The sequence below is a fragment of the Oryza sativa genome, chromosome 4 (assembly GCF_034140825.1).
Source record: "Oryza sativa Japonica Group chromosome 4, ASM3414082v1".
NCBI classification, from domain to species: domain Eukaryota; kingdom Viridiplantae; phylum Streptophyta; class Magnoliopsida; order Poales; family Poaceae; genus Oryza; species Oryza sativa.
The window spans coordinates 12330766-12402854 of record NC_089038.1 but is presented as its reverse complement, the minus strand read 5'-3'; the positions used below and the strand labels follow the sequence as shown (position 1 = coordinate 12402854).

Here is a 72089-nt window from a genome sequence, read left to right as displayed (position 1 = left end):
GTCTCTAAGTTTATCCTTGTACGCTTCACGCTTCTTGTGGGGGTCATTTTTGAACCCTTCCTTCCAACTCATCTTGCTCAACATACCTCGAACTCTTCCCCCATGCTCAGGAGTACCCAGTGCTGTACTTAGCACATCTTTCTCCCTTTTAGGCTTGAAAGATCTTTTTTTTGTGAACTGGATAAATTTTCTATTTTATCGGCAACACTCTGCAGCTCCGGATTTTCAAACGATACTTTTCCTTCATCCGTGATCTTCGGAGTTCTAGCTCTTACCCAGTTCCTTGATCTCTGTGTCCACTCCTCCATTGGTACCGGTTGCCCCTTCTTCCTCATTTCCTCCTCCTCTTTTGTCCACTGCTCCACCTTTGGTGCGTATCCCGCGGAGCCTAAGCGATGAGGAAATTTGTTCTTCTTGGCCAACTCTGCATACTTTTGGCTCCTTCGAATTTCTTCCGAGGAGTTCTTCAACGTCAGAAAGTCGTTCCACTGATTCGGGGTTATGTTGGCATACGTCGAAAATGGTGTGCGTCCCGTCTTCACAAATTTCTTGTTCAAGGTGGTTTTCCAACCACACCAAGACTTGGCCATTGTTTGCAGTGCACAATTCCTCACTGCTGCCTCTGATCCATCCGGGAACTGGAAGATTTTCTTCAACTCTTTCCATAGGACTTCCTTATCCCCATTCGATACATAATGACAGTCCTTGACCGTGATGGGGATCTTTTCCCTTACTATTATGCCACACTGTGAAATGAATTTCGCACGTGCCGTCTTAGGGGCGAGCGGCTCTCCTTTAGGCGAAACATGGGTAACAACATGGAACCCTTCATCCTTTCTATTCACGCTTCTCTCGCCCTTCCTTTTCTTCGCTTTTGCTGACCGTTCGCTTTTCTTTGTGCCGGTTGTGTTAGCTGGTACGTCGTCATCTTTCGACGGAACTTTTTTCTTCGGCTGCCGTTTTGATCGCCGTGGCGCCGTTTCCTACGAGAAGGTATACATGGAAGTTTCGAATTAGCTCGGGCTAATAGTTATCACGGTGAACATTTTACATATTAAGTTTACTTACCCCTTCTTTAGGGGGAATGTAGTCCTTGTCGCCTTCTTCACCGTTGCCCTTTTTTCTTCTCTTTGGGCTTGGGCTTGGACAAGGATCGCTTGGCGACGAGTACTCCTCGTCTTCGTCAGCTACGTCGCTGTCGGAACTACCTTCCGGTGGGACCGTTGGTTCCAGAGCAACCACAACAGCAAGGGACTGCTCTTGCTCCCCTAAACCCTTCTCTTCAGTCCCTTTAGTTCTATCGGCCATCGTTTCAAACCTCTAATATAAAAAAAAGAGTTATCGTCCACATTTTAAATTACTCAAATTAGTACAAACAACTTTGTACAAAAATAAACTGTATATTAACAATATGTCGTATGATCAAATTTAAATTCTCTGAGATTCCCAAATTTAACTATTATACTAAATTAATTAGTACAAACAATTTTAAATTGTGAAATATTATTAATTAGTACTTACTATTATGCTAAATTAATTAATACAAACAAATTTAAATTGCGAAACTAATTACTACTTACTATTATGCTAAATTAATTAGTACATACAATGTACAAAATTTGATATGTTATTATCAAGTAGTGCACTAATTGACAGTTACATTTCATCGACATGTTGATTAAAAAAAATTGAAAAGGCAAACATATCCTCCACATTTTTTTTAAAAAAAATGTTAACATACCCTCCCACATGTTATTTAAAAAATTTGACAAATTCACATATCCTGCAAAATTGAACATACCCTCCCAATTTCATTCACATATCATCCACATTCCCAAATTCACATTCACAATCAACATATAACCCCTCATTCACATATCACCCACCCCTCATGCCCATTCACACCCATATGCACACACATATATACCCCCTCACACCCACATGCACACACATAAAAAGAAACACCCACATGCACACATGTCCGTGTTCGACGAACAGCCGACGATGAGCTTCGGTCGTGGATGACGAAGGAAGGGCCGACGACGAGGTTCGGCCGTGGACGACGACCGGCCGAAGACGTCGTTCGGCCGAGGACGTCTTCGCTCGTGGACGACGATCGGCCGATGAAGCCGTTCGGCCGCGAGCGAGATAGAGAGAGAGGTGGTGGCCGGCGGCGGTGGAGGGGCGGCCGACGGCGCGGTGGAGGGGCCGGCGGTGGTGGAGGGGCCAGCGGCTGCCGCGCGGTGGAGTGGCCGGCGCGGTGGAGGGCCCGGTGGCGGTGGAGGGGCCGGCGGCGGTGGAGCGGGCGGCGTATAGCTCGCGCGCGGTGGATGGGTCGGCGGCGGCGGCGGCAGAGTTGTGGAGCTCACGCGCGGTGGAGCGGCAGCAAGGGGCGGCGGTCTCGGTGACAGCGCGCGGACGACGACGGTCAGCGGCGGCGGAGGACGATGGTCGGAGAGTGAAGGTCGCAGGCGGGCGGCGGCGACGGACGGCGGAGGCGTGCGGCAGCGAAAAAATTCGGCAGCCTAACGGCGCCAAAATTTCTAAGGTTCCCGCCTGGACTTAGAAATTTTGGCGCAGCGGGCTTGCCCTTATATAGGGCAACGATCTTCGCAGGCGGGCGGTCCGGGCGGGCCGCCCGCCTGCGAAGATCGTTTTTACTATCTTCGCAAGCGGGCCGTCCGACTGCGAAGATGTAAACCCTACTCTGTATAACAATTTTCGCAGGCGGACCGCCCGCCTGTGAAAATTGGTACATAGTTGAATATATTTATTCCAAAATATACAAACCTTAATATTATTACAAAATATACAAACCTTAGTATTATTACTTTTCAAATGTATAAATGGTTATTGCACATAAAAATATTACTAATTTAAATTTTTTAACAAATATTTTACACTACAAATGGTAAAAATGGTAATTGCACATAAAAATAATTACACTTTTCAAATATTACTAATTTAATTTTTTTAACAAATTTTTTACACTACAAATGGTAATTGCACATAAAAATTAGTACAAACTAATTATATACCACCAAAATGATAAGTACAATTGTTCGTCAATTTGCGATATGATCACACATCACCTTACATACCACCATTACATAACTACTAACTTCTTAGATGCTTACATGCCACTCAACAATCATTACCCTTTAACATTTTTGCCCACACCGTCCATGCGCATGTAAGGCTTCACGGTCTTCTGAGTAGATGTCTCGACATTCTTAATCTTCTGTACAAACTGACTATAAAGTGGCATACTATCGTATTGGTTGTAATCTTCGACATCTTCAACCCCATCCACTCCCAATATCTTTTGTTTCCCTGGTAGCACTATATCTTTCTTCAAATTTGAAGGGTCTTTCACATAAAACACTTGTGCCACGCGATTGGCGAGTACCCAAGGGTCATCCTTGTGACCCACACTCGCCAGGTCAACAACAGTAAGACCGAACTTATCAACATTGACTCCGTTCGGGTATTTTACCCACTGGCACTTAAATATGGGGAATTGCATTGTGTGCCCATAGTCGATTTCCCATATTTCTTCAATAAACCCGAAGTATGATTGTTTTTCCCCGGCTTCATCAATTGTCTCCACACGGACACCGCTGTTTTGCGTACATGTCTTATTATCTCGGGCTCTTGTGCTAAATGAGTATCCATTAATGTCATATCCCTGCCAAGAATTTACTGTAGTTGATGGACCAAAAGCCAACCGCTTCATAGTTATTTCATCGGTAGTTTGTCCCTCAGGTAAGTCTAGGTCTCGCAACCAATCTATGAAGAGACGCTTGTGTTCTTTCATTATCCACTCGGTGGTGCGACCCTTATTGTTAACGCGTATTAGTTCGACATGTTGATCGATGTACGGCTCAACGATAGCAAACTGATGAAGCACGCTGAAGTGAGCTTCTTGGAATGATTTGTGATCATGGGTGACAAATCTCTTCTTTCCTATTGTTCCCCTACCACTCAACCTGCCCTCATGTCGGGGCATAGGTACTCCAATTGCATATCCATCTTTGAGGTAATCGATACAGCACTCGACAACCTCTTCAGTACTATAACCCTCAACCATTGATCCCTCTGGATGTGCACGATTTCGGACGTAACCCTTCAGAACTGCCATGTAACGCTCATATGACCACATTTGATGGAGGTACAATGGGCCAAGCGCAACCATCTGCGGCACTATGTGAACAATGAGGTGCTCCATCATATCAAAAAATGACGGAGGGAAACACATCTCAAGTTGGCACTATGTCTCATGTGCGAATGTACGGAGATTTCCTAACTCTTCGAGACTAATGACCTTCTGTGACACTGCGTTGAAAAAGTAGCACAACCTTGTGATAGCAACCTTTAAATGCTCCGGTTTTATGGCCCTTATTGCAATTGCAAGAAACACGGTGAGCAAGACATGGCAGTCGTGTGAATTATAACCAGATACCGACAAATCTTTCATTGAAACTAGTCGACTGATGTTTGATGAGAAACCTATGGGCACTCTGACATCACGGAGTGAGTTGCAAAATGACTTCTTCTCCTCAGGTGTCAGTGTGAAATAGGCTAGTGGAAGATAAACTTTGCCATTCTTTTCTCCTTCTTGAGGGTGTAACTCTTCCCTGATTCCCATCTCGACTAGGTCCATTCTTGATTGCAGACCATCTTTAGTCTTCTTTGGCATGTCCAACAATGTTACAACTATGTTGTCAAACACATTCTTCTCTAGATGCATGACGTCTATGGCATGCCGAACCTCCAGATCTTTCCAGTACGGGAGGTACTTAAAAAATATGGAATGCTTCTTGAATGGGGGAGGGAGTTTATCATCTGGCTTTGAACTATCATCTTGCTTCTTACTATCCCCTTGTTTCGTATTCTTCTCGGGTTTCTTGCGCTTTGTCCCCTTTGATGGTTTCTTTGTCATTTTTCCAAACTCGCAAACAATTTTCTCTGTCATTGCACACACCTTTTCTCCCGATGTAGGTTTTGGTGCAGGATCAGTCTCTTTAGTACCATCGAACTCCGCCTTCATCTTGCGGTACTTGTGATTTGTGCGTAGGAACTGTAGGATCAAGGAGGCCGACTAGAGGGGGGGTGAATAGGCGGTTTTAAAACTTAATGGCACTTAAACAAAACTAACCTAAGTTGCTAGGCAAGGTGAGGTGCAAGGTTAACTAAGCAACTAAGTTAAGTTTTGCAAACCTAAGTGATATGGGCTCAAATATGTCTATATGAATGTAAATAGCACAAATGTAAATGCAACAAATAAATGAGACAAGAGACAAGGAATTTTTCACCGAGGTTCGGAAACTCGCCGGTTTCCTAATCCCCGTTGAGGCGAGCCCAACTCCACCGCTCAACCACGAAGCCACCGCACGCCCCCTTCGTCAAGGGGTGGGCAAGGCGGGAGCCGGCCCACGGAGAGGACTACCCAAGCCTCGATCACTCGGGGTAGTTCTTCCTTTACTCCGAAGGTGGCGAACTCCAAACCACTCACAAACGGTGCCGGGCCTCCTCCACAATCTCCTCGGAGAGGTCACGGGGCAACTCCTCCACAAGCCGTCTAGGAGGCGGCAACCTCCAAGAGTAACAAGTCTAGGATGCTTGCCGAGGATGATCAAGTGCCACACTAGCTATAACAATGAAGCATTGCACTTGGATTGGCTTAACTCACTCTCTAACACCTCACTAGATAAACTAAGTGCACAAGGGTGTGAAAGCTCTTGCAAGGGTTCAAGATAATGCAATGGAGTGCCAAAACCTTACCCTTGCTGCTGGGGAGTGGGTATATATACCCCCAACCACCAAAACTAGCCGTTATGTCGAAATCCCCAACTCTGTGCTCTGCCGGTTAGACCGCCATAGAGTGGCCGGTCAGACCGGACTACTTTGTAACGGCTAGAAAACTAGCCGTTACAGGGCAATCATTGAGCCCACTCAACCTGGCCGGTCTGACCGCAGTGTAGTAGCCGGTCAGACCGTCCACCGCTCGGTCAGACCGCCATCGGCTCGGTCTGACCGGTTGCGACTCTGGCGGCTCTGTATCGCCACCAAAAACCAGACCAATGCAACAGACCAGTGGGGCCGGTCAGACCGGCCTTATCACGCCAGTCAGACCGGCTAACAGGACCGGTCAGACCGGCCTAAGGCCCACGGTCAGACCGCAGGTCACTTTTCAGCTTAACTGACCGTTAGTAAAACGGCGATATCTCTTGACTCGGGTCTCGGAATTTGGCGTTCTTGGACTCTATGGAAAGCTTATTCAAAGGGCCATCCAACCCATGAAAAATACATGCAATAAACACAACTTAAGTCAAGGATAAAGGGCTCACACTCCAAAGGATATCCACCGGACATACCCACAAGATGTCACTCACTCCTATTGGACATGCCCACTTCTCTCTTGGTTTAGGACTTGAGAAAACTCATCAAACTTGGTTAGACAAGCCCACAAAATGCACCTACATGCATATGAACTAATATGGCACAAGATCATCCACAAGCTCGCTTCATAGACCCCTCTTGATAGTACGACGTCTATCTAGCAAATCCGGTCTACACCAAACACCAAGACCGGGAAAAGACTAAGAAAACATTCTTAGCCACATTATACCTTTGCCTTGCGCCATCCATCTTGGGGTCAAGCTTGAGCCGAGATCAACACTTGTGACCATCCGGTTGAACCATGTTTATGCCGAGGTCTTGTCCATCCTTTGTCAAGACTTTATTCTCATAACAAGCTTGACCTCATTCTTGCCAACATGACGATGTCCTTGGCTTGGTGACCACTAACCCATGGTGTCATTCATTAGCCTCATCGTAGTGGGACCTATTCCTTTTCACACCTCAAAGGAGAACATTAGTCTCAACAAATCGGTTGTCATCCTTCACTTGATGACCAACCGGTTGCATATGAAAGATATGGATATGTTTGTTGAGTATTCATTAACATCACAAGTTTCATATACTCGTATGCAAGCTCAAGTGCAAAGATTCGATATAAATAATAGGTGAACAACATGGATCTAGAACATGCACAATAAATATATAGGATTTGCTCCCCCTAAATATATGCATACAAATAAATATACAAGAGATGCAAGTGTATGCATAATTAGAGAATGACCAATGGGGGTTTATCCTATACATATAGTGAAGGCATATGTAGTAATGATGTAGACCAACATAAAACATATACCTTCATGATCTCCATGTTCTCAATGTAAATGAGACTAAATAAGATAACATTCGAGTAAACATTAGTCTCACACTTATATATCAATAACATGGAAATCATATATATGAACCTATCCAAAAGTAGGAGATAAGAAGTGGTATATATCGTTTTATCTCCATGCATTTCATCCTTGTCATGATTAAGGTCCATCACAAAAGAATGCATGTCTTCCACATCTCATTATCGGGAAATAACCTAGTAGACAACTTATGCAAAAGAGAGGTTAATCCCATAAACATCGGTTTATCATCTATCACCAAAGTAACAATTACACAAATTGTTTAATCCAAGATCTTTCATTCTTTTCTCTCTTTGGTGATGGATAATAACCCGATATAAACAATATAGAGAGATGACATGAAAAATGATTTCAAATCAAGATAGAAATCTTATAATAAACAAAATATAGAATAAGCTCCCCCTCAAGATGTGCATACATATGGATATGAAGGAACGCATATGCACATAATCAATAAAGATCAAATAGGAAGCTCACACTATATTTTGGATCCACAAGAGAGACCAAGTTAGAATATGTGAAGTTTAATACATACCTCTCATCATTTTTACTTTCATATCCAAATGAGACTAGTCAAATAAAGGCTCATAAAAACGTTAGTCTCATATAAATAGATTTGTCATTAATCACCGAAACCAAATTAAGGCACTTGAACTTTCAAGAACCGCCGGTGCCGCATGTACACAAGCTTGTTGGAACCCGGGAGATACCTATAGTACGTTCCATTCAAGCAGATCACACATCCTGTTTTACCTTTAATTTGACCTGAAACTGTGAAGATGATGGTCACGAAGATGATGGCCTTCACTGTGAAGTATTCCCTTAAGTACTCGTCCCACACTTTCAATCCCTCTTTCCATAAATCAGCCATCTCTTCCAACAATGGTTCAAGAAATACGTCAATATCAATAACAGGCTGTCGGGGTCCCTGTATGAGGATACAGAGTAGTACGTATTTTCGCTTTTGACAAAGCCAGGTAGGAAGATTATACATGGTGAGAAGCACTGGCCAAGTACTATGTGAGCTGCTCATGTCTCTAAAAGGATTAACTCCATCTGTACTCAGGGAAAATCTAATGTTCCGTGGGTCTTTAGCAAACTCTCTATACTAAGCATCAAAGTTTATCCACTTACGAGCATCTGCCGAGTGTCGAATCATCCCATCCTTCTTGCGCCCTTCTTCATGCCAGCGCATTAGTTCCGCATCTCGCGGGTTTGAGTATAACCGTTTAATGCGGTCTTTGACAGGAAGATACCACATCACAAGCTGCGGGATTTTTCTCTGTCGTCCCTCAGTTGCTTCAGAGGGTTTTAGGCCAGTATTGCTATTCGACTTGTACCGGCTTGCACCGCATGTTGGACATTCATCTAAAGAAGTGTACTCTTTCCTGTACAGTATGCAGTGATTTACGCACGCATGAATCTTTTCCACACCAAGTGAAAGGGGGCATATGAGTTTCTTTGCTTGATATGTGCTGGATGGTAGTGAGTTAGGTCTCGGGAGCATTTTCTGCAAAAGTTCTAATAGACTGTCGAAACTGGTATCAGACCATCCATGCCTCACCTTTAACCTCATAAGTTCAAGAACTGACCGGAGTGTTGTGAACTCACTGTCAGAGCCCTTCGACTCATTGTACAAAACTTCCTTTGCTGCCTTTTGTAAAGCTTCAAAGTTATTTAACCCTCTAGCCGATCCCATCAGCACCTCGGGTTCTGCATGACGTAACATTTCCTCTAGGTCGATTTTGTCCTCAACAGAACCATCGTCATGCACCATGTCTTCAACTTGTGTCGGAACTACATTTTCAGGGGACTGGGCTAGGCTCCGGTTTTCTCGGTGTGCGACTATGGGCGATCTCCGGTGATCTCGTCCATGGTGACGCCGGCACCACCGGGAGGATGGAATCTCTCCCGGCGATGCTATTCGTGAGGAGGCCTGGCGTCGCTTCCGTTCGCCGGTCCATTTTTCTTCGAAATTCAGTTCAACACCTTTCCGATTAGTTGTGGATCTTCCCCGTGCTAGCTTTCATCTCACTTCTTCTTCGGTGGCTTTGGCCCTTAGGGCGGCCATTGGCTGATCTCCTGCCAATCTCGCTATCTCTCATCTTAAGGATCGCTCCTACTCCTTTGTGGTCTGTTCGAATAACAAATTGATAATAGAGTACAAATATTACTCTAATTAATAAGCGAATAAAATGTCATTACAGAGGTAGATAGTTCCTCTCAATCAATAAAGATCTAAGCAGCGGAAAATAAATAAACGGCGCAGACGGCTCCACTCCACAGGCAGCTTGACCAAGGCTACACCTAATCCTCCACACCATCAGCCTCATTGTAGAACTCTTCCTCTGATGAATGATTGCAAGGTGAGTATATGACATACTCAGCAAGCCACGCAGCAAATATGCAAGTGCACAGGATAACAAAGGATGGCATAATAGGGTTGCATTTGCAAAAGCAGCATTTAGCAAACATTTGAGAATTTGATAAAACAGTTAAGTAATTAAACAATATTAATCCAACGCTATACAACATACCCTGTTGTATAGGCCCAACCATTCTGAACAACCACCCCGGCTGCACAGTTCTATCTCCAAACCAGGAATATACCATTCCAAACCAGGAGCTAATCAAATTATTACCAGTTAAAGCATCTTTTATAATGATGAGAGGTGTGAGACTAATCACGAAAGACATTGTTAGACCCGCCCATAACCGCGGGCACGGCTATTCGAATAGTTTTACTCTGGCCAGAGGTGTACCACTGTACCCACAAGACACAACCCCACATCATGTCACCATGTGCCTCAATACCACCACGGTATCTCGGAAAGGAGTTGTGACAATACCCCTCGCATAACACAATCCATTACAGCGCACCTTCCTGGATCATAATCACCCCCTTATAAACAAGGCATGGACTCCCCAGCGACCCCCGTGGGCTTATCTCCGCCACTTCTCAGTCTGGTGCCCCGCAATGAACCATGCTATACAAAAGATAAAGCCGTTGCCCATGCTGGCTTGTGGTTGGCACGATAAATGTTTCACAACCGAAACTCGTGAACCGGTCCTTAATTGTCATGAGCACGACCATCAAAACCATGTGCTCACAACCCACCATTACCAGGTTTTAGTTGGCACATTAATTAATTAACTAATCACGATTGACCATCGTGAACTATCAATAAGCCATCATGAAATATTAGTAAGTCATTAGTTATCCCGAATGTGTACTAATGTTTCTAAGCAGGGCTAAGCAATTATATCTAATATCTAGTTGAACCAATATAAATAAAGCTCAACTAGTCAAATTGTAATAACCCAAGGTATCAAGGAATAGAGTAATCAATGCGAACAGGCCATAACAAAGGAACAGGTTCACACCACCCGGTGACATTCGAAAATAAATGCACAGTTGAAATAAATAGAGAATTTAAATATAGGATCAACATGCTCAAAGGATTGTGTTTAGGATCTGTGTGACTTGCCTTGCTGGCCTTGGAACTCTTCAAACTCTTCTTCTGCGAAAACGGACTCTCCGGAAACGACGGAATCTAAGCAGAAAAGAGCAAAATCACCAAAACAGCACATAAACAAGCATGAACAGTACATGTGGATATTTTTAATGTGTAGATCTCAATTTTAGAAAAATTTAGAGACTTGAACCAACTAAATCGGAGCTAAGATGAATTAGTTATGAATTTTTAAAGATTAAATCGGATTAAAACACTTAAATCGGTTTAAATTGAATTATGACGCAATAATGAATTATTTTTGAAAAGGAAAAGGGGATTTATTGCGTCAGCGGGCTAGGGTTTGGTGGACCGGGCGCACGGGCGGCGGTTCACGCGAACGGACGGCCGAGATCTAACCGATCCAAGATGGACGGCCGAGATCGATCGGGTCCACGGCGGTTCACGGCGGACGACCCTGATGACGTCAGCGGTGACGTCACCGACAGCGGCGGCGGCTCGGCAGAGGAGACGGCTCGGGCGGCGCACGCTCGCCGGCGAACGGCGGCGCCAGGACGCAAACGGAGGGCACCAAGACGTAGAGGACAACACGGCGAACTCACCGGTGACCTAAACGGCGGTGGAAGACCAACGGACGGCGACGGCGACGAGGAGGAAGCGGCGGGAACCTTCGGGTCAACGACGGCGAAGCTGCTCCGGTGATCTCCGGCGACGGCGAAGGGGCGGACGAGGACGGCGACGACTTGGCGAGCACGACGGTGGTCTTCCCGAGCGACGGCGACGGCTGAAACGACGGCGGCGCACGGCTGGAGCGGCGGCGGCGACGGCAAAGCTAGGGCACACGGCGCTAGAGCTCTTCCGGCGACGAGAGGTGAAGGCGAGGGTGGCGGCGAAAAGAGAAGACTCCGGGGGTCCTTTTAAAGGGGCTCGGAGGCGGCGGCGAAGGCCCACGGCGACGGCAACGACGAAGGAAACCTCGGCTTGGAGAGAAAGAAAACCGATCCGAATCGAACTCGATCCCAAAGCTTTCCAAAGCGATTTAACCGATGATTCCAAAGGAGAAAAGGTAGAGGAGATCCCGGAGATTGTTTCTCCTCTTTTGATTCGACCGGAGAAGGAAAGAAACGGCCGGATTGGAAGGAAACAGCGGCGGCGGCTCGGCGGCGGCGCGCTAGGGTTTCGGCCCGAGGAAGACGACGGGCCTGACAGGTGGGACCCACCTGTCAGCGACCGAACGCGCACGCGCGCGCGGGCGGCTGCGGACTGGGCCGGCTGGGCCGAGGAGAGAGAGAAGAGAGGTTTTGGGCCGACTTTCGGCCCAAAGCCAAAAGAAGACTTTTTAAAACCTTTTTCAATTTAAATTATTTCTTAAATGCAATTCCATTTATTAAAATACTTCCTTAGCTCAAATAAATCCCAGAAAAATCTAGGAATTATAGAATTAAGCAAAGTATTTAATGAAATTTTATCTGGCCACTTTTTATATTGGATTTTATTAATTAGAACTATATCTTCTTTTCAAGACTTTTTTTTAAAATAAATTCTAGAAATTCCAATTAAACAACAATTTATATAATTTGAATTTTTAGGGTGTGACAAACCTACCCCCCTTAAACAGAATCTCGTCCTCGAGATTCGGAAGAACTGGCAAACAGGTGCGGATGAGCTGACTTCAATTCATCTTCTCGTTCCCAAGTTGATTCTTCTTCCGAGTGATTACTCCATTGAACTTTGCAGAAACGGATAACTCGATTCCTGGTTCTTCTCTCATTTGTTTCCAGTATACGGATTGGTTTCTCAACATAAGTCAAATCCTCTTGGACTTCTATCTGCTCAATATTAGCTTCTTCGGTAGGTACCCTTAAACACTTTTTCAACTGCGACACATGGAACACATTATGGACTCCTGCCAAAGATTGAGGTAATTCTAACTGATAAGCAACCTCTCCTCTTCTACTGGCAATCTTATAAGGTCCCACAAAACGCGGTGCCAATTTTCCTTTGGTGTGAAAACGATGAACCCCTCGAAGAGGCGTGACACGAAGATACACATAGTCTCCTTCTTCAAAACTCAAATCTCTACGGCGATTGTCGGCATAACTCTTATGTCGAGACTGAGCCACTCGCAATCTTTCTTGAATGACCTTTACCTTTTCTTCCGCTTCCCTTAGGATATCCGTCCCGAAAACCTGACGTTCTCCCGTTTGATCCCACAAAAGCGGAGTGCGGCACTTCCGACCATACAGTGCTTCGTAAGGAGCCATCTGTAGACTAGCTTGATAACTGTTGTTGTATGAAAATTCTGCATAAGGTAGATTCTTATCCCAACTTCCACCGAAATCTAAAGCACAAGCTCTCAACATGTCTTCCAAAATCTGATTCACCCTTTCGGTTTGTCCGTCTGTCTGCGGATGATAAGCAGTGCTAAAGTTCAGCTTAGAACCCATCTCTTCCTGAAGTTTCTTCCAAAAATTTGAAGTAAACTGACTGCCTCGATCAGACACTATCTTCTTAGGGACGCCATGCAAACACACAATCCTTGCCATATACAATTCCGCCAAGCGACTTCCGGAATAGGTTGTCTTTACCGGAATGAAATGAGCCACTTTGGTAAGTCTGTCGACTATCACCCAAATAGAGTCATGGCCTGATGACGTTCTGGGTAAACCAGTAATAAAATCCATACCTATTTCTTCCCATTTCCATTCAGGAATCTTCAAAGGCTGCAACAAACCGGCGGGTTTCTGATGTTCTGCCTTGACTCGCTGACAAACATCACATACTGCCACATATTCTGCGATTTCACGCTTCATACTTGCCCACCAAAATCTTTCCCTGAGATCCTGGTACATCTTAGTACTACCAGGGTGAATGGAGTATAAAGTATCATGAGCTTCTTTCAGAATTGCATCTTTTAGATCTTTGTTGTCGGGGACACAGATTCTCTTACCCAACCATACAGTTCCTTGCTCATCCTCCAAGAAACCGATAGCTTTTCCTCTTCTCATATTCTTCTTGATCTCTTGAATATCAGGATCATTAATTTGGGCTTCTCTAACTTGATCAATTAGAGTGGGCTTCGCTTCTAAGGCTGCAACGAAACCTCTACCGACAATTCCCAAATTTAATCTTTCAAATTCCTTGCATAATTCCAATGGCAACTGTCGTCCTTCTGTAGCATTGCAATAGCCTTTTCTGCTAAGAGCGTCTGCTACAACATTAGCCTTTCCCGGATGATAATGAATTCCCATGTCATAATCCTTAATTAATTCCAACCATCTCCGTTGTCTCATGTTCAGATCCGGCTGAGTAAAGATATACTTTAAACTCTTGTGATCGGTGTACACTTCTGTACGAGTACCGAAAAGATAATGACGCCAAATCTTCAATGCATGAACGACTGCAGCTAACTCAATATCATGAGTAGGGTAGTTCTTCTCATGCGGACGTAACTGTCGAGAGGCATAGGCAACCACCTTCCCATCTTGCATCAGAACACAACCTAACCCAAGTTTGGACACATCGCAATACACTTGAAAACCCTTCTTTGGATCAGGCAAAATCAAAATAGGAGCTGATATTAAGCGACTTTTCAACTCTTGAAAACTCTGCTCACATTCTTCCGACCACTTGTACTTCACATCTTTCTGAAGCAGTCGTGTCATGGGCTTAGCAATCTTGGAAAAATTCTCTATAAACCTCCGATAATATCCTGCGAGGCCTAGGAAACTGCGAATCTCTGAAACTGTCTTTGGTTGCTTCCAATTGGTTACGGATTCCACGTTACTAGGATCGACGGCAACTCCTCCGGCTGAGATGACGTGACCAAGGAATTTCACTTCGGACAACCAAAATTCACACTTGCTAAACTTAGCATACAGTTGATGTTCTCGTAGCTTCTCCAATGCAAGGCGAAGATGTTCCTCATGCTCTTCTTTGGTTCGAGAGTATATAAGAATATCATCAATAAAGACCACCACGAACTTGTCTAGGTATTCCATAAACACCTTATTCATCAAGTTCATGAAGAAAGCAGGGGCATTGGTAAGTCCAAAAGACATAACAGTACATTTGAACAACCCATACCTAGTGGTAAAAGCTGTCTTAGGTATATCTTCCTCTTTGATTCTCAACTGATGATACCCTGATCGAAGATCTATCTTGGAGAAAACAGTGGCACCTTTAAGCTGATCAAACAAATCATCAATCCTGGGTAGTGGATACTTATTCTTGATAGTCACATCGTTTAGTGCACGATAGTCCACACACATTCTCTGAGTATGGTCTTTCTTTTCCACAAAAATAACCGGAGCTCCCCATGGTGATGAACTCGGTCTGATGTATCCTTTCTGTAGCAAATCATCTACTTGCCTCTTAACTTCTGCCAACTCATTGGCTGCCATTCGATAAGGTCTCTTATGGATCGGAGTTGTTCCAGGTACCAAATCTATTCTGAACTCTATATCCCTTTTAGGCGGCATACCAGGTAAATCATCTGGGAACACATCAGGATACTCCCGGACTATAGGAATCTCTTCCAAAGTTATTTGGTTCAGTCTTGACCTTAAAGACTCAGATGACAATGCATGAACAGTTACAACTCGACCATCATAGCTGTTGAGAGTTACTTTTCTGTTGGCACAGTCTATCACACCTTTATGTCTGGCTAACCAGTCCATCCCTAGGATGACATCAAGGTCTTTGGATTTTAACAAGATAAGATTGGCCAGAAATGGTACTCCTTGAATTTCTATTTTGACAGAGGGGCTACGTTGCAAAGAGAGTGCTTGATTGCTTGGGGTACTAACCATCAAAGGACGTCTAAGATCTTCTACTTCCATCTCATGATTTCCCGCAAAACTCATAGATAGGAATGAATGTGTAGCACCAGAATCGAAAAGTACTGTTGCAGGAACTGAGTTAACAAGGAACGTACCCAAAATCACATCTGGAGCATCTTGAGCTTCTGCAGCAGCGACATGATTTACACGAGCCTTGGATGCTGGTACAGCAGAGTTATTCTGGGCAGGGACAACCTTCACGCGTCGGGGCTTCGGACACTTGTCAGCATAATGTCCTGGATCTCCACAGTTGAAACACACCACGGGCTTGTTGCCTTGCTCCCTCTTAGCAGGTTGTTGCTGTGCTGGAGCTGCAACAGGACGTGGAGCTTGATTACGGATGTTGTTGCCAGCATTGTTGTTGAAGAACTGACGTTGCGGACGAACAACAGACGAAGAACCTCCCTGTGGCATAGACTGGGGTCCTAAAGTAAGACGTGGCTTCTGATTATTTCCCTGTTGTGTCTTGAATTGAGCAATCCGACGTTTCTTCTGCTCCATGCGATTGTACTTGTCCTCCTGACGAATAGCCTTATCCACTAATTTCTGGAAATCAGGATGATCTCCAACCATGAGTGGGTAAGAAAGCTCATCATTAAGTCCTCCCAAAAACTTCTCCTGGCGCTCTTCATCATTGCGCACATCTTCCGGAGCATAACGAGCAAGACGATTGAATTCGTGCAGATACTCCGTAACAGAGCGAGATCCCTGAGTAAGCGACCTGAACTCCTTCTTCTTGAGAGACACTACTCCCAATGGTATATGCGTCTTCCGGAAAGCAGCGGTGAATTCAAGCCAAGTGATAGGTTCAGCAGTAGTCCTGTTAAGGCGGAAGTGATCCCACCATTCAGAGGCAGGGCCATGCAACTGATGTGATACAAATGAGACCTTCTCCTGATCAGTACACTGAAGTAAATCCAACTTCTTCTCTATGGCATGCAGCCAATCACTAGCTTCAACAGGATTAGTGGTACTAGAGAAAACAGGCGGCCTCACACGAAGAAATTCTGCTAACTTATTCTGTGGAGGTACATGATTATTTCCTTGGTTTTGCTGATTCTGAAATTGCTGCATCATCATGTTCATAAGCTGTGTCTGTTGAGCAAGAACTTGAGCAAGAGTGGGATTCTCTCCATTGTTGTTGTTATTGGGGTTGTTGGGACCATTCCCATTGCTGCGAGTGTTCACCATCTGGCATGGACAGGGCACAAGAAGAGAAACCGGGGAAACTACTTAGGACAGAGAATTACTTTAACTTTTATTGATCTTAACTGAGTTTCATTATTACAAACTGAAGACTCTCACACCACTAAACTCACCAACTTCCTAACACTCAAAAGCAAACAAACACATGCAATTACATCCCACCACTGATGTAAATCACATGCGAGACCCACACACACAAGCAAACTTTAAGCAAGCAAACTAACACAACGATCTAAGACAACGACTTAACTAGTCACTCTAGTTCTTCCAAGCATCGGAGGTCGATTGAAGGCTCGTCTTCATCATCTTGAGTTGCTACCCACTCAATCTTAGAATTGTTGCGCTTGGATTCTTCTTCTTCATCACTACTTATGATGATGACCGGAGGATCCGCTTGAGCTGGAGCAACTTCTTTCTCCACCACACGAACCTTTGGCGCCAGTTGATAGCGAGGGACAAATAGAGCTCTCTTCCTTGCGGTGAGACGAATCCTGGCCTTCTGCGGCGGTGCTTCTCCCTTCAATGCGGCTAATTCCTTCTCCAAACGATCCACCTTGTCTTCTAGCTTGCAAATCTTACCACGATTCCGGTCTTCACGATCTTGAGCTGCTAACACAGTCTCCGCACGACTTTCATCCATAGCCCACAACATCTCCACCAAATGCTTCGTGGTAGCATCATTCTCAATTCCTTCAGTCTCAAGGTAACTGCCACGGTCACTTCCCTGAGGTTGGCGAGGATGGTGGCGATACTCAGTGTCGGCCAATTGATCACTGTAGCGATCACGGAGCTCTCCTATGGCGATCCTTGCCACCTCCTGACATGCATGGATATAGTTTCTTCCTCCAGCTTCAAACATCACTGAGGGGATATCTTCACTATTACTGTTCAAGGTGACTTTGACTCGTCACTTCTCTTCATGACGATCATGAGGAATCTGGGCATAAAAAGGAGCAGTCCCAAATCCAATGACAAAGGACATCGTACGCAACTCCTAGACAAAACCCTCAACACCAAACAGGTACTCAGGCTTGTAACGCGGCATCTAAAGACAAGTGAAAGGAGGGAGTTAAGACCTTTATCCAATTAATAGCACAAGTTTTTGGATTAATTTGAATAAAGTTAGAAAATCAGAGTAAAAAGGTAAGTAAATAAAGTAAACCAAGCTTTGCGAGATAAGTTAAAACAGTTGGAAACGAGGTCACAAATTTTGTAATTTTGAATAACTGGTTTCAAAAGAAATGAAAGAAAATTATAAAATCAGCATGCTAAATTTATTTTATTGCAGCAAGATTAAATAAAACAGTATTGTAAAACTTTTGCTGGTAAATGAGCCATTAGTACAGTAGTAGATGTACAGTACTAATAACACTGGAATAAATTTTTAATGAGAACCATTAAAAGAGATTATGAAGTGCATGTGCCATTAGTTTGGTTTAATTAAAAGAGAAAGGGAGGAGAACAGTTCTACTTTTCCAATATTTTTCAGAGGGCTTCTATGGGTAACCATTTGGCATAACCTAGGGTCAAAGATGCTCTGATACCAACTTGTCACGCCCGGAATTTCTATCCAAAATTCCAAACGCTTACTTGTGTGTGAACCCTCGTCCAGGAATCAACCGAGGCACACAATAACAAATTGATAATAGAGTACAAATATTACTCTAATTAATAAGCGAATAAAATGTCATTACAGAGGTAGATAGTTCCTCTCAATCAATAAAGATCTAAGCAGCGGAAAATAAATAAACGGCGCAGACGGCTCCACTCCACAGGCAGCTTGACCAAGGCTACACCTAATCCTCCACACCATCAGCCTCATTGTAGAACTCTTCCTCTGATGAATGATTGCAAGGTGAGTATATGACATACTCAGCAAGCCACGCAGCAAATATGCAAGTGCACAGGATAACAAAGGATGGCATAATAGGGTTGCATTTGCAAAAGCAGCATTTAGCAAACATTTGAGAATTTGATAAAACAGTTAAGTAATTAAACAATATTAATCCAACGCTATACAACATACCCTGTTGTATAGGCCCAACCATTCTGAACAACCACCCCGGCTGCACAGTTCTATCTCCAAACCAGGAATATACCATTCCAAACCAGGAGCTAATCAAATTATTACCAGTTAAAGCATCTTTTATAATGATGAGAGGTGTGAGACTAATCACGAAAGACATTGTTAGACCCGCCCATAACCGCGGGCACGGCTATTCGAATAGTTTTACTCTGGCCAGAGGTGTACCACTGTACCCACAAGACACAACCCCACATCATGTCACCATGTGCCTCAATACCACCACGGTATCTCGGAAAGGAGTTGTGACAATACCCCTCGCATAACACAATCCATTACAGCGCACCTTCCTGGATCATAATCACCCCCTTATAAACAAGGCATGGACTCCCCAGCGACCCCCGTGGGCTTATCTCCGCCACTTCTCAGTCTGGTGCCCCGCAATGAACCATGCTATACAAAAGATAAAGCCGTTGCCCATGCTGGCTTGTGGTTGGCACGATAAATGTTTCACAACCGAAACTCGTGAACCGGTCCTTAATTGTCATGAGCACGACCATCAAAACCATGTGCTCACAACCCACCATTACCAGGTTTTAGTTGGCACATTAATTAATTAACTAATCACGATTGACCATCGTGAACTATCAATAAGCCATCATGAAATATTAGTAAGTCATTAGTTATCCCGAATGTGTACTAATGTTTCTAAGCAGGGCTAAGCAATTATATCTAATATCTAGTTGAACCAATATAAATAAAGCTCAACTAGTCAAATTGTAATAACCCAAGGTATCAAGGAATAGAGTAATCAATGCGAACAGGCCATAACAAAGGAACAGGTTCACACCACCCGGTGACATTCGAAAATAAATGCACAGTTGAAATAAATAGAGAATTTAAATATAGGATCAACATGCTCAAAGGATTGTGTTTAGGATCTGTGTGACTTGCCTTGCTGGCCTTGGAACTCTTCAAACTCTTCTTCTGCGAAAACGGACTCTCCGGAAACGACGGAATCTAAGCAGAAAAGAGCAAAATCACCAAAACAGCACATAAACAAGCATGAACAGTACATGTGGATATTTTTAATGTGTAGATCTCAATTTTAGAAAAATTTAGAGACTTGAACCAACTAAATCGGAGCTAAGATGAATTAGTTATGAATTTTTAAAGATTAAATCGGATTAAAACACTTAAATCGGTTTAAATTGAATTATGACGCAATAATGAATTATTTTTGAAAAGGAAAAGGGGATTTATTGCGTCAGCGGGCTAGGGTTTGGTGGACCGGGCGCACGGGCGGCGGTTCACGCGAACGGACGGCCGAGATCTAACCGATCCAAGATGGACGGCCGAGATCGATCGGGTCCACGGCGGTTCACGGCGGACGACCCTGATGACGTCAGCGGTGACGTCACCGACAGCGGCGGCGGCTCGGCAGAGGAGACGGCTCGGGCGGCGCACGCTCGCCGGCGAACGGCGGCGCCAGGACGCAAACGGAGGGCACCAAGACGTAGAGGACAACACGGCGAACTCACCGGTGACCTAAACGGCGGCGGAAGACCAACGGACGGCGACGGCGACGAGGAGGAAGCGGCGGGAACCTTCGGGTCAACGACGGCGAAGCTGCTCCGGTGATCTCCGGCGACGGCGAAGGGGCGGACGAGGACGGCGACGACTTGGCGAGCACGACGGTGGTCTTCCCGAGCGACGGCGACGGCTGAAACGACGGCGGCGCACGGCTGGAGCGGCGGCGGCGACGGCAAAGCTAGGGCACACGGCGCTAGAGCTCTTCCGGCGACGAGAGGTGAAGGCGAGGGTGGCGGCGAAAAGAGAAGACTCCGGGGGTCCTTTTAAAGGGGCTCGGAGGCGGCGGCGAAGGCCCACGGCGACGGCAACGACGAAGGAAACCTCGGCTTGGAGAGAAAGAAAACCGATCCGAATCGAACTCGATCCCAAAGCTTTCCAAAGCGATTTAACCGATGATTCCAAAGGAGAAAAGGTAGAGGAGATCCCGGAGATTGTTTCTCCTCTTTTGATTCGACCGGAGAAGGAAAGAAACGGCCGGATTGGAAGGAAACAGCGGCGGCGGCTCGGCGGCGGCGCGCTAGGGTTTCGGCCCGAGGAAGACGACGGGCCTGACAGGTGGGACCCACCTGTCAGCGACCGAACGCGCGCGCGCGCGCGGGCGGCTGCGGACTGGGCCGGCTGGGCCGAGGAGAGAGAGAAGAGAGGTTTTGGGCCGACTTTCGGCCCAAAGCCAAAAGAAGACTTTTTAAAACCTTTTTCAATTTAAATTATTTCTTAAATGCAATTCCATTTATTAAAATACTTCCTTAGCTCAAATAAATCCCAGAAAAATCTAGGAATTATAGAATTAAGCAAAGTATTTAATGAAATTTTATCTGGCCACTTTTTATATTGGATTTTATTAATTAGAACTATATCTTCTTTTCAAGACTTTTTTTTAAAATAAATTCTAGAAATTCCAATTAAACAACAATTTATATAATTTGAATTTTTAGGGTGTGACATCGAAGCAAGTGGGTTTGTGGGTTTATCGTCTTAAATCTTATACTTGCGATGATTTTGCTCTTCGTTTCTTCCTCTGGAGACATGGGGGGCCGAATTGGCAGTGGGAGTTTGACTCTTGGAGTCGGGAACAGGAAAAGGAATGGGTGCTTGTGGCTCCCAAGAAAAGATCTTCGTCTTCCTTAAGGCGGCCGGATCGTTCTTATGCTCAAGCTGTTCAGAATCATGATATCTCAATCAAGCATGTTTTTTCTTGTTTAAAAGACTCCCTGTGTGCCTCTAAGCCTGACCAATGAAGAATCTCTATTTTCCACCAGCTTGAGCAGAGGGAAATGGGTTCAGGCTCTTCTCCGGCGAACTCCAAGGCGGCTGACGTCTCGCCGCTGCCCATTCCGGCAACGGAGTTAATTTCGCATACCAGAGGTACGCGGGATCCTAATTTGTCACCCAATTTGAATTTGGAAATCAATCTTTGCGGCCGTTGCCTGGAAAGGGGTCATTCGAGGGCTTCTTGCTCTAGGCCTCTTAGATGTAAGGCCTGTCTCATGCCGGGCCATTTAGCCCGTTCCTGTTTGGCCTCTAAGCCCACAAAAGCCCCGCACCGTAACAATCCGAAACCGTCGGCTCGGACTACTGCAGTTTGGAAGGCCAAAACTATTCCTCCGGAAATCTCGCCTTCTTCCTCTAGAAACCCTTCCTCTCCTGAATGCACAGTGCTTCCCACCCATAGCTTCCCTCTTCCCCCAATGGCCAATCTAAACCCTAATCCGCTGCGCTTCCTAAGGCAGGGGCTCGCTGTTCATGCATCCCGCGGGTTGACCTCACTGTCCCGCAGTGCCCTGCTCGGTGCCATGAAGACTTTTGTGTGGCCATTGTTGAGCCAATCCCCTTGGAGCAAGACTGGGATCATCATTGGGCCCTCATTGCCAACTTCATTCAAGATGAACTTCACTACGAGGTTCGTAACAGCTTCCGGCACCCGTTTGCGGTAGGTTTTTTCCAGATGAGGTCTGCCATGAATAGGGATGCTTTGGTCCTCTCTTTGCCTGAGTTCTATGATGGGGTTCACCCTGGTACTTTTGTTAATCATGACCAAGGTCCTAATTGGAGGGCGGCAAACTTTCATAGAGAAGGCTGGTTTATGTTCCTAGATTTCCCGCTAGATTTTATTGATCTCCATCATGTGCACCTGGCAGTTGCTTCTTTTGGTCAGTTAACTTTTTGGGCGGATGCGGACAGAATGTTGGGAAGGGTTTTTTGTTAGAGCTAAGTACAGGGACCAGGATTCTGTGCCGAGAAAGATTGTCCTCTTTGATCCTCTTGGTGCTGGGGGTGGGGGAGAATCTTGGACTGTTTCGGTTTTCATGCTTCAGGGAGATTTTATAAATTCCCCCCTGAAGAGGACCTCCCCCCTGCTGGTCCTCAGCCAGGCCCTGATGATGCAACTGATGATGACCCCGATGCTGGCAATGTTTGGCAGTTTGGCAACCCTGGTAACCAGGGAGCTGGAGGTTGGGATGAGGCAGTGCAGCAGCAACAGGCTGCAAATGAACAACAAGAAGATGCATGGGGCCAAGATCATCCAATGGGGCAGATTGAGGAGAACCCAGGACAATTGATTATACCACAGCAGATGGCCACACCTTGCCCTTCTTCTATGATGACACCAATCTAGGATCCTGTTCTAGAGCCGCAAGTCCAGGAATTTTTAGCTCGGTTGAATAGAATTGCCAAAACAGAATCTCCAAGTCACCCCTACCTTTATCCAATGAAGGGTATACTGGACAAGTTTGACTTGCTCTGTAAAGCAAAGGGTATCATGCAAACTTTGATCCACGACAAGCCTATTCCTGCTGCTTTAAAGATATCCAACTTTTCGGCATTGGTCCTGCCAAGAAAGTCCATCTATGGTTCCACTCCTTAAGTGGGCCAGCATGAATCTAAATGGGCTCTGCAACCTTTTGAGTCTATTTTACCCCCTCAAGAAAGGATGATTGAAGATGTCATTCCAATCAGTGTGATGCCCCCTACTAGCCCAACCACTGTGGCTAGTCCCATCAGTATGGCACCTGTGGCCCTGCTCCCCCCAAGGCACCTGTAAAGAAGTGAGATGGGAAGACCATTCTCTACAGTCCCTACAGAAGACAAAGCTCAAGACTTCTGCAAGGAAATGCAACCAAGGATTTGCAGATGGACCCAAGAATGGGGATTAGGAAGCCAAGGGGAAAGTCTGCTAAAAAGCTAAAAGAATTTGCAGGTATTGCAAAACTCTTTATTGATAGCAGTTTGCACGAGTCTGATTTCAATGAAACTTCTTATAGTGATATGAACTCTGACTCCTCTCCCTCTGATTGTTCACTTTCGGTCATACAAAAGATGGGGGTGGACATGTGCGGCCTCTCTCCTAAGGAGGTGGCTGAATCTAGCCTGGGGGGTGAAAGAAGGCAGAAGATCCCCAGGCTAAACATGGAAGATAATTGATGAAGCAATATTTTGTTCTGTTGGCAGGCCTATGTTTTACAGTTATCATGTTACAAGGGTCTGTAATCTGTATGCTGTCAAAGTTGCTTTACCAGAATTTTATCCTGTCAGCATGTCAACACTGGTATGTTTGTCTTTTGGATTGGTCCTGGTTAGCTATGCTAGCCTTGGTATTTTTGCCCCATTCTCAATGGTGTGTAAATGACTAGTAATTTTAAATCCTGGAATGTTTTATGCTGGAACATTAGAGGAATGAATGCTGAGAATAAGCTCCTGTCTTTAAGATAGAAAATTGATAAGAGTGATTGCCGGGTTTTGTGTCTTCAAGAAACGAAAAAAGAGAACTTTGACCTTTCTGAGATCAAAAAATTTGCTCCCAAGCGCTTTGACTCTTTTGCTTTTTCCCCCTCCATGGGTGCTTCAGGGGGAATTTTAATTGTCTGGGCTTCAAGGACCTTTAGTGGGATTCTCAAAGAAGTTAACCCTTTCTCTGTGACAGTAGAATTAACTTCTACATTTACTTCACAAGTTTGGTCCTTGACTAGCATGTATGGCCCATGCAATGGGCCTGAAAGACCAGACTTTGTGGGCTGGTTAAAAAACATCCAGATCGATGCTCAACAGAACTGGCTCTTTCTAGGGGACTTTAATTTCTACAGATCTACTTATGACAGAAATAAAGTGGGAGCCGATATGAATGATATTTTCATTTTCAATGAGATTATTAGCTCCCTGGGACTGTTGGAAATCCCATTAAAAGGGAGAAGGTTCACTTGGAGCAACATGCAACAAAATCCTTTGCTGGAAAGGCTTGATTGGGTATTCACCTCTGCTTCCTGGACTTTAACCTTCCCTAATACAACAGTGATCCCTTTGACCAGGAATATCTCTGATCATGTTCCTTGTGTAGTAAAGATTGATACAAAAATCCCCAAATCTCCAATTTTTAGATTTGAAAATTTTTGGGTGGAAGCTGAGGGTTTCTTTGATGTGGTGCAGCAAGTTTGGCTGCTGGATCCTGGTTTTGATGATCCGGCTAAATGTATATCCTTCAAGTTGAAAATTATGAGGAAAAAACTCAAACTCTGGAGTAAAAATCTATCAAGAATCATGCTTCTCTTGAACAATTGCAATAAAGTGATTGATTTTCTTGCTCTGTTGGAAGAAGATAGAAGCCTCTCCTTATTTGAATGGAATTTCAGGGAGGTAGTTAAACATCAGATCCTCAAACTTCTAGAATACAAGAAAATTTACTGGAAAAAACGTTGCACTAACAGATGGATGCTGCTGGGAGAAGAGCACACCAAATTCTTTCAATCTATTGCCACAGAAAGATACAGAATGAACATAGTTTCACAAGTTTCGAATCAAAGTGGCCAGATAGTTTACTTACATGACCAGAAGGCAAACTTGTTCTATCACAGCTTCAAGAACAGGATGGGTATCTCTTGCTCCCCAACAATGGATTTCAATTTGACTGAGCTTTTTGTACCTAGAACAGATTTGGAGTGCCTGATCGACATGTTTTACACGCAAGAAATTGACAACCTCATCTCTATAATCCCTGCTGACAAGGCCCGTGGTCCAGATGGTTTCAATGGTTTTTTCATGAAGAAGTGCTGGCATATCATTGCACAAGATTTCTACAGACTTGTAGCTCATTTTCATGCTGAGTCTACAGATTTACAGGTCTTGAATAGTTCTTTTATCACTCTTATGCCGAAAAAACTCTCTCCAGAAACAGTTAATGATTTCAGACCAATTTCTCTAATGAGATGAAGTCTCAAGTTTCTTACAAAGTTGATGGCAGATAGATTGCAAGGTGTGATTCTCAAAGTGGTTAGTAAAAATCAATATGGATTCATCAAAGGAAGAACCATCCAGGATTGTTTAGCATGGGCTTTTGAGTATATTCATCAATGTCAGCAGTCAAAAAGAGAAATAATCATCCTCAAGCTAGACTTTGAAAAAGCGTTTGATACAATTGAACACACAGCCATCCTATCTGTAATGCAAAGCATGGGATTCCCACAAAAATGGCTCAATTGGGTGCAAATGGTTTTTTCCTCAGCAAGCACTGCAGTTCTGTTGAATGGGGTTCCGGGTAATTCTTTTACCTGCAAGAGAGGAGTTAGACAGGGAGACCCTTTGTCTCCACTTATTTACGTTCTAGGAGCTGAACTCCTACAAAGAATAGTAAACAGGGCTTTCAACCTTGGATTAATTTCAAAGCCAATCAATGCGAATGATGGAAGTGGGTTCCCAATCATCCAATATGCTGATGACACTTTGATTTTGTTAAAAACTTCACAAAAGGAAATCTTCTGCTTCAAGGCACTACTCAACATGTTTGCTCTGTCGACTGGCTTAAAGGTTAATTATGCAAAATCAAGCCTTTACCCACTCAATCTATCTGAAGAAAAGACTGATTTAATTGCAGGACTTCTGCGATGTTCTGTTGGAAAATTGCCTTTCACCTATCTGGGGCTTCCTCTAGGAACTACAAGGCCAAGGGTGATTGATTTTGCCCCCCCTGGTGGATAGAGTCGAAAGAAGGCTGACAGTTAGTTCAATGTTCTTACCTCAAGGAGGTAGACTGACTTTAATAAACTCTGTCCTATCATCAATACCCACTTACTACATGTGCTCCCTTCAATTACCTCTCTCTGTGATCAAGGCTATCGATACAGCAAGAAGGAATTGCCTTTGGAGAGGAAATAACCCTGAATCTACCAGAAAATCTTTGGCCTCATGGGAAAGAGTTTGTATCCCAAAAGAAAAGTGGGGGGGGGGTTAGGTGTGGTTAACCTAAAAGTCCAAAATGCTGCCCTGCTCATGAAACATCTTGTTAAAATCTACACCACAGCTGACATCCCCTAGGTCAATCTTGTGACTAATTCATACCTAACAGCTAAAGTCCCTCATCTTCTAAACAAAGGATCTTTTTGGTTAAAAGATGTTATTGCTCTGGTGGAGATTTTTAGAGGAATTGCCAAATGCAACATAAAGACAGGTACTACAGCTCTTTTCTGGACAGATCTGTGGAATGATCAATTCAAATGTCAGCAATATCAACATCTTTTTGCCTCCTCTCTGTACAAAGATGATTCAGTCCAAGCTATGTGTGCCAGACCTTTGGAGGATTCTTCATGCTGCCACTCTCTTATCAAGCCTATTGTGAATACATCAATCTTCAAGATGAACTGACACACCTTCAGCTGGAACAAGGAAGGGGAGATTTATGGTGCTTCATCTGGAATAACAACTGTTTTACCCCCAAAAGATTCTATAAGGTCAACTTTGCTTCTATTCAAGCACCCAGACCTCTCATCTGGATTTGGAAGACCGAGTGTGTAATGAAAATAAAAGTCTTTGCTTGGCTATTCTTCTGGGACAGATTGAATACAAGAGATATGTTGGATAGAAGACACTGTGCCAAACAAGATGATGATCTATCATGTGTACTGTGCAGCAGCAACCAAAGGGAAACCAGGGATCATCTCTTCTTTAATTGTCCATTTAGCAAAGCTTGTTGGCAGTTTTTGGGAATTTCATGTAATGGTAATCTAGAATTTTACCAAAGAATAGCTTTTGCAAGATGGCAGTCCAACCAGCCTGGTTTTCTGGAAATTTTCTTCGTGGCTGCATGGCATATCTGGAAACAGCATAATGGACTCATCTTTAGAAATTTTTCAGCCTTTCTTCCATTCTTGGAAATCTCTCTTCACAAATGAGATTCTTCTGCAGCTTTGCAGAATGAAAGATCCACTGAAGCAATCTGTTTCTAATTGGTTGCAAACTTTATAGGACCTTTTTCATTTTCTTTTGTTTCTTCGTGTAAATTTTACTATAATTATTCTTTCAATAAATGAAAATCACACTGTTGGGCAAAGACCTGGCAGTACTTTCAGTCAAAAAAAAAAACTACATTTTCAGGCCTGTCCACTTGTTCTTCGCCATGACGTGTCTATATTTCGTACTTGCCCATAAATCCACGAGTTACTAAGTACTCCTTCACTTTAAAAGCATCGTCAAAGTCCCAGGCTATTTCATTCTTACAGTCAGCATATGGATAAATTATCTTCCTCATATTGTTCTTCTCAGCGTGTGCATTGGCAATACCAATAAATTTAGACACTTCGTTTCTATATGGAGACAAAAACCTCGGCCAATGATACATCCATTCCTGACTTTCCATATCTCTAAAAAAATACACGTAAAATATTTGCACAATTAATACCAAATTTGTAGGGTTTATTGAAAAAACTTATCGCTATTCAAAACTAATTAACTAAAGGTTAAGTGTAAATTAATAAAAAATCAAAGTTTATTTCAATTTTTTTTACACAGACATGCCAAATTAGTACATTAGGAAAATCTAACAAAATCATATCATCGGCATATTTCAAAATACTATAACTATTTTTTGATTGCACCGAATAAATATACATTAAAAATTTTATTCTCTCTATATATGACAAGATCTAGATCTAGATCTAGATCTAGAACTAGGAGGTGGATGTGATAGCAAAAATAAAAAAAATTGAGAATTTATGTTACCACATTAAACCACTACAACAAGAGGCATCAAGTATTACACATACATTTAACATCAACATATCAAAAGAAATAAAATTAAAAAACATGGAGCTCTTCCTTCACAATTTTACATGAATAAATCCATCACAAATTAAGGTCTAAAAGCTTAAAAAATTGCATACCTAGTGTGGAAATGAGTAGATTTGAAGATTTGAAGTACCGTAGAAAAATCCCCCGAAGATTTGAAGTTCAAAACCTCCCCCCTATATTTAAGTCACTTTAGGAGAGAGAAACTTCAGAGAGAATGAACAGGGCTCGGGGAGGAAGAAGACTATATAGGGGCTTCTTTTCAGGCGGGCCATATAAGCGGCGCCTGCGAAGATCGATCTTCGCAGGCGGACCATATAAGCGTCGCCTGCGAAGATCCATCTTCGCAGGCGTACGACGTCTGCCGCTTGCGAAGATCGATCTTCGCAGGCGACGCTTATATGGTCCGCCTGCAAAGATTAATCTTCGCAGGCGGACCGCCCCCTCCACCCTGGGTACTTTTTTTGCCGGCGGGGTTTTGGCTCCGAATTACATGCCCGCCTGCGAAAATCGATCCCCTACGACGCCGAAAATGAGTTTTCTAGTAGTGGCATGATTACCAGAATCATATTATATATCCAGTTTAATTAGGCCTATTTTGATGGGCCTCTATCCCTGCTCACACACCCGTACGTACGTAGGCCAACATTGAGACCCACTCGAATAAGGCCTCACAGGAAATGTGCGTAGTACGAGTATATGTCAAAAAAATTGGAAAAAGTCCACTTTGACTCCCTTAAATATACATCGAATCTGATTCATACCCCTCAACCGAAAAACCGGATAGGACGACTCCCCGAACTACTAAAACTAGTACAATTTGACTCCTCTATCTAGTGGTTTTGGAGAGCGGTTTTGTTGATGTGGCGCTGACGTGGCGGTGTTGACTTGGTATTCGTCCCACGTGACACTTACGTGGCATTAGAATTTAAAAAATATATACGTGGGACCCATTTGTCATTCACACAAAAAATATATTGTGGGACCCACTGATATGTGGGGCCCATATGTCATCCCCCCTCTCCAATCCTTCTACCCTTCTCCCCTTCTTCTCCTGCGCCCACCCCACTCTCTCTCCTGGTGGCGGCGCGGGGGCTAGGCACGGAGATCCGAAGGCAATGCGAAGGCGGGGCGAGGTGGCGGTGGTGGCAACGGTGGTGGTGTGGAAGAGGCTCGCCGGCCCCCTCTCTCCAGGTGGCCATGGACAGCGAGGAGGAGCACAACGCGGAGATCCAGAGGCAGCGTGAAGGCTAGGCGAGGTGGCGGTGGTGGGCGGGCAGCCACGCTGCTCCATCTTCCATGCCAGCTCGAACGCGTCCTCGAACCTCCCGTCGGCAACGAAGCCAGCGAGGAGGGTGTTGAAGAAGACGACGTCTGAGGCAACCTCCGCTGCCTTCATGCGGGCGAGCACGTGCTTGGCCTCATCAAGCTTGCCCATGCGGCACCACCCGTAGAGTAGCGCGGTGTAGTGGCGGAGCGAGAGCGGGAGCCTGGGCTAGAGCTCCTCGACGAGTTGCTCGGCGGCAGCGACATGGCCGGTCTTGGTGAGGGACTCGAGGAGGGAGAGGAAGAGCGAGAGAGGTCGCGAAGGGGAGGAGGCGCGGGGGCGGGAGGCGGCGGAGGACGGGGGAGAGGAGGGACGGGGAGAGGAGCTGGGCGGGAGTGAGGCGAGGAGGGAAGGGGATGGTGCGGCGAAGGTGCGGGAGAAAGGACTTGGCGAGGAGTGCGAGGGAGGAAGGGAGCGGCTCTGGCGGCGGCAGCGACAGGGAGCACTAGTGGAAGAAGTGGAGTGCGAGCGCGGAGGCGGCGCCGCAGCGGCGGAGGACGGCGTCGAGGAGGCGCGGTGAGGTCGGTTCGAGGCCCGAGCCGGAGAGCGAGGCGATGAGCCTCTTGGGGTCAGAGTGGTGGCGGCGGAGGAGGCGAGGGCCGGATCGGCCACCGTGCATAGGCGGCGGCGTAGAAGAAAAGAGGATAGAGAGAGAGAGAGTGATGAGGACATCAACACCATCGATACATCCCCGCCTCCACAAGCTCAACTCATCCTCTTCTTTATACCACGGAGACGTGTGCACTCTTGTTTTACTCAGGAATGATGGAGAGGATCCAACGGGGAGAGGATTTGCGTGGGGTGGACTCGGACTGCAGCACAGTGCCAACTTCTGATGGCCGCCACGACTTCGTGCGAACTCTAATTTGGGCGTGCAATTGCTTCATGGAAAGCTTATCAAGTCTAGTTTCAAATGGAACAACCCATGTCCATATCTGATTTGGAGCGGCCATAATCATCGTTTTACTACTGAGTCCTTTTCTGTCCACGGTGCTGCGTCACCTCATTGGGCCCAATGGGCTGTGTATCAAGTTGGGCCCATTAGGGGCGCGTTCTAGGGTTAGAGCACGACCCCAGCACCCCTGTGGTTGTTCTCCCCCTCTTCTTATACCTTTAGCCGCCGCCAAGAACAATTGGGTTTTGTTTAGATCAAAGTACAGCGTCGCCAGATTAGATCGCTACTTTGCCGAGTTAATCCTGTGATCGGTTAGATCGCCAGATTGCTTGTTACTGAACCCCACTTGTGCTAAGCCTCTACTTCCCCGGTTTCGAGCACTTGTGCGCACTAGTGCTTGGGACGAGCAATCCTCCGGGACTCCGCTCGCCTGAGTAGGGCGATCAAGGTTTTCGGGAGCGCGTCTACGCGCGACTGCTCTTGGCACTGCATTCTCTTCGTCAAGGTCTTCTTCCTCTACATCACAATGTCTAGCACCGGCACCGATGCTACTAAATGAGAAGGAAACAACGCTACTGGACGAGGCTAAATTGAGAAGGTCAAAATCAACGGTGGCAATACCAATAACTCATCATCCTCTAGAACATTCTCTGGGTATATCATTATTTTCTTCTTAGTGTTAAACATGTTCTTAGATGATACTATTACTGTTTTTAGCATGTTCATGATTAGCACTATCACTAGACCATTTCGTTATTCACATGTCATATTTATTATCTTGTTTTTATGGATTAAAATATGTCGAATTATAACCAATATTTCCAACTGTTCATAGTTGGCTTATAGTGTACTACTATCCTTGCTCTTACTCAAATAAATAGATGTCATCTCTCACAGTTAAATAATTTTATCTTTCCCAATCACTACAAGGAAAAAACCTAGAGGTGTTTAACTAATACTGTAGAGGCATTTTTTTTCTAATGCCTCTTTAACATTGTAGGGGTATTATAAAATCACATGTGGCTTATATAAATCGCCTTTACAAACAGATAGGTATTTTATAAAATGCCTTTATTCTCTGTGGCACTTGTGGTTTTGCTATGACTAGTTGAGATGTATGTTGAATTAGTCTCTTTTCCAGTGTATCAAATTCTAGAAATTTTCACTTCTTACATTATCGGAAGAGATCGAAAGTTAATTTATAAATGGAAGTCATAACATATCAATTATGCTACTAATATACATATAGTATTTTAGTTTGATGCGTACATCCAAAGCTTAGATGGGTTTCAATTTATTGTATAATTTGGTTAATTCATTTCTCATAGTTATGCAATGGCTTAGTTTTTGTTATACAAGGATTCCATATATTAGAGACATACGGTGTGACTCGGCAAATTTAGCGATTAATCAAATTAACATGTTTGTATGATACTGCATAAAAGATTATGCAATCTAATTATTTTTTCTACGACTTGGTCATGTCTATATTCAAATTCGTAGAAAAAAATTACTATATTTTGATGACACATTAGTAGATATTCATAGATGACAGCAGACAAGATATTTATGCAGTGATGCGCGCCCATAAGGCATGGAAGTTTCTAGACAGTTGGTGTATGAGCCGTGCTATAGCTAGGATGGTGCAAACCAAGATGTGCATGGTCATAATACGTTGGAGTCTTGTTGCGACGTGCTAGATGGGCTACGGTTATCATAACGAGGTCAGATAGTAGCAATGATATGTCTGTGTCCTGTTGTATTTTCTGTTTCATTTGTTATTTACCACGGTGAAGAAACCATTTCTCAAAACCTCCTCGACCAAGCTAGCACTACCCAAAAAAGAGGTAAGCAATGCCGGTTGGAAAACTCTCTACCAGTCTTCCCAACCGGTACTCAATAAGCGGCACAACAGTATTAACTCACTACTACTACGTCAACGATTTATTCGTATAGTCAAAATCAATTTTGCAGCGGGTGGGTGGTTCACCTACACCCAGGTGTCTGTGAAAGTATCAGAATTTTGTATACGGGTAGGGCATTCACATATGGGCACTTAAGCCATCCAACTGCAAAAAAAAAAAAAAAAAAAAAAAAAAAAAAATCAAAACCCTAGAATGTATCACCGATGCGACGCCTGGATCGACTATCGTCGTCATCGTGCCTGGATCCACTATCGTCGCTGCTGCTGCCACCGTCATCGTCATTGGAGAGGCGGCGAGGTCAGCACGGGAGGGGGAGGAGGTGCTGGATCCGGCACTACTGTTGCCGCCGTCGACGGGATTCGCATGGTTGCAAGCCACCGCCACCACCCGAGCTCTCGCTTGAGACTGCCGCCCTTGCCCGCTGGACCCACCATCGCCGCTCTCATCCGAGACCGCCGTTGCCGGGGGTGGCACTACTACAAAATCGATTTTACCTAACGAGAACCCCTCTAAGTTGTAGGCAGACCATAATTGCCCTCACATGCAAAGATCGCTCCCCTGAGGACGCTTCAAGGACCGCATGCAGAAATCAATTTTCGCGGGCGGGCATCTTAACATGCCTAACTGCGAAATAGACATATTTTTGCGGGCAGGCCTGTTAAGAGGCCCACCTACCACTAGCCCTCCAGGTCGAGCTCCTCCTTAAAATGCATAAGTCCTTTCCTCATCCTCGTCCTCTACTATCCTCTCCTCCACTTCCTTTCTTCTTCACCTTATCTCCCTCACCTCAGCCTCCTCTATCTCTCTCTCGGCAGAAGCTCGGCGTCGACGACAGTGCGATGTAGAGGTGAGTTCAGCAGTGAGGCACATGTTAATGTTGGTGACAGGGGTGACCATCGGCCTCGATGGATCTACCGTTACTGGTGATAGGAGGGTCAGATATGCCTCCACTAGCCTCAGATGAGCAGCAGGCCTCCCTAGCTTCTCCATTTCCATCATCGATCTAGCGGATGCGGCCTCAAGAGGTGCGGATCCACTGCCGTTGAACTCGGGAGGGGCTGGCCTCCCTCGCCTCTCCTTCTCCATCGTCCATCCGGCGGCGGCGGCCTCAAGAGGGCCAGATCCACCACCGGCGCCCTTGGGAGCTTCATATGCATCCAGTCAAGCTGGGGACGGTGGGAGCAGAGGCAACGAGTTCGGTTGCGATGGCGACAATGACGATGGCAAGTAGGACGTCGCTGAGCAGCAAAGACCAGTCCATCCACTCCAGCGAGGGAAGCAGAGAAGCGTGCTTTAGTCTGTGGTGACGTTGATAGTGACACCGACGACAGCAGTATGGTTGGGTTGGCTAGGGTTTCTAGATTTTGATATTTTCGGAATTTTTTTGCCAAATTTTGTTTTTTGCAAAATTCATTTTCGCATGCGGTTCAGCTAGGCGCCTCGAAAATTACTAATCTTCATAGACATCTACGAGTGGGTGAGCGCTTTGCTTGCCTGCAAAAATGTGTTTTGACTATTTGGAAAAAGGGTATATGTAGTAGTGTGGGGAGAGGAGAGGGAGAGATGCCGGACTTGAGTGGAGGGGAGACTTGAAGTGGGGGAGAGAGAGAGAGAGGGGAGGGGAGAAAAAAGAGTGCCAAGAGAGAGGGGTATTTTTTTGATGAGGGTGGACCTGTTAAGACACCCGGATGCGAAAATTGATTTTCGTAAGCTGTCCTTGAACGATCCGAGGGGGAGCGATTTTTGCATACGGTGATAATTATAGTCTGCCTACAACCTAAAAGCGGTCTCATCTGAAAAATTGATTCGGTAGTAGTGAGTAAATCGGCACATATGTGATTTCTGTGAGAAAAGGTAAATTTTATAGAATTATATCTAAGTTACTGTTGGTATTTCTTAACGACATTACTAGAAATATTCATTCTCAGCAATGGCGCCAGAAATTGTCCTGGTATATTTATGGTTACAGAAGTAATCCGCAAGCGCACGGATATACCATTGTAGCATTTTACCCGGAAGTATTCCACGGTATTGTATTTTTAATCCCAAGGGAAGATAATAAGAGTGGACTATGCTAATACACTTTATACATATGTTACTTGTAATTGTCAAAGCCTAAGCAGGGGTTAATTTTCATATAGGGGTAGAATGACACGAAGCAAAGCTAATCAAATCCTCATAATAAAGTAATTCTAACTAAGTGGAAGAAGAATTAGAAAGCATTCAATTCCTATACTTCTAGTATACACTCAAATCCTAGTTTACATCTGCTAGTATACAATCGTGTGGCCAATACCCCCTAACAGTGCCCTCCTGGTACTTCGAGAGACCACCCCGGGTTGCTGAGTTCCTTACGACAACCTATCATGACCGTCCAACCGGGGCTAAATACGGAGGAGTACCCTCCCCAGAAATTTGTCTTAGGAATATGTACTAACGTGGAGGAATACCTGTACTGAGCAAACACGATTTGAGTAGATTGAACCTATCTTGTTCGCTTCAGCAGGGTCTTGTTTGGCCCAAGCCAATGACGGTTACTACCGACCTCCCAATGACGGTTGTACCGGTTTTGGTGCCCCCAACCGTCATTCTCAAGCTATAATAGGACCTCCCCTCCTTCATTTTAACACACACCAAGAAGGATTCAAGAAGAAAAAGTTCTCTTAGTTTACTCACTTTGCTCTAGTGCTAGTAGGATTAGAATTAGAATAGTCTTCCTTAGTTCTTCGAGTCTCCGGAGAATTCGGGTATGGCCCTTGTAAGACTTTATCCAGTAATAAAATATTCTTCTTTATATAGTTTTGGTCCTTGTTGGTATTTCTTAACGACATTACTAGAAATATGAATTCCCAGCAATGACGCCAGAAATGGTCCTAGTATATATATGGTTATAGAAGGAATCGGCAAGCGCACGGATATACCATTGTAGCATTTCACCTGGGAGTATTCCAAGGTATCGTATTTATTTAATGCCAAGGGAACATTGTAAGAGAGAACTATGCTAATAATGTATATATGCTACTTGTATGATCAGAGTCTAAGCAGGGGTTGATATATTCATAACGGTAGAGTGACACGAAGCAAAGAACTCATATCTCTCATTAAACAATCCTACACTATGTGGAAGAAGAAATAGAAAAGCAATCAATTCCTATACTTCTATACACTCAATCTTAGTTTACATCTGCTAGTATACAACTATGTAGCCAATACCCCCTAACAGTGCCCTCCTGGTGTTTCGAGAGACCACCCCGGGTTGCCGAGTTCCTTACGACAACCTATCATGACCGTCCAACCGGGGCTAAATACGGAGTAGTACCCTCCCCAGGAATTTCTCTTAGGAATATGTACTAACGTGGAGGAATACCTGCATTGAGCTGTCACCATCAGAGGCCCACCTCTACTATCCCGCAGCATATATCCCTAATTAATGATATTTAATAATCTAAGTACCGTGCTTACATTACTAAATACTACTCTACACCCGTGCACATGACATAGAAACTGATAAATCAGACATTAAACCCGCACCATTGCACCTCTCTGGATGGCTACCCACAAAATCGGTACAACACAGATATAAGGTAAGAACAGTACTCAGACTAAACAAAGTACCGAAGATATATAAAGAAGAATATTTCATTAAAATTGAAAGTATTACAGAAAAGAATACAAGAGCTGCTAGAGCCATACCGAAACTCTTTCGAAGACTCCGAGGACTCCGAATACTATTCTATTCTACTCCACTTAGCACTAAAATACTAATACTAAAGTATGAAGAGGAATTTGAGCTAACTTGAGTGTGTTGAGAGAGTGAATGAGCTCCTCCTTTTATAGGGCCGGTATGACGGTTGTACCAATGCGAATTGTGCATTTTACCCTCACAACCGTCATTAAGAGTGCATCCGGATCGTACACGTGGAGGGCCAGGCTGATTGGGCACCGCCAGTTCGGCCGAAACCTGGGCTAGCCCAACAGGCCTCCAGCTTCGGTACAGTCTTTGACAGGTGGGTCCTATTGACGGTTTTGTAGTTAAGGCGGTTTCCAGGACGGTTACACCTGGCTTCTGAGCCCTCTCATCCATAAGCTTGCTTAGGAGTGAGGTTTTCTCCACTTTCTCTTTATTTTATTTGATAAATTCCTGCAACATATTGTTCTCCAAGTATAAGTGGAACTATATTATTTGAAAACAAATATGCATTGTAAGCATAGCTAATTCTCCATTATTTTAGTTATATTGACGGTCAAAATTTGTCTGTAACGACTGTCAACAGTTACACAAAATCATAGGGATTTTGGTGCACGACACAAATCCACATCATTAACCAATTTTCACGAAACCACATCATTAACCAATTTTACATACTCCTCAAAATTTTAAAATGATTTAGTTACATCCATGTAAAATTTCTATGATGGATTAAAAAAACTCATAAATTTATCAATTTAAGATGTAATTGTAGAACTCAAAAGGATAGATCAAAGTAAAATGATCAATAGTTTGGTTTTGTGCAACTTAGATCACAGTACCTAGGGTTAAGTGAGATTTACTTTTAAAAGAACACATTAAGCCAGTGTTGGTATTTCTTAATGTCACAGATAAAATCTGCAAGTGCACGGAAGATACCGATGCAGCACTTCAACTGGCAGTATTCCAAGGTATCTATTTCCATAGGGAACGTGTGTGTTCAGTTCCTCTTCAGGTTCATCCAAGGACACAAAGAAAATGTAGGCAAAGGGTAGAGATGATTTCCTAGTGAGAAACGGTGTCTACAGAAAGCTCAGTTTAATCCTAATGCGATACTTCAGGCACTGGCCAGCTCGCTACTCCCAAATGTCACTCTACTACATACCCGTACATGGAGGACTTTAGTGTACTTGAGGGCTATCACCACCTCTACACCGATCTCAAACCTACTGTGGGATACGAAGGAATCACCGGAAATTAATTACCCAGATACTGCGTCTATTCAATTAATAACTACTTTAGTGCTAGCTAAATTCTAAAGCGATCACAATAAATTAATGGACTTTAGTGAACAATGATCCCGCATGCTAATTAGAAAATAACCAAGAATTATTCACATGAAGTAAATCTTAATTACTCAGGAAGATAATTCTATTAAACCAGAGTAATTAACAATGTACAAAAAGTAAGAGGAGATTACCGACAACTCCAGAACTCGTCCGATTTCTTCTACCATACTCTCCCTATTCTATGTGTAAAATAAATCATACAAAGAGCCTCTTATAATTCAGCTCAAGCTACATCTTGGTGTGAGTTGGAATGAAGGATGAGGAGTGGTATTTATTGGTGGAGGTGCCTTCGGAGTGTGGAGACCCTCCATGGAATCATATGAGCATCTTCACTCTCCTCAAGCCAAGCGTCTATTTGGATGACAGTTGGAGAGCCGAAAACGGTAGAAACCCACATTGGGGAGCGGTTGCTACCGAACTCAACTTGGGCCTGGGCTAGTGGCCTCTGTCAGGGTTGGGCTGAACCCTGGCCGGCTCCGTTGGCCCCGTTTTTCCTCCTGAGCACTAATATTGGGTACCTCATTCTATTGGTACGGTGGTTGGGCCCATTTGGAGGTGTTTAATTGGGTTTTTGGTCCGAAACTCCATAAGTTTGAATATGAGTTTGATTCTCCTCCTTCATGTATATTTCTTCTCAACTTAGGTAGTTTGTCACCTACATCTAAATATACACCAACACTCGTGGAAATTATTAGAAATATATCCTACCACTATTTTGGATATTTTATACTTTCAGATATTTTATACTTTCAGTTTTATGTAGGTATTGACGGCGAGAATTTGGTATTTAACAGCCGTCAACAGCCAGTTCACTGCTTCGTGCCGGAATTTCAATTGTTCATCCACAAATTAACACATCACAGATTCAATTTCTATCAAGCCTAAAATTTTACTAAAATTAGAAGAATTATCATCTTTGCATGGCTGATCTAAACTTAAAAATTTATCAGTCATGAAGCGAGGCTTTTGGTTGTTCCCCTGACGCGCCCTGAACTAAGCTCCCTTTCTTTTGCGATCCATCTGGTTGCGCTGATCCTCCTGACAAATCAACTTGTCAAATAGCTTCTCAAAATCAGTATAATCTCCATAGATGACCTGGTTGGTTAGTTCATCATTAAGACCAAACATAAACTTCTCTTGCCTCACGGCATCGGTGCGCACATCAACAGGAGAGTAGCGTGTGAGGCGATGTTTGTAGATCCTTAAGTGTCAAATCCGACTGCCAATTCCTGCAAGAAAGAAAATTAAAGAATATAAAATTGAATACTAAACTTAGAGGTAGTGGATATTACTAACTAGTTCCACAAGTCTTGGTGAATATTTGTATGCATGTGAATTATGGAGGAAAACCGTCTGACATGCGATGAAATATACTAATCAGACGTGAATACACAGATTGGATGGCCCAAAAATCAGAGTAAAACCAACATATTTAAGGCCATCCACCGTACACCATCATGAAGACCCACTAGGCAGTGACCCAGGTGCAAGGTGGCACGAGGCGGCTCGACTAGGTTTGGCCGAACTAGGGATGGCTGTTGATATTTCTTAACAACATTACTAGGAACTTAGTCCCAAGCAATGTTGTCAGAAATATTAAACGGTAATCGTATGGGTTAAAGAAATAATTCCGCAAGCACATGGATATACCGCTATAGCATTTCACCCGGAAGTACGTCCAAGATATCGTATTTATTTAATCCCAAGGGAAGATATGGTAGGATAGTAATATGCTATAAATTCTTATCATACTTATGTAGATCAAAGTCTTATGCAGGGATTAATCAATTGAGGATAAGGATAGATTTGACACATAAAAGGTTCAGTTTAGAATACTCTCACTAAATTATAAGTCTAGGCTAAATAGAGAAGAAATTAGAACAACATCATTTATGCACTTCTAGTATATAGTCATTTAGTATACACTTACTATTGTACAACTCTGTGGCTAATAACTCCCTAACTATGCCCCCCCTGGTATATCGAGAAACCGCCCCATATTGTCGGGTTCCTTACGACAATCCGTCATGGCTATCCAACCGGTTAAAGATACGGAGGAGTACCCACAGCAAGAACCTCTCTTAGCCCTACCTACGCACGTGGAGGAATACCCATACTGAGCTGTCACCATCAGCGGCCTACCTCTACAGATCCGTGGCATATAGCACCACTTAATGATATCTAATAATCTAAGCACCACGCTTACAATACTAAATATTACTCTACATCTCTACAGATGACATAGAGCAACTATATAAATAGACACTTAGACAATACTATTGCATATCTCTGGTAAGCTAACTACATATTTAATACGAGACAAGTATGAGCTAAAGTTCGTACTCGAATAATTATGCAAGTATAGTAAAGGACCAAAACTAGATAAAGAAAAGTATTTCATTATCGGATAAAGTCTTACAAGAGAGGGAACAGATACTAGATCCATACCCGAAATCTCCGGAAGACTTGAAGAACTAGAGAAGACTATTATAATTCTAATTTCTACTAGCACTGGAGCAAAGTAAGTAAACTAGAGAGCTTCTTCACCTGAATCATTCATGGTGTGTGTTGAAATGGAGGAGGTGAGGACCTTTTATAGCTGATCAATGACGGTTAGGAGCGACAATACCGGTCACAACCACTATAGAAAAGTCAGTAGTACCGTAATAGCCGGTTGTGGCTGGGCCGGGACATGCCGGGGTCAGCAGAACCTAGAGGTCCGCCGACCCCTGGCCAGCCCCCCTGGCTGTGGACTTCCTCTTGGGCCCTGACATTTTACTCCTTGGCCCAGTGGCATGGTGGTTGGGCCCATTTGAAGATGTTCTAATGAGTTTGTGGATCCATCCATCCATGTCTGCCACATGTTGGGCTCTGATTGGTTGAACGGTGAATTTCCATCATTTCTCCATTTATGAAGTAATCTACTGTATTCAAATACTTTGCCAAGTACAAGTGGACTTGGATTATTTCTAAGTAAATATGCATCCAAGCATTGCTAGTTCTCCATTATTTCCGGAAGTATTAACGGTCGAAATTGGTCTATAATGACTGTCAACAATGGCTGCCCTCGTGCTCAGCTTCCATGTGGTGACAGTTATCACTATCCCGAAGTCGGTGGCACAAGGCTCAACGCAAGAAACTGCCATCCAATGACGGCTGGAGGACATGTGGAGGTTTGAGAGGAGTTGGAGGAGAATATTTCCATAGCATCTCCACTCTCTCAAGTCGTATCCACATTATAAGTAGCCCCTCTACTCCTCACTTCAAATTTGCACCAACAAGCAGACTACAACTTCACTTATATACATAGGCATTGCTCTTTAAGGGTAGGAATAGAATGGGGAAGCTCCGAAAGGAGTGCACCAAATTTCAGACATCTCTCCGGGGTTCCGGAGAAGTGCCGGATATGTTGGCATTCTTCTAGGGGAGTTCTGGAGGAGTGCCGGAGTCCTGAAGATGCCGGTACTCCCTCCGATCTTGTACCTCGATGGATGCTTCTTTTATAAGTAAGTATTTGTGATCTCCTTTGGTATTTAATTTTATTTAGTTTTATCACTCTGCTTAGGTAGACTACCTTAATCTTCTCTGTGACGTTGGGATTAGGATAGTAATCAATAGCACAGACACGATGTCTAGGCTAGAGATTACCTTTGTTTGATGTGTGCTCCACGGGTTGTAGAGGTAGTTAACAGGTGGTGACAGTATTCGGGTACATCATAGAGCCATAGCCAGAGTCTCCTTGGCAGACCAGGGGTAAGCCGATGCTTGAAGCAATTGATAGAGTTTTATCTTAACTTGATTAAGATAATTAACCCATAGGAATCCTCTCTATTCTTGGCCTACCATATAGTTATTTCCCTTGGAAGAATCTCGTTCTTAGATTATACACATACGTTGCCTGTGGATACTATATCCTGGAATACTCTTGGGGTGAAGGCTACGACTGTATTTGTGCGCTTGCGGATTATTCTGTCGTCGTAATAAATAATAATAGGCGGTTGAACTCGTGTAGGTACTCTATAGCTATCTTGTTTCCCTAATGAAGCGCATGGAACTCCCTCTTATTTTGTGCTACAGTCCCATCGGGAACCTATGCCTTCCTGAAGCTACGGCAAAATTCCGCCCAAGTGACATATGTCACAGCTGAGCGGGTGACCATGTAGTTGTCCCACCAAGCAGAAGCGGGACCTTGAAGTTTGTACGTGGCAAAGACAACCTTCTCCTAGTCGTTCCACCGGAGGAGGTTCATCTTCTTCTCAATGGCATGAAGCCAGTCATTGGCTTCCATTGGGTTGATGGTGCTGGAGAAAGTGGGTGGCCTGACATGGAGAAACTAAAGTAGTTTGGACTAATGTGGTGGTGGTGGACCAAACTGCTGATTCAGCTGCTGCAGTGCCTGATGGTGCATCATCTGCTATTGCATATATTGGTGTTGTTTTTGCATCTGCTGCATATCATTGTATGATATGCGTCTAATTGGCCAACACCTGAGCGATTGTTGAATTCTCTAGCGGTGGAGGTGGACCATTGCTAGTTGCACCACTGGTATTGGCTCCTCCAGTCTATTCCTCACTGCTGCTACCATCACCTGTTGCATGGTCGCCATTCCTTGTGTTCACCATCTGAATGGGGATGGACAGAAAAAGGGGGAAAGGAAAGAATATAGACTGCTAAAAAACCTAAGCTTTATTACATTATAATTTAAGTGCAATTGTCTAATCTGAATTAAAACAACTACAAAGAAAACAATTCAACTCCTAATTAAGGTAGTCATACCGCAACCACTGTTGACGGTCGTTGTCGATCAGTTTCGACCATCAATATTACCAAATTAAGAGAGAACTAGTGATGCTTGCAATGCATATGTTTGTTAGAATAATAATATTCCACTAGTATTAGGTATATTAATCCTTTGTAGAGAATGACACTAAAGTGGAGGAGAATCGGCATCAACATAGACGATAAATCAATCGGACAATGTCGAGAACCAGACTTATGTATGAATGGGAAAAGAACTCAGAATTGACACGATGAATTAGGCCAAAATTCACAAGTCTACGAAGTGAAGCAATAGAGGAATTCGCCAGGCGAAGATGGGCTGGTTTGGGCCAGCCCATGGTTCGGCCGAACCAGGGAGTTCGGCCGAACCCCCATCTCCACTGTTGAGGCCAGGGTTTGGCATGGACGTCCAAGATTGCACCCCAATGACGGTTGGAGGGTACTTCGGACAATTCCTCTTCCACAACCGTCATAACCACCTCTAGATAAAGGCTTCACTCTCTTAACTTCAACACACACCTCAAGCAATAGCTCTCTCATTTCTCTTAAGTTTAGTTTAGTAGTACCTAGCTGGTGGAATAGAAATAGAATAGGAGTCAGGATTCCGTAAGCCTTCGGAAGAGTTCGGGTATGGCTCTAGTAGCTTTTCTCTTCTCTTTTGTATGCTTTGTACTTTTATTAGAATACTCTTCTATATATATTTATGGTATTGAAATATTCTCCGAGTATATGAGTACCTACTTTATATTATGTTCTTATTATACTAAATATACGGCTAGCTTATCTAGGAGATGCTTTGGTGCGGATATAGTGTTTGCTTATGCAATTACTCTAGGTCATGACGATGATATTAGAGTGGTCATGACGATGATATTAGAGTAGTATCGGGTAGTTTAGACGTGGTGTCTAGATTACGGGATATCATTATTTGGGGTTATATATTGCGGATGAGAGGTGGGCCGCTGATGGCGACAGCTCAATACGGGTATTCCTCCGCGCCTATATATAATCCTAAGTTAATTTCCTGGGGAGGGTATTCCTCCGTATTTAGCCCCGGTTGTATGGTCATGACGGGCTGTCGTAAGGAACTCGGCAGTCAGGGGTGCCTTCTTGAAGTACCAGGAGGGCATCGGATAAAGGGTATTAGCTAGTATATCAGTTAACTAGAATGTATGTATACTATATATATTAGACGTATAGGAATAGATTTCCTTTCTCTTTTCTTTCCACTTAGCTTAGATGATATATTATGAGGATGAGTAGTTAATGCTTGTGTGTCACTCTACCCTTTGATTATCTTAACCCCTGCTTAAAATATGATTATCACAAGTAATATATAAATTATTAGTTGAGTTCTCTCTACATGATCTTCCCACGGGATAAAATAAATACGATACCATTGGAATACTCTAAGGTGAAATGCTACAATGGTATATCCATGCGCTTGCGGATGAACTCTGTAACCATAATATACCAGAAATATTTCTGCGCCATTGTTGGGAATTATATTTCTTGTAATGCCGTTAAGAAATACCAACAAGCAATTCTGGCGCCGTTGGCGGGGAAGATTCATAATAGAGATTACTTGAACTAATACTTTATATTTACCTCTGTATAATCATTTCCTTTGCAGGCTAACCTTGGTTGTTTTCACTTTTTGTTGTGAAAACAGAGTAGTGCATGACTGGTTTCAACTTGCCGGAAAACTTTAAAGAAAATCCAAAAGCTTTCTTCCGGAGCGTTAGGCCGCGAGTCGTTGCTCCGCAGAAAACTCTACTGACAAAGAAACCAGCCGTACCAGCGCCACTGACCTTCAAGACAATAGCCTGCAAGACTCTTCACGAGTTCAGTACTCCCTCTGCTGATAATGTGGCCATCGGGCCGCAAGTCAACATAGGAGATGTGGATTTCGATTTGAAGTCCAGCCTCATCACGATGGCGTAGGCTAGCCCGTTCTGTGCCAAGCCTAATGAGGATGCCAATGCTCATATGCAACAGTTCCTAGAGATTTGTAGCACGTACATTATCAAGGGCGTCAGTCCCGATGCCGTCAGGCTGCGGCTGTTTCCGTTCTCCCTTCTCGAGAGAGCGAAGCAGTGGTTCTATGCCAACCGTGCTGCTGTCAACACCTGGGACAAATGCTTTACGGCATTCCTCTCGAAATTCTTCCCGATGGGCAAAACCAATGCTCTTGTGGAAGGATTTCCAGTTTCCAGCATACAAGGGACGAGTCTATTCCGGAAGCATGGGAACGACTGCAGGAGTATGTGGCCGCCTGTCTTCATCATGGGATGGACGACTGGCTGATCCTGCAGAATTTTTACAATGGACTCACCCCAAAGTCCCGCGATCACCTGGACGCGGCAGCTAGAGGAGCCTTCTTCTCTAAAACAGTTCAAGGAGCCGTTGAATTAATAGAGAAGATGGTCTCCAATATGGGTTGGAGCGAGGAACGACTCCAGACCCGTCAGCGAGGCATGTAAACCTTCAAGGAGACGGAATTACTTGCTGCCAAGCTGTACCTCCTCATGAAACGCTTGGACGACCACGAGAAAAGGCCACAAGGCACCGTCAAGGCCTTGGACTCTCACATCACGTGTGAGGTCTGTGGCGGCACGGATCATTCTGGGAACGACTGTCCGGAAACCTGTGAGGAGGCGATGTACATGGGCAACAACACCGGGTACCGTCCACAAGGAGGTCAGGGGTGGAACCAACCACGCCCATATTATCAATGAGGTAAAAACAACGGTAACTTCTCTAACCAGCCCTCCTTGAAGGATCTTGTTTTTGCGCAAGATGAAACCACCGATGCACTAAGCAAAAAGCTTGCTGCTACCGATAAGATCCTAGAGAACATAAAATTCAAATTAGATGGCTTTGCCTACGCATTTCAAAACTAGATGAGCTTTAATAAGATGAAAGAAACCCAGTTAGCTCAGTTAGCATCCTTAGTCCCTGCAACTGAAACTGGGAGGATTCTTGGGCAACCCGACTCCTCCATTGAAAATGTTAAGGCAATCACGACGAGGGGAGGTAAGTCCACTCGTGATCCGCCGTATCCTAACCTTGCAGGAACTAATGGGATATCAAAAGAAGCGTCATCTAATGACTCGGCTGACAAGGAGATTCAGCCAGAAAAGACCGTGCCGCAGGAGTACTGCGACACGCGGTTGCTGCTGTTTCCCCAACGGATTAGGAAACCGTCAGTAGACGAGCAGTTTGCTCGTTTTGTTGAAGTAATCCAAAAGATTCACATCAACATGCCATTGTTGGACGCTATGCAAATGCCGACATACACCCGTTATCTCAAGGACATACTCAACAACAAGAGACCGCTCCCAACAACGGAGGTGGTGAAGCTGACAGAACAATGCAGCAACGTCGTACTCCACAAGCTCCCGGAGAAGAAGAAAGATCCGAGGTGTCCCATGATCACCTGCTCGATTAGGGCACAACAATTCGACCAGGCCTTGTGCGATCTTGGAGCTAGCGTCAGCGTCATGCCAAAAGCCGTCTTCGACAAGCTTAACTTCATGGTGTTGTCACCGACACCGATGCGCCTCCAACTGGCTGACTCGTTAGTCCGTTACCCGGCAAAATATTCATGTGGTCGAAGTGGAGCCACCCAAGACGGACAGCCTGGTGAAATTCATGCAAAACTTCCTGGAGAAGGAAACAACAATGCCTAGGAACCGCTATTGGAGGACGTCGGTAAAATCACCTGTACCGGCCAAGAAGTTAGAGCAGCCGGCTCAGAAGAAGCCATCTTCCGCACCAAAATCAAAGAAGGTGTGGAAGGAAAAGCCGAAAACGCCCGCTCCATCACCTCCAGAGACGGGTAGAAAATCCGTGAACTAAACCGAAAGGAGGTACGGTCTTGCACGTCGGACTTTAAATGACGCGACCTTCGCCAACAGGTAAATTGGTATGTATCCGCATATTTGCTTTCAACAATTTGAATTTTTGCATCATCACATATTTGAATTTCATATTTGCATTTAGGATTTTTGAATTTTGAGGAAATTCTTCAAATGAATTTTTCAAAGCAAACAAAAAATAAAATTTTCAACAAAAATTGACTGTGCCACGACAACACTGACCGTTGGAATCCAACGGCCGAAAGTGGGGCCGGTTGGGCCCACCAGGGGTTCGGCCGAACCGGCCAGGCAACGGTCGGCTGCCTCACTTTTTGAGGCAACAGCTAGTGGGCCCCACAGGTCAGTTTTGACCGTTGTGGGTGCACTACTTAAGCCAACCGACCGGGAGAAGGGACTTCACCCCATTTCAACACATTTTCATCCCCTCTCCAAAGTTTGCTATCAAGTTCATTCAAGCTTTGATAGTTTCCCTCAAATTCAAAATAGTTTAGTTGCATATATAAAAGTTGCTTTGGTGAAACTAACCGGCGGGTGAAACTCTTATCATTCCTAACCCCCGCCGAGTTTGCATATGCAATTACTCTATGTTATGACGATGATATTATAGTAGTATCTGGTAGTTTAGGCGTGGTGTCTAGATTACGGGATATCATTATTTGGGGTTATATATTGCGGATGAGAGGTGGGCCGCTGATGGTGACAGCTCATTACGGGTATTCCTCCACACCGGTATATAATCCTAAGTTAATTCCCTGGGGAGGGTATTTCTCCGTATTTAGCCCTGGTTGTATGGTCATGACGGGCTGTCGTAAGGAACTCGACAGTCTGGGGTGGCTTCTCGAAGTACCAGGAGGGCATCGGATAGAGGGTATTAGCTAGTATATCGGTTAACCAGAATGTATGTATACCATGTATATTAGAAGTATAGAAATAGATTATATTTCTCTTTTCTGTCCACTTAGCTTAGATAATATATTATGAGAATGAGTAGCTAAAACTTGTGTGTCACTCTACCCTTGTATTATCTTAACCACTGCTTAGAATATGATTATCACAAGTAATATATAAATTATTTGTCAAGTTCTCTACATGATCTTCCCATGGGATAAAATAAATACGATACCCTTGGAATACTCTCGGTTGAAATGCTACAATGGTATATCCGTGCGCTTGCGAATGAACTCTGTAACCATAATATACTAGAAGTATTACTGCGCAATTGCTGGGAATTATATTTATAGTAATGTTAAGAAATACCAACAACGGGCAGCGACATGCAACCACCGGCGATGGGTGCTGGCGATGCACGAGCAATGGCGGGAGGTGCGGGGCATGGTGGCGCACGCGGGATGCTGCGGCTCATGTAGAAACAAAAGGGGAGAGGGGAAAGAGGAAGTCCTGTCCAGGGAAACAGCGGTGACCAGCGCAGAGCGCGGGACGATGGCAACGTTATGCCAAGGAGCAGACGGGCTACGGCGAGCCGTAGAGGAGGAGATGAGAAGGGTCAAGAAGAAGATCACTTGCAATTGAAGAAGAGTGGGTTCCGGCGACGGGGAGCGATGACCGAACGGTGGCCGAGGGGCAGACAGGCTCGACGGTGGTGGCGACGCAGCTAGGTGGTGACCCTAGCGCTGTCTAGTGGACAACTGGAGGAGAGCGATGAGTAGTGGAGCTCTCTCGATCCGGAGTTTGAATCTCTTCATTCTCGACGGACGGCTGCTCAGGAACCTTTTCATCAATCGAGCTAGCAGAAGTGGATGGTTGAGCGAGTGGCTTCATCGTTAGAGGTTCCTCTATCTTGGACACTGATGCCTTCGACTGGTTTTCATTGGTTTGCGTCATGAAGGAAGTATTTTCTAGAATGCGATCCAACATTATTCTTCCTTCTGACGGTGTTTTGTGCATGAACGATCCTCCAGTGGTTATGTGCAGATAGAATGCAGACTCCTTATCCAAACCCGTATGGAAATGTTGCATAAGCACATACTCGAGTAAGGACAGGGTTGGTACGGACTGCACTAAATTAGTGAATCTGGACCAGGCTGCACTGATTGATTCGTTTTCGATCTGCTTGAAACTGAGAATTTCTACTCGTAGGGCAGTAATACGGGTAACTGGGAAAAAGGCAAGACAGAATCTGTCTCGCAACTTTTCCCAACTACCGTTTACACATCCAACGGTAGAGGTGTACCATTGCTTTGCTCTCTCTTGAAGAGAGAACGGGAACAATTTCGACCGCACAGTTTCTTGTTTCATGCCACGAATCTTAAGGCATGAGCAGACTTGTTCAAAGTCTCGCAGATGATTGTAGGGATTTTCTAGATCAAAGCCAGAAAAAGGATTTTCCCTAACCATACTGATTAGTTGTGTAAATGGGCTCCAATAAAGGAGGTGGCTCATAGAATTCGCCCCGAGGAGCAGACAGCTCAAAAAGAGGTTGCTCCATGGTCGAGAAGAGTGACAGGAATACTTCTCTAGTATAGCAGGAGCGAAGGTAGAAATAAAAAAAATAAAAAGGATATGAGGATGAACTAGGTTCAGAAATGATCAGCAACCGTTCCCCGGCAACGGCGTCAGAAATGCTTGTTGGTATTTAATACGGTCACAGATAAAATCCGCAAGCGCACGGATATACCGATGTAGCACTTTCCCTACGGAGTATTCCAAGGGTATCGAATCCAAGGGAACGTGTGTGGTCAAATCTTTCTTCGGTTCATCCAAGGACACCAAGCAAATGATAGGCTAGGATAGAGAGGATTTACTAGTGAGAAACAGTGTCTAGGGAAAGCTTAACTTTAATCCTAATGCAATACTTCAGGCACTGGCAACCCGCTGTTTCCAGATGTCGCTCTACTACGTACCCGGACAGGGAGGACTTAAGTGATCTCGAGGGCTGTCATCACCTCTACACCCACCTCAAACGTTCTGTGGGACATGCAGCAATTACTGGATAACAATTACCTAAACACCACATCTAAGCAATTACTATCTACTTTAGTGTTTATAACTCACCAAAGCAATCACTATATTTTAGTTGATTACAGTGAACAATAATCTTGTATGCTATTTAGGAACTAACCAAGAGATAATTCTCACAAGATAAATCTAAATTTCTCAGGAAGAATATTATATTGAATTCAGAGTAATAAACAGAATAAAAGAAATAGGAGAAGATTACCGACAACTCTGGAATTCTTCCGACTTCTTCTACTCTACTTTCTTCCTATTCTAGTATACAATATAGTACAATAGAGCCTCTTATAATTCAGCTCAAGCTTGGAGTGTGTGAGTGAAGTGAAGAGGTGATGTCCTTTTATAGGGCAGTAATGACGGTTGTGAGAAGGGGAAATGTCCGAACTGCCCCGCAACCGTCATTGGAGAGCATTTGGAGCGTCCACGCCAAACCCCAGCCTGGATGGCTGAGATTGTGGCTCGGCCGAACCCCCTGGTTCGGCCGAACCTGGGCTGGGCCCAACTGGCCTAGCTCTTGGCCCATCTTCTCCCCTGGACCTCCTCTATCCATTTCTCGGAGTTTTGGGTTGATTTACTGGTATTTGGATCAAGTTCACAACCCCTCCTTGTATAGATACATGATTCTCCTCACTGTAGTCTGATTTTCCTCCCAACATCGGCGTTTATCGTCTGCATACAAATATATACCAACACTTGTGGAATATATGAGAGTAAGCACCTATCACTCTGTTGGATGTTTTATTATCTGAACTTTATGCAGATGTTGGCGGTATAGAATTGACATTTAACAGCCGCCAACAAGGTGATCGATAGATGCCTACTCCTTATTGTCGACCAGTCGGTTGTAGACCAGTTACGTAGCAGTCCCCGCGATTTGAGGTACGACTACAACTGGTCATCGATCAGCGGCGTAATGATTCTCCCACTACGTCTGCAATTTGTTGAGTACAACTACACACTCGGTCTTCGCCTTGTGTGGTAGTCACCTCATCAACCCATGTCGTTCAAATTATGTAAGTGTTTGTATGTGCAATATTTGTCCGTTGATCCCCTTTTCTTATATCGCCCTATCTTGAAGTCGATCCTATCATTCCTTTACACTATTGTCATATGCAAATTCAATTTATTTTCAATTTTCAAATTCATATTATATCATGTTACCCTTGAGCGTTCACTCGGGGGCTATTTGTATCTAACAATCTATTATGTGTTTTGATTTCAGGAAAGTCAGACTTCAAGACTTTGTCGCAGACTCTACAACTACTCGATTACTCGAGAACGGTTGCTGGAGTTTGACAAGGATTACGGAATAAAGCGATGGTGTACCTGCCGAGACGAAATTTCTTGACTTCAATCCAAATTCTTGATTACGGCAAGATAAAGAATTAAGTCGTATACTCCGCACCTTCTCGGTCATCCGAGAATGTCAAGCGAGCACGGCAATTGTTATTCCAAGGTCTTCGGTCGAGAACATCAACTCATTCATTTGCATTGAAGTCAGGAGCTACTGTTAGGGTTATGGATACCACATATCCAATAGTAATCGACTAAGCTCGGAAGGGCCCACCATATATCAAATCATATATGGAATCATACCTCGTATATAAAAGAAGTTCTAGATAAGGAAGGACGAGTAGAGTTCTATATGGAAACAATAAGGACTACTCGAATCGTATCCATACTTGTCTCCCTAGTTCTACTTGGACAAGGGGACATCTATGGGTATAAATACACAACCCCCTAGGAGGAGGGAAGACAAAAAACAGAGACACCAGTCAGAATAAACACCAACACACGGCGCCAAACATCGATATTGGAGATAGCCTAGATGGACTCAATATGGTGCCTGCGGAGGCCGACAAGAGGAATCTAGTGCTATATAGGATCTCGACGAGTTCGTACTCGAGGAGGAAGACTACCCTATCGTCGACTACGTGTTGGTGATCCATGCCGCCAAGTTGACGACAGCTAGATAGGTTATCCCAATTATTGTACTTGTGTGATTCAAATGAATAAAGAGCAACATCGGCTTCGACCAACTGGAGTAGGGTCGTTACCTTCGTGTGAAAGGGCCCGAACCTACATAAAAATCCTTATCTCTATTTCTTTTACCTCGACCTCGCATATACCCTGGTACCAACGATCCCCATACCATGCAAATACCTTAGTTGTGACCCAAAACGTCGACAGCTACTTTATATAAATCTGTGATCCGTTAGATCATTGGTTTCTCTTCTTTGGAACCCACCTAATGATAACTATCATGTGTTCCCTTTCTATGGGCAATTAGGATTGCTTTATATATATATCCGGGTGAATCATAGACCCAAAAGTGCACACGGGTGAATTTATTCGGCCTCAGTGCATCGGCAAAACTAGCCATATTAAAATCACATTGCCTATAATAAGGTTTTTGGATTCATATATTGATTTAATTTATTTCATAAATAAATCATGACATTACATATGTAAACTAGCATAATCATATCATACAATCTTTGGAAGATCGGTTGCACAACAGGAATGACTCGCGGTATCGGGCATTGACGACAACAAGCAACACCCGAGAGAAGAGGAAGAAGAGCCATTGTGGAGGAACAGCAACCAGTCACGCAAAGCGCTTGCAAAAACATTATTGTCATCTTCTCCTGGTGCAGGACGTCGAAGGCGAAGGTTCTGGAGAGTTGCTCTCTCGATTGCCGGTGCACGCCAGCGAGCGGGATGGAGTAGACTACAAGTGACGGTGCAATACTGAGGAGGAGGCAAACCCTATATTGATTTTGTGTGTGTTACGTGGAGGTGGCGGCGCCTGCATAATCTTCACTCCGCTCCTCGCACCAGATTATTCACTGTGTTTCTAAAAACAAAACCGAATTTTGTGCAGCAAAACAAAATTACAAAAGAATACTGTATCTGTGCAAAAGTGAGGGACCAATTTTGACGAACCATTCGACACGCATGTCACCACGTATGCGCCGCGCTTGTGTATTCCCGTTGTTCTCTCCACCTCACACGGTGGCGGCCCCAGGGTTTTAAACTTGTGTATTAGAAATGGGGAGAGGAAAATTTTTTGTTCATACACCTAAAAACCTAATAACTAGCTTGTATAGTATCACACACTAATAATTATATAATATATAGCGTATATAACATAAAATTGAGTATTAGTTCACACATTGATAGAATTGATCATCATGTGAAATTGTTTAACATATAGAAATACTAATAATAAACATATCAAAGTGCCAACATATGGAATAGAAAAATGATAGAAAATGATAAATTGGGAAGAAATCTTACTACAGTTCTACAAACTAGGCAACTACAATTCTACAAACTAAGCAAGCAAGCAAGTACACTAAATCAATCAATTGCAGTTTTCAATCATAAAATCTTCATTGCAATTATTCAAATTTTGTGCTTTTGACTCACTGTGCGTGGTGGCAGTGTTGTGGCGGTGTGGCCTGTCGGCGTCTCGGCGTCAGCGAGTGGCGCCTCAGCACCTGGCCTCGGTCATCAGCGGAAGGGGAGGCGGCTCGGCGCCCAGCCGCCCACGCCGACACGCCCCACAGCACCGCGCAGCCCATCGCTCGAGCCTGGTCCGGCGGAAGGGGAAGGCGGCGCGCCCGCTCGGTCGTCAGGCGTCGGCGGAAGGGGAAGGTGGCTCGGCGTCCAGCCGCCCACGCCGGCACGCCCCACAGGCGGACAGGCCACAGCGTCGCGCGGCCCGTCCCTTGAGTCAACGAGCCGGCGACACCGACGCACTGCGCCTGCTCGGCCGACAGCCGCTGCGGCTGCAATGGTGCGCCCAGCCGGCGGCTGCCCCTGCCTGGCTTGCTGCCCCGCGGTCGCCGGCTCGCCGCCGCCGCACGCCGCGCCCGCCGCCGGCCTGCCGCAACGCACGCCGCGCCTGCCGAGTGCCGCTGCAACGCACGCCGCCGCCTGGCTCCTTGCAAATTTAGGGTTTGGGATTGGGGATTTTGGGAGCTGCCTGGGAGGGGATTTTTGTTTCGAAATGGGCTCAGTTGCGGCCCAAGTAGAATGCGGGCCAAGTGAAAAGGGGGAAGGAGTAGAAAATTTAGACCCAACACAGCAGAAATGGTAAAACAAGGTCCAAATGAGTAGTTTAACTCTTTTTCTTTAACTTTTTGCATACATATAAGAACTATATAGTATATATTCTTTTTGCATACATATAAACTTTTTGCATACATATAAGAACTATATAGTATATATACCAATTTTTTTTCCAAAAATCTTGAGTATACATATGAATACCGCTGAATCATAGCTAGACCCGCCTCTGACCTCACATGCCTCAAGTGGCTAGGAGAGTATCATCCCTTATAAGGAGATCTTCCACTCCTAGAATAGGTAAGGTGGTACTAAAATCCCCATGCTTACTATCCCATGAGACGAACGTTAGTGATTTTTTAAAGAATTAATATTTGAATAGGCTAAGTCCCACCTATCAACAAGCTAGGGTCACATAACAGGTTTATTAGATTGGGTTCGAATATATGCTAGAAAGTGCGCAACATATTTTTTTCGATTATCAGTTATTAATAATTTATTTTTTCTCTTTTTTTTCAGGACAGAAACTGAAAGCTAGCTTAGGAGCCTAGAGGAGTGGTACCCATACGAGCGTGGTACCACCAATAAATCTGTGGTCAGATATATAATATTAGGCAAAATCTAATCCGCGTGCGCTCTCCGTTTTGCCTTATCGCGCAACACGCTCATCGGCCGTCCGATTCCACAAGTGCTGGTGCGTCCGTACATAGCCTGGTGATTCACGGACGTGGCATCATCTAGAGGGATCCAAATTGGAAGCCATGTGATGCTCTACACTACGCCGGCTTCAAAAATAATTTTCTCTTAAACTAATCATCCGATCTACGATCCGATTACACCGTTGTGTTCGTAAGAATTGAATCTTTATAACAAGATCTCACATGATTATATTTTGATGAAAAAATAGAAATTATTTTTATAATATATCTAAATTACTTTTAGATTTCACTAAATTACTTCTCAGACACATAAAAGTATATTCAATAAAGCCTAAAAGTAATTTACATATATTATAGAAGTAACTTAGAAAAAAAGAAAGTAACTTTATCATGACATTAAAAGTAAATCAGTTACGGAGGTAAAAACATGAGTCTATGTAGAAACTAAATTTAATCAGCATAAATTACATCATTGACTAAAAATGATTATATAATAAACAACTCATAACACGAATGTATAGATTTCTTTCGATGTCTTGACAAGTTACTTCACTTTTGTTACTTCTATAATATAGGTAAATTACTTTCAGGTTTTATTAAATTACTTTTATGACTAAGAAGTGATTTAATGAAATCTAAAACTAATTTAGATATATTATAAAAGTAATTTCTATTTTTTTCATATAAATATAGTGATGTGAGATCTTGTTATAAAGATTTAATTATTACGAACACAATGGTGTAATCGGATCGTAAATCGGATGGGTAATCTAAGAAAAAATTCCATAAAAAGAAAAAAAGTGCATGCACTCTTGAGTATACTAGTAACAACTACATATGAGACTGAGGTAGCTGGTTATTACCATACATAGAACGGTGTCGTTGTATTAATACCACTTGAATCTGACCCCATGATATAGATGCATGCGTGTAGAGAAACAGAAGTTTCTAGAACGTTGACAGCGGATGGATTCTTTATACGGTAGCTAGCTATATATACAATATATATCCAATAATGCTCCAGTATAAAACCATATGCACCTCTAGTCATCTACTAGCTAACTAAACTAGTAGTGTGGTACACAGACCAAGCAGGAGATAGGCCACAACATGGTGGTCCAACCCAGGTCCAGCCTCTGTCTGTCCTGCTCGCTACAGCAGATCATGCCGGCTGGTTGATAGGCACATACAACTACAAAGCTAGCCTGCGACGATAATATCTCCCCGGCCATGCATGGACGCGTGGCTCGGGACCTCCTCCAGTTTCAATATTTTTTTAACACACTCTGAAAAAACGTATTTTACAAATAGACTCTCAGGGATGCCGAGGTGGGATATCTCAGCACCATATGGTGCTGACGTTTTTATTACGGCGCCAATCAATTTGGTGCTAGTCTACCATCTAGGTTTTGTCCAAATCCTACTGATTTGATGCTAATTTATTGGGATAAAACTTACAAATTCGATGTATCATAATTCATTACCGCTTATTTATTTTTAGTTACCAAATCTTAATATGGGGGAGGATGTATGTCCCTCCCTCATTATACCTAAATCCTGTTTTTTTAAATGAATACCTAAATCCTGTTGGTTAGCTTTGGGGAAAAAATTACAAATAATGAGTCACAATCCAATTTTGCCTCTTTTCAAAATTTAATAGCAAATCAAGAGAATTTAGGTATTGGGAGGAGTGAATGATCGACATTCTTCTCTCAGATTAAGCTTTCACTAAAAAAGTTATCAGAATGAACTAGGATACATCGATTTGTTAGGTTTTTTCTTTTCCAAAAATTGATGGCAACTCAATACTCGGCCTATCGTCAATACCAAAACAACCTCGGCGTTCAACATATTTAGTCTTAAGGCATCCCATCTTGGTGCCAATATCCGTAGCACCAAGGTGGTTCCATACCATATCTATAATTAGTTTTCTGGGGACCTATATGTAAAACATATATTTTAGAAGGGCTAAAATATAAAAAATCCAGGAGTGGCTGGCCATAAGACCGTACTGCATGCAGTTGTGTGCTGCTGAGCCATTCGGTCCCTCCATCCATCCATCCATGTGAGTTCAGCTGGGCCTACTGCACTGCAGTCCTCAACGGTGCATGCCCCAGTTGCCCACGGCCCACACAGGTTTTTCTTCAGCTTTAATTAACCCACCGCTGAGTATTCAGCAAGAGAGCGTACTGGATGGTCCAGTTCTCGGTTACGTGACCAGTCGTCGACTGTATGGCGAGCTACTTTCATATATGCGAATGTAATCTCTTATGTGAGTGTGTGGCGGGCTACATTCGTATCTAGGAATCTAATCTCTTACCTGTGATATCTACCCGTATAAACATCTTCGCAAGACTCGTATCTGCGAATCTAATCTCTTACATGTGATTTCTACCCCTATAAGCATCTTCGCGAGACTGAGCCAATATATCTTGAGATTAATAAAGTCACCATGGGTGTCTCGATGTCAATGGGTACATCGTCTACTACTGAAAGAATAATTTGCCATAAATGCGAGTACCCGTATCAAGTCTAGAACTTGAACCCGGATGGATTGGTTCCACCACAAAAAAATCTAACTAGTTGAGTTACGCCCACTTCGCTTATGTGTGATTTTAGATGTGTATATATTGCGTGATGATTCATGGTGATCAACTTAATTAATTATTTAAAAATCAAATATATAATATTTATGTGTATATATATAGGGTGCATTTGGTTTAGCATAGCTTACTTAGGTTAGACAAGAGGGTGCATCTGATTTAACCAATAAATTAGTGACATATTTTGTTGAGTCCGGTGAATCACATTGACAGGGCCACCTAAGCGGTGCGTACGTTAGTAATAGATCTGGCCTGTGGAGGATGAAGTCATCACAACAATAATGTCGTATCCCTCTGTCGACCCCATTCATTATTGCTGCATGGTTTCATTTGCAAAATTATTTCTCTTAGTTCAACTATACACTTACTTGCAGAAGGGATGCTTTTGTTCTATATTATCTTTAATTTTAATCCAGGTGATGTACCGGGGATTTTATGTCTCCTGAACTTTTCTTTTCAATAAGTTGCTTTGTTATATAAAAAAAAAACCTAGGCTATATCGCATGAGAAGATCTATTGTTTAGGGAGAGCATGGACCTATGAGAAAACAAGAATGGAGCTTCGATGCTAGCTTGTAATTGGAGACCCAATACCATTAGATCCATCGTTAGATCATCTCGTCGCCTTGTTGGTATCCTATCTTACTATAATATTGATGTCCACTAACTTTTAAAGCTTAAAATACAAGTGTGTGCCACATCGTCACTTACTATCAATTATTATTTAGAGTCTTTAAAATCATATGCAAGTGTGCCACATCATTACTTACTAGCAATTATTATCTAGAGTATTTTAAATCATATGTAAGTGCACCACATCATCACCCACTAGTAATTATTATCTAGACTATTTCAAATATCATGCAAATATGACATATCATTTATAATTTTGTTATATTTTTATAACTCAATATGCAAGCATTGTCAAATCATTAATTATCTTCACATCATTTTTATATTATTTAAATATATATCTACCATTTCTATAATATATAGCATGTATTCATCCACTTATTCTGTAGCAAAGTGCGGGGTACGAACTAATTACCATAATTTGTAAGATAGGCACAGTTTAGTCACCTACCCCTCCGTCCAAAAAGAATCAATCTATAAGGGGATATGGGACAGAGGGAGTATGTTATAAAGCAACCAGTCACTTCATTATATAATTTGTTTTGGTTATGTGAATCCCATGGAACATATCAATTCACGTGGGTTGCCTGTAAAGTTGGAGTCATTATGGGGACGTAGCTAGAGTGTTGGAGCCATCACACGGGAATCAATTCTTTGATTGCGCCTATTCCAATGGCAATTGGCAACTAAGGGAATATTGTTCTTGTAAGCGCCTCCACTCTGTATTATGAGCCACAATATGATCCCACTGTCAAATTGCCCGCGCTCATCGGGGCACACAGTTGTTTTAATTTATTTGATCGGTTAAGTCTTGTACATGCGTTATGCCACGATTAGCTCGAGCAATTTGACAGTGGGATCAATTTGAGCTAGCTAATATGTTAAAAAACGTACTATTGCATTATTGTTGACTACTCCCTCCATCCCATTTCGAGTGAAGCCATAATTTTCTGTGCTCAACTTTAATCGTCCATTTTATTTAAAATTTTTTTTATAAATTAAAAAACATAAGTCAAGCATAAACTACTATTCATGTTCTATCATTTTATAACAACGAAAATACTAATTATAAAAATTTTCAAATAAGACGAACGATCAAAATTAGACACGGAAACTTATATGGTTACATTTAAAAAAGGACGGAGGGAGTATTTTCTGAATCGCGTGTGATCTTGTTTACGACAAAAGAAATCGGTGTGAGACTTACATTTTGGAAAAAATTGGGACATGGCACATGTTGGACAAGATTTCCATCGCGAAATAAGATGAGTTACTTGTTTGAGCAATTTGTTTTAAGATAATGCAAATGTTTTATACACCTCTAACTTCTATCATATTACACACAGCCATAAGCTAAAAAAAACAAAATGAGATCTAAGGTGATATATATCTCATTGAGTAGCATGGGATAAATCCCCGACTCCCTCTTACTATTGAGTAACATTAAAACAAATAATTTTTTTAGCCAGCATATTCTCATTGAACACCACCCGTAATGAAAAAAAAATCCCATCTTTGAGCAATTTATGATATGTGATCAAATTTTGTCTAAATACATACGGACATGGCATGGTGAGGCAAATTCTCATTGGACCGACTTGTGACAAATTAAATTTTTGCAACATAGAAGAGGGAAGCACATCGTTTTGTAGGGGATAAGCACGAGAGATTGTTGTCGTGGACAGCTAAAAGTTTAGAGCATGAATATATGCAACATACACACACATAGACATAGACATATGGATATGGTGGGTAGCCTAGACCTGCATTATCACATCTATCTTGATCGGCAGGCCCATGACTTTTGATGACAAAGGTTGGTGGTATCTCCCATTCTAGTTGTTCCAATTTTTATACATAATTGGACGCACTCGGAGAGCGAATATCTTATAACGTACGGTCGCTATTGTGCTTAAAATATCACTTATCTGATCAAAGCAGTCGCCCTCAAACTGCTGGGATTGCAGAAAAAGATACTGGTATAACAGGAACGTTTTCTGCTGATATATTTAATATATGGAGAGGCATTCTAAAAAAAGGCAAAAATTCAGCGCTCAACAGTAAAACTAAAAGGTACCACTTATAAGGTATTTAAATACTGGCACAGTTAATTAGGTAGTAAGGATAAAAAGATAATTTTCTAGGGGATAGAGAAGGATATAATTGTGTTAAGTATTAGTTCTATATGTACATATGTACCGCATCGGTACGAGTAGTTATCATCTGCAGGACGATATTTGCGTGCTCTTTTGAGATTTACATTTTTTTTCTTAAGAACAAATTCGCCTAGTAATCATCCATTTCATTATTTACATGTTTTGTACAATTCACTAATTAACACAATTTTACATATCTTAGGGAATTAAATGACTTATTTTATAATGTCATGCATATACTTAGATTTTAATATTCACCTGAGAATAACCATCTCCCTGATTTACTTTACTTCTTATAAAATGGAAACCACCTCCACATTGCAAGTCCATTTATTGGGCATATATGTGCATGCATTTTAGAAGGCAGGCAATTGCCGCAACGTACACACCACATGCCAAATTGTTAGTGATATGCCTTAGAGGCAATCATAGAGATGATTGTATCATACACTATGTTTACATATTTATCCGACATTGTTCTTTGAAATAGATAACTCCTTATTGGTTAATGAATATGTGATTCTTTTATGAGACTCTTTATGTTGTTTGTTACTATTTCTAAAGGATCCCTGATCAAATATCATATGTGGAACAAATATGTTTATATGATCAGCACATGTATTAATTGATGATCATGTCTTATGGATTATGGTATAGACATACCAAATTAATAATGTGGACACATGTTGGTGAACATGTTATTGGATAGACCCAACATGAGACACTGTAAGAGCCATATGTGTTGTGTCATCAGTGATCTCTTTTAGTGTTGGTGTTGAATCCTTAGACCTAAGATTATCATGGTTCTCAACATGTGTAGTAGCTTACTTAGGGATTGCTAAACGCTACTCCGTAATTGGGTAGTTATAAAAGTAGTTTTCGGGTATGCTATGAAACATGCAGTGGGATATGAATAATCAAGATGGGATTTGCCCCTCCTATGGAGAGATATCTCTGGGCCCCTCGATGTTGTAGATTATGGAAGTGCATGGCCATGCCAAAGGTGAATGAGGAGTCAATCACAAGTTATATAATCTATTAACAGGTTCGAGTGAATAATTAAGCTATTAGAGGATGTCACATATCTAGCCTTGAGCTTAATCGATATCGTGAGGCAAAGGGGTTCATACAAGTATACACTACAGGTTCAGTCGATATGATCATTATGTATGTCCGGTGGGTTAATACGTTCTGCTAGGGGCCGCTGTTGACGTGTGGACCGAAAAGGAGTTTTCGGGTTACAGCCGAATATACATGAACCTACAGGGTCGCACGCTTAATGGGCCGGAATAAGGCGATTGGATGGAGATCCAATATAAGCTTAATTCGGATAGGGATCCGAATAGGAGTCCTACGGGCCTTGGAGGCCCGAGTGATGGATCCTATATATTCGTGAGGGGTGCGACCGGCGGAGATATTGCATCACGTGAGAAACCCTAGCCGTCACTTCCCTCCCCACGCAAAACCCTAGCCGCGCGCGGGTGCTAGCATATCTGCGCGTGGCGTTCTGTCCCTGTACGTGTAGATACCGGTAGAGGCGCCGCTGGTTTGCGGTGCTGATTAGCGTGGGAGTACGGCGAGGAGAACGCGTGAGGAGGAGAAGGTCGAGCCGGTGCGATCGACTACTTCCTCTACATCGACGCGCGCTACTTCGCGAGAGTTCCTTCGACTTCTCAGTGTCTTCTTCCGCTGCGCAGCGCGTCGAGTGGTAACGATCTATGATCTAATACTTGCATGGTTCCTGGTTTACGCGATAGAAAATTTTGATATATGCTATCGTAGCCTACGCGTATCCCAATAGTGGTATCAGAGCCACCTTTTATAGTTTATGATCTAGATCATTGCATATAGTTGATATGCGGATGTAGTAGATGAGATCTATTATGTTGTATATGAGTTCTTAGGTGATCGGAACATGCGATGAACCGATAGCCGCATGGGTTGATGAGATCAATCGGTATGTGTGTTGGTGACTTCACTGGAATGTCTAGTACTCACCAAGGCCAAGGGCGATTGTGTTCATCGGATAGTCCGATGTCCACAAGAACCGCACGCCAATGAGAAAAACGAGCCATTGAGATTGACTCGGTTTCGGCATAATTTGATTACGCCGTTAAGGTTTTCACATGGCGAATCGTATGTCGCGACCGGGAAAATTGCCTTTTCCCGAACGCTAGTGTATTAATCCCCGTCCCAGGAAAAGCCGGGGTACACCATACAAACATGATATAAAAGACACATCTTTATTACATCGATAATATTTACATTATTACAAAGGCACTTAAGGCCTGACAATCAAAAATAAACAGCAGCGGACTAGCGGGCCTACGGCTCCATCTTCACAGGCGCTCAACTGGGGTATAAGCCAGGACTCCACCTAAGACATCTTCTCCAACGCTTCTCTTACTGAAGAGGGGAAAGATTGAGCAAGAATGAGTACAACCACAGTACTCAGCAAGCCACACCGGAGATGCATAATTAATGCAAGGGAGTACAAGGGGATAATAATATAGGGGTTAAGTTTTGCAGTAAACAGCATTTAAAAGTCACTTAGTTGCCCCAAAGCCATTTTATAAAGACGATCCTAGAGCTACACAGTATTATTACACAAGGCCGTGAACCCTCACGGACCTGCCTTAACCCAAGGCCTACGATGATTCAGACCGAACTGGCAACCCGACCCTGGGTCCCAGCTCGTCCCAAGCCAACCCAGGCCAACCATTCCACATTTTAGTTGTCGAGCAAATTTTAAGAATTTGAAACACTGACTTGGGTACATTGCTCGGCTTGCCCATAACCGAGGGCGCGGCTATTCGAATAGATTATACTCTGATCAGAGGTGTACATCTTTACCCACAAGACACATCTTCCTCGCGTGCAACCACGTGCCACATACCACCACGGTATACGGACGGAAGACGTGACATAGTTCCCAACCCATCCTAGCCATAAACAAGAGTACCGACCCAATCCCCCTACGGCCGGGACACCCGGGACAGGCAGGCAGGACTGAGCCCCCTAGCAGCAGGGCACCAACCCTCTGCCATGACATCTCGACTACCGGGCCGCAGCTCGTGTAGCCTTCATTTGCCCTGGAGAATGTCCATCGACCCCCGACTTCATCCATCTCCAATCCGTGTACTTTTGTTTATGACCAGACTGAGCCACAAACTAAGCCTTACCCACTAGACATGTGGAAGTACGGTAGTGCTTTGCAACAGAGGCCCGAGCTTAATCCTTATAGTGGCCGGGGTGCTACTTCCCACAACTGGCATGCACCCAAACCCCACCGAAAACAGGTTTTAGGGGTTTTGAAAGAGGAAGAGAGGTGTATGTCCAATTCCACCATAAACCAACAATTCCATAGTGACCAAATGATATGAATATTCCCAAAGTCTAAAATTATAAAATCCACCTAATGTTGTCCTATTAATCAGCGAAGCATCTACCTAAATTCATACTAGTGGAACCATAAATAGAGTGTCCACTAGTTGGGGTTTTGTTTATTCTAGGGTGAACAAGGTAATAATAACAATAACAATAATAGTATGGTCATAACAAAGGTAAATAGGCATGGCTAAATAAAACAGTGATAACGCGGGAATTTAAATAAAGCGATAATGCATTAATTTAAATTAAAATAATTTTATAAACTGGGATTCAATATGCTCAAGGATGATGTGACTTGCCTTGCTCGCTTTCCCAAACGCCGGCTTCAACTTCCACGAAGAGCGGATCTTCCGAAGCTGCAGCGTCTACACGACCAACGGAAAAGAAAAGGCTTTTACTCTAATAAACTCCATATAACAGCAGAAACAAAGCACAAAAATGGGTTCTTGACTTCTTAAGGAAAAATTAGAGACTTGAACGGTCCAATTCCGAGTTCAAATGGCCAAGATATGGCCATTTGAAGTTTATATGCTCTTTAAATGGATATTTGCGAATTTCTTCATTTAAATTTTAATTAAAAATCTCATTTATTGCGTCAGCCGAGGGAGAGGGCGCGCGGACCGGGTCCACGGGAGTGGGGCCCATGCGTCAACCTCTCGGTCCACGGTGGACCGGGAGCACGCGGCTGGCGGCGGCCGGCGCCGTGGGTCCCACGCGTCAGCCGCACCCGCGGGCGCGGGCGGCTGACGGCCGGGCCCACTTGGCAGCCGCGAGGGCGCGCCCGAAGGCGGCCTCGCCGGCACGGCCGACGGGAGGGGAACGCGCCCGCGCCCCGATGGTCACCGCCGGCGACCACCGGCGCGGCGGAGCGGCACCCGAGAGAGAGGAGGGAAGGGGGAAGCGAATGGAACGGTCTTCGGCTCACCCCGGTCGACGGCGACGACGGGAACGGCGGCCGAAGCGGAAGAAGGCGGCGGCGCGGTTCGGGACGGCGAGGACGACGGTGCTCCGGCGGTCGGCGAGCGAAACGGAGGCGCGGACGAGGTCGACGGGAACGCGGCGAAGCCGATGGAGGTGACGCCGAGTGGGGAGGAGGTCCGGAGCGACGACGGCGGCGAACTGGAGCTCGGCGGCGACGGCGGAGAGAAGGTGCGACGGTGCGGGCTCGATTCCGACGGGGAGGAGAGGCGGCGAGTGGCGGAAACGGAGGAGGAGAGCACGGGGAACGCTTATATAGCGCCGGGAGAGAGAGAGAACGGCCGGAGGGGGAGGAATCGGCCGCGGAGATCTCGGCCACCATTGAAGACGCCGGCGAAACTTGCGGGATTAACTCCGAACGAATCCGAGGGAGAGAGAGAGGGAAAAGCGGGGGAATCGGGAGAGGGAATCGCGGGGAATGATTCCCCCCTCATTATGGCGCGCGGGGACGGCGGGATGCGGCGGAATCCGCGGCGGCGGCGGCGCTAGGGCACGGGCGAGCGGCGGGAGCGGCGGGAGGAAGGCGATGACAGGTGGGCCCGACCCGTCAGCGAGGGCGGCGGGCGGGCCCGCCTGTCAGCGGCGCGCGCGCGGGGAGGAGGCCGATGGGCCGCGGGGAGAGGAGAGAGAGGGAGGGAGAGTTGGGCCGAGCCGGCCCAAGAGAGGAAGGGGGGGAAAAGAAGACTTTTAGAGATTTTTCTTTTTATAAACCTTTTCAACTTTGTTTATTTCTTCTCAATTATTATTTGTGCTCTGAAAATTCCACTAAAATTTGAGGGCTCCTTTTAGACCAAGGAGAATTTAACAAAAATTCTCCGGGCCACATTTGAATTTTTCTTGTACGTATTTTAGTGTTTACCAATTTCTTTTCGAATTTTAACTAATTCTATTATTCCTTTTAGAGAATGATTTTTAATTTCGGGATGAATTTATCAGGACGTGACAAATCCACCCCCCTTACAAGAATCTCGTCCCCGAGATTCGAGGAGGCTAGCAAGAAGATAGGTTGGGCGGTCTTCTCTTCTTGTCTGACTTCTTCCGCTCTGGACTGCTTGGCTCGATCTCCTGTTGCAGAAGAAATCTTCTCTTCACCCGACTTGTCCCTGGTTGCACCTTTAACTGACTCAGACTAGGCTGCGGTGGTTGAGGATGGGGCTTCAGTTCTAGAACTTCTTATCATTCATATCTTTGGCGTCAACCTCATACCAGTTACCACCTTCGTGACATGCGTCGACATCAGCTTTGTCATTACTAGGATATCATGTTTGGCAACTTGCCCCTAACTGCCTCATATTAGCTTTCCTGGTCTCCGGGTGCTAGCTACTTCTGCTATTCGATTCCAGGGTCAACCACTCTAACTATAAGTTATGCTTCCCAAGAGAACCAATTTATCCCGCTTGACATGCTTTGACGTCTTCCCGAATGACTTTGCTGCTGGACTTGTTATTGTCTGATCGTGATCCTGCCAGATCTGAAGCTTCGTTGTTAGAGGTGATTTTAATCTGACCTCTGTAGACTATCTTCGAACATATCACTGGTTCTATAACTGGGAATGGCTCTCACGAACAAGCAGCTCGGATTCACTTTCTTTATGTTCAGTTTACTTTCCGCTATTCTCTTCATGTTGTCATCATTTAGCATTCAACGTATTCCTGTGCACCTTCAGCCTTGATGTGTTCTTTCTCGATGGATCGATTGCTAGGAAAATGCGTTGAGCGATACTATTGCAAGTGCTTTTATTCTAGTAGCATCTGATACAAAGCCCAAGGTTGAACCGAGCTTTAGATTCCACTGTTCAGGTTTTACTTCTTGACTTCTTGGTCATGTCACAAAAGTTTCCATCCTTGTCCCCATAGAAGTACTTCTACCTGCGGTCATCTCTCTTACTCGTGAATTCACCTACTTTAATGACAGGGCAACTGTTGTAGGGTTGTTTGCTATCGGGAGTCTTCCTCGAGTGACACAAATCATGGTTCTCGTTATCCTTTATCAATCACCTTTCGACCTACTTCTTTTCCCAGTAACCAAACATCTTTTCCGATCTCTTCCAAAAGAATCCCATGGAACTTGTCTGTATTACACATTTCTCCCTCATTACATGAATACGAGGCACTGCCTTAAACAAAAAGGGACGGTGCTTAACATCGGTACATTGTATCCTCAACATGAATCATCCATAAGCATAGCAAGCTCACTGTTTATAGACATGAATATATTTATGTATTACATGATTGCTGCAAACTTTCGATTACACCATGATAAGTAGCGAACTGAAAACCACAAACATGGCTGCTCATTTTGATTCTGGAGAGATATAGCTGGCATTGTTCTAGTGACTGCATCATCCTTGATTGGTTCTGTGATTATGTGATAGGACTGCATATTGCTATCATTCACAGGAGAAGCTTCCTTCTGATTGCTGTTTGAAGCGGATGACGGTCTTCTGCTTGGTATCGCCCTCCGGAGGTTGATTGCCCTTTGCTTGGCCTGGAGTAGGTCGGGGAGAGACACAACTTTTTCCATCGACGACAATTCCTTGCTGAGGCTGTCGGTGCAGAGAATGGTTAATGCTGAAGGTATTATTGCCATGATTTATTGCAGAGTTAGGTGGAGCAAGAGGAGCATTGGTGCTGTGGATGATATCATCGATGTTGTTGTTGGAGCTGACTAGCTGACGAGACAATCGTAGGGTTGTTCGTTGGATTTCTGCGGTCTTGGTCAACAACACACTGAGTTGGCAATCCTTGGGCCCACGGTTTGCTCCTTCGCACAGAAAACATGTCACCTTGCGAGTGGGACACTCCCCTGGTGGATGGTCTTCTTCATAGGGAGTGCAGAGTGTGAGACACATGCTAGCAACGTGTCCAATTTCTCCACAACGGGTGCATGCCTTTGATCCGAAGAAGACACATCTGAAACTCTTAGTCCAAACAAATGTCTCTTTGGTTGATCACTTGATTTTCTTCGCCATCAATCGCGAGGTTATTTGATTCATAATAGATTATGAGCTTACGGAGATGAGACCCTGGGTCTCCCTAATCAGCAACAAAGTGTACACAACTCACCGCACTTGCGATCTTAACATGGATCCTTCATAAACTTATCAAACTCCTTCATAATCTCATGTTTCTCTGTTATTACATGATTGACGGGGAACAACTATAAAACATAAGTATATGATTACTGATACAAGAGTATTATGGTTGCTTCTGACTAGCGCTAGGCTTAACAGGTACTGCATTTGCTCCAGTGACCACTTGGCGATTGGCACGTCTGCTTCCTTAACAGGTACTACCGTTGTAAATAACTTTCTTACGCTTGGGTTCTTCATCCTGTACTTGATTTCTTGGCTGCTGTGCTGGAACATCCAAAGGTACAATGCCGATACTGGCCTCTGTCTTGTCAACTGATGGCTGGGGCTGTGGTAATGCACTCGCTGGAGTTGGAGCTGTTGCAACGCGGGCTATAGGACTGCTTCGGGATGCATGGATGACAATTCGCTGAGGAGCAAGCTTCCGATTGCAGGGAGTTGCGTGGACTGACGTGCTGGCAGCTATGTTTCTCGGTTTTGGGCACTTGTCGGCGAAATGACCCATTCCTTGACAATTGAAGCAACAGATATCTTCCCGGACTCGGCATTTTCTTTTCTCATTTTGATTCCTCTGTCCTGGCACTGGAGTTAGGCTGAAACTGTAATCTTGGCGAGGATTGGTGTTGCCTTGATGCTTCTCTCCGTTGGAACTGGCGGGTTGGTTAGCCATCTTCTTCGTCAGCAGAAAACTGAATTGACAATCTTTTGGTACATGATCAGTTCCTTCACAAAAGAAACAAGTGATCCTGCTCGTTGGACACCTGTCGGGTGGATGGTCTTCCTCGCAATGAACGCATATAGTGGCACACGAGCTGGCGACATGACCGATTTCTCCACAACGAGAGCATGCCTTACGTTCCATTTCATCTTCATCATCTGAGGAGACTTGATCTGAATCTTCACTATCAGACACTCTACCTCCATTAGCTAAAAGATGCTCTGTCAACTGTGGTGCACCTCGGAAGGTATTTCTTCTCTGACGTCTTGTCATTCCTGGTGGAGGCCATTCTGTGCTGGTAATGATCATCTTACGGACTTCATCTTCGGTTCGCATTGGTGTTTTTCTTTTCTGCTGAGGACGCTCCCTTGCATAGTGCCCTTGCTCATCACACATAAAGCAAATGTTACTTGCTTCTTTTGGGTCAACATGTGGCACGTCACCATGGGTCCTTCGGGATGCTGGCGGCATGCTGACTTGTGGTGTGAGTGCTTGGACTGCCTCCAACTGCACTTGAGGTTGTATTTGACTCAGGTTCAGAATTGGCGTCTGATGCTGCTGTAGTATCTCTATAAGCAATCGGTTCTGGTTAATCAGGTGTTGGACCAGTGTCACACAACTGGTGTCTGGTGCTTCATTCACTCGGGAGCTTGAGGTACCAATGTCCTGACTTCTAACCTTATTGCCTTTCTCATTGTCAGCCATCTGTTGCAAAGGTTTGGAGAGGGAGAGAGGGAAAACAAAGGGGAGAGACAGATTAGAAACTAAGGATAGGACCTTAACAGATCTAAGTCTTTTGCTGTTATGATGTATGTTAGGCTTATTCTGCAAGTTGATTAAGCAAACAACCTAGCATGGTTACATCACAACCCACTGATGCAAACCACGCGCTACACACACAAGCAAGGAAACACACAACTAACGACTCTACCCTAGAGGGTGGCTTAGGTTCTGCGACGGGTTCTCCAAGATCTTCACTCTTGCTTCACATCTGGCTTCACTGCTTCCTTTGCTGCGCTGACGGATCCAACAGCCTTCTGGAGTTTCGACAAACAACTGACGATGTCTTCTTCTTCACTGACCTGACCAACTAGTACTAGTTGAAATCCGAAGAAGGAAGAAGGGAGTAAACCTTTTGCAAATAGCATTAAGGGAAGGAGAAAAAAGGAACTTTCGCAAATAGTTTTATTTATAAAATATGTCCTTAGGTTTTATCCACTTGGCTTATCCTACAGTCGAGATGGCTCTGATACCATCTTGTCGCGACCGGGAAAATTGCCTTTTCCCGAACGCCAGTGTATTAATCCCCGTCCCAGGAAAAGCCGGGGTACACCACACAAACATGATATAAAGGACACATCTTTATTATATCGATAATATTTACATTATTACAAAGGCACTTCAGGCCTGACAATCAAAAATAAACAGCAGCGGACTAGCGGGCCTACGGCTCCATCTTCACAGGCGCTCAACTGGGGTATAAGCCAGGACTCCACCTAAGACATCTTCTCCAAAGCTTCTCTTACTGAAGAGGGGAGAAAGATAGAGCAAGAATGAGTACAACCACAGTACTCAGCAAGACACACCGGAGAATGCATGATTAATGCAAGGGAGTACAAGGAGATAATAATATAGGGGTTCAGTTTTACAGTAAACAGCATTTAAAAGTCACTTGGTTGCCCAAAGCTATTTTATAAAGACGATCCTAGAGCTACACAGTATTATTAAACAAGGCCGTGAACCCTCACGAACCTGCCTTAACCCAAGGCCTACGATGATTCAGACCGAACTGGCAACCCGACCCTGGGTCCCAGCTCGTCCCAAGCCAACCCAGGCCAACCATTCCACATTTTAGTTGTTGAGCAAATTTTAAGAATTTGAAACACTGACTTGGGTACATTGCTCGGCTTGCCCATAACCGAGGGCGCGGCTATTCGAATAGATTATACTCTGATCAGAGGTGTACATCTTTACCCACAAGACACATCTTCCTCGCGTGCAACCACGTGCCACATACCACCACGGTATACGGACGGAAGACGTGACATAGTTCCCAACCCATCCTAGCCATAAACAAGAGTACCGACCCAATCCCCCTACGGCCGGGACACCCGGGACAGGCAGGCAGGACTGAGCCCCCTAGCAGCAGGGCACCAACCCTCTGCCATGACATCTCGACTACCGGGCCGCAGCTCGTGTAGCCTTCATTTGCCCTGGAGAATGTCCATCGACCCCCGACTTCATCCATCTCCAATCCGTGTACTTTTGTTTATGACCAGACTGAGCCACAAACTAAGCCTTACCCACTAGACATGTGGAAGTACGGTAGTGCTTTGCAACAGAGGCCCGAGCTTAATCCTTATAGTGGCCGGGGTGCTACTTCCCACAACTGGCATGCACCCAAACCCCACCGAAAACAGGTTTTAGGGGTTTTGAAAGAGGAAGAGAGGTGTATGTCCAATTCCACCATAAACCAACAATTCCATAGTGACCAAATGATATGAATATACCCAAAGTCTAAAATTATAAAACCACCTAATGTTGTCCTATTAATCAGCGAAGCATCTACCTAAGTTCATACTAGTGGAACCATAAATAGAGGGTCCACTAGTTGGGGTTTTGTTTATTCTAGGGTGAACAAGGTAATAATATCAATAACAATAATAGTATGGTCATAACAAAGGTAAATAGGCATGGCTAAATAAAACAGTGATAACGCGGGAATTTAAATAAAGCGATAATGCATTAATTTAAATTAAAAATAATTTTGTAAACTGGGATTCAATATGCTCAAGGATGATGTGACTTGCCTTGCTCGCTTTCCCAAACGCTGGCTTCAACTTCCACGAAGAGCGGATCTTCCGAAGCTGCAGCGTCTACACGACCAACGGAAAAGAAAAAGGCTTTTACTCTAATAAACTCCACATAACAGCAGAAACAAAGCACAAAAATGGGTTCTTGACTTCTTAAGGAAAAATTAGAGACTTGAACGGTCCAATTCCGAGTTCAAATGGCCAAGATATGGCCATTTGAAGTTTATATGCTCTTTAAATGGATATTTGCGAATTTCTTCATTTAAATTTTAATTAAAAATCTCATTTATTGCGTCAGCCGAGGGAGAGGGCGCGCGGACCGGGTCCACGGGAGTGGGGCCCACGCGTCAGCCTCTCGGTCCACGGTGGACCGGGAGCACGCGGCTGGCGGCGGTCGGCGCCGTGGGTCCCACGCGTCAGCCGCACCCGCGGGCGCGGGCGACTGACGGCCGGGCCCACTTGGCAGCCGCGAGGGCGCGCCCGAAGGCGGCCTCGCCGGCACGGCCGACGGGAGGCGGCACGACCGCGCCCCGATGGTCACCGCCGGCGACCACCGGCGCGGCGGAGCGGCGCCCGAGAGAGCGGAGAGGAGAGGGAAGCGAAAGGGCGGTCTTCGGCTCACCCCGGGTCGACGGCGACGACGGGAACGGCGGCCGAAGCGGAGGAAGGCGGCGGCGCGATTCGGGACGGCGAGGGCGACGGTGCTCCGGCGGTCGGCGAGCGAATCGGAGGAGCGGACGGGGTCGACGACGACGCGGCGAAGCCGAAGGAGGTGACGCCGAGTGGGGAGGAGGTCCGGAGCGACGACGGCGGCGAACCGGAGCTCGGCGGCGACGGCGGAGAGAAGGTGCGACGGTGCGGGCTCGATTCCGACGGGGAGGAGAGGCGGCGAGTGGCGGAAACGGAGGAGGAGAGCACGGGGAACGCTTATATAGCGCCGGGAGAGAGAGAGAACGGCCGGAGGGGGAGGAATCGGCCGCGGAGATCTCGGCCGCCATTGATTGCGCCGGCGAGGGTTTCGGGAATGAAATCGGACGAATCCGAGGGAGAGAGAGAGGGAAAAACGGGGGAAACGGGAGAGGGAATCGCGGGGAATGATTCCCCCCTCATTATGGCGCGCAGGGACGGTGGGATGCGGCGGAATCTGCGGCGGCGGCGGCGCTAGGGCACGGGCGAGCGGCGGGAGCGGCGGGAGGAAGGCGATGACAGGTGGGCCCCACCCGTCAGCGAGGGCGGCGGGCGGGCCCGCCTGTCAGCGGCGCGCGCGCGGGGAGGAGGCCGATGGGCCGCGGGGAGAGGAGAGAGAGGGAGGGAGAGTTGGGCCGAGCCGGCCCAAGAGAGGAAGGGGGGAAAAGAAGACTTTTAGAGATTTTTCTTTTTATAAACCTTTTCAACTTTGTTTATTTCTTCTCAATTATTATTTGTGCTCTGAAAATTCCACTAAAATTTGAGGGCTCTTTTTAGACCAAGGAGAATTTAACAAAAATTCTCCGGGCCACATTTGAATTTTTCTTGTACGTATTTTAGTGTTTGCCAATTTCTTTTCGAATTTTAATTAATTCTATTATTCCTTTTAGAGAATGATTTTTATTTCGGGATGAATTTATCAGGACGTGACAGTTTGCCATAGTAAAGTGTCACTTTTTATCATGATAAAATAGGATAGATGTCGGACATCTATATGCGGAGATTATTGGTT

General features: G+C 44.5%; 1 long non-coding RNA gene and 1 other non-coding gene across 2 annotated transcripts; both read right to left on the bottom strand.

The window, feature by feature from the left end:
* Positions 1–38380: 38380 nt before the first annotated feature.
* Positions 38381–53249, bottom strand: LOC107280548 (uncharacterized). The gene is made up of 3 exons (XR_010740834.1): positions 52709–53249; positions 38785–38872; positions 38381–38681 (listed from the first exon to the last, which is right to left on the bottom strand). It is a non-coding gene; the product is annotated as an uncharacterized lncRNA (long non-coding RNA).
* LOC112938871 (small nucleolar RNA R71) lies at positions 44608–44715 on the bottom strand. Its single transcript, XR_003242191.1, has one exon. It is a non-coding gene; the product is annotated as a small nucleolar RNA R71 (small nucleolar RNA).
* Positions 53250–72089: the final 18840 nt, after the last annotated feature.